Below are 72089 nucleotides of genomic sequence, written 5' to 3' on the forward strand. Positions count from 1 at the left end.
AGGATGTGTTTTAGGACCCACTCTCCTCAGGAATGGCAACTCAAGCATCTTCCACATTTAGTCTCACAAAGGAGAGTAGATTACTATAGTGAGTAATAATGAGTCACTGGGAGCACAGTTTCATGCCCTTGCCAATGAACAATGCAGAGGAAGAGAGCAGGGGCTGAGAAAAGGAAGGGACATAGAAATGGCAGAAACTCCAAAACACAAAATTCTTCCAAATAAAAATAGCCAACACAAATATCCCCAAATGTGACAGCACATTTCCAGGAATTAATGGCTTGTGTGATTAAAAGAGAAATTTTGAAATATAATTTGATTACGAAAATATTGCCAGGTCAGACCCACTGGACCAGAATGAGATAACTCTGGTGGAATGGGGAACTTGGGGGAAACTCAGGCATTTCATCTCTTCAAGTCCTGCCCTTAGTATGGTTTCCAATGAGTACAGGGAACATCAGTGATTTGAATTTCCTCCCTGTCAGGACATATCCCTGGCATTTAAATAAGACACTGCAGAATGTTCTTTGCAGACAAATGAGTTACAGCCTCAGGCATTATTTCAAAGCAACTAGGGGAGGAAGGGGTGGTGCTAGTGGAAACAGTATTTTAAGAAGACAGGAAACAAGCTTTGCTTGATTTTCACTGTTGAATCTCATTCCTTGCCAAGAATAAGACTGTGTTGAAGAGTAAAATCATTTCATGATTTCCTTCTATGAGAATGTGAAGTAAGGATTTTTTTAGGCCAAACAAGCAAAACCCAACACCTAACAGAGGTCGTTTCACTGAGGCCCTTCCCCCACCACTAGGGAGCGCTATTCCTAAAACTAAGATTCAATTCTTGCCTTTCTTAAATACTTTAGAAGATTATTTCCCAGTCTCTGATTTGGGAGCCTCCTCTAATTTCCAACCATGTATCTACTGCTGTTTCACTGTTAGAGAATCTGATTTTCCTGACAAGTGTTAAGGAACACAGGTAAGGACCTACCCATCCAAATTTTATGTATTATCTGAATTTTAAGAAGCTGTAAACGAAAAAGAGCATGCACATTTCCTTCTCTTTCAAAATATAGGAGTCATCTTCAGTAAATAGCACAATATATTTAAAGCTAGAAGGAACCTTAGAATCTGACTTTTCTTTAAAAGATTATAACATTGAAGCCTAGGAAAATATTTAAGGTAGAGTTACAACTAAAATTCAGATTTCTCTGACTACATAGGTCAGGATACGTTTCCTGATATCATTTAACCTAGTCCTTAAACAACCTACTTTTGTTTCTCCTCTCCCATTTTTTTAAGAATAAAATTATTTTCCGTTACTCTGTTATTGTTTCCATGGGCTTTTGCTTAAAGTTAGGGAAACTTCCAGGTCTTCTACTACTCTAAAGGTAGATGGCAATGATTTACACAGGTGAAGAAGGACACATTCTCATTTAACCAAGTACACTGAAATGCTTAATTTAAGCATTTAAAAGATTTCTGTAGTAAATTCCAGGTTAATCTAAGTTTTAGAACACTGATGAGTTGAATTCTTCCCCATCTCTAAAACCTCGCACACTTATTTTTGTGGGAATACTTGAGCTCATGCAAAATATGGGAGATGTGAAAACATACGAGATTATTCTGGTTTTCCGATTTCGTTAACTGCAGTCTTGATTTTGAGAGGCCTTTGACCTCATTCTCTCTTACTAGAAACTAATCTTCCCTCTCTTCAACTAAATCTAAATATCTGTAGAATAGAATTGCTTCACTAATGGCCAACAAATGTGTCTTGTTAGCTGTGTCCATAATAGGGTCACGTTCAATTGTATAAGTACATCCTTGTACCCCACAGACTTGAATTCTTGAGATTTTTGAAATGGATGGGGAAAGAATTAGAAAGCTGCAAAGAAAAGGTATCTCCTAATTAAATTTATTAGGTTTTACAACAACAGGTGGTCAGAAAAGAAAACCTAACAACCTCTTTCAAGGATAGACTGAAAAAATAAAGATTTAAATTTGTAAAGATAAATATAAGAAATGAGAGGATAGCTCACGATTATGGGTTTAACCATCACAAACTGTACCAAAACAGAAGATTTTATGATGCAAGGGGTTTTAAGACTCATAGCATTTCTAGAAATATACCGTAACCAATTAATTTTGTTTGTGAGCAAAGATTTAGCTACACAAATATTCATTAAGCATTGTTTATACTGGGAAAAGTTTGGAAATAACCAGAATACTCAATTGAGATTGGTTAAATGTTGGTCCATCAAAACAATACATACTTACAGGTTTACATTAAAAATGATTCTTTGGGGCCCCTGGGTGGCTCAGGCATTAAGCGTCTGCCTTCGGCTGGGGTCATGATCCCAGGGTCCTGGGATCGAGACCCACGTCGGGCTCCCTGCTCGGCGGGAAGCCTGCTTCTCCCTCTCCCACTCCCCCTGCTTGTGTTCCCTTTCTCGCTGTGTCTTTCTCTGTCAAATAAATAAAGTCTTTAAATAAAAAAAATAAAAATAAATAAATAAAAATGATTCTTTGGGGGGAAACTGGGTGGCTCAGTGGGTTAGGTGTCCAGATTCTTTATCTCAGGGTTGTGAGTTCAAGCCCTATGTTGGACTCCACCCTGGGCATGGAGCCTACTTAAAAAATAATAAATAAATAAATTTTAAAAAATGATTCTTTGGAAGATTATTTAGTTATATGTGTTAAAAAACAAAATTCAACCCAGTAAATTTGAAGATCTAATTGGCTTTATTAAATGACTCATGAATTGTGCAGCATCTCATCTACGAAGCAGAGGGCAGCTCTGAGCAGTTGCACAAAAGAAGGCTTTTATAGGAACGAGGGTGGGGCAAGAAAATTACAAGCAAAAGAAAAGATTGTTTCAGGAGGTATCACCTTCCCTTAGAGGGTAGTGCGAAGGGTCTTATTATACAGATTACCTCATGGTCCTTTGGGAGATAGAGGAGGTCCAAGAGACAGCTTATCTCCTTGGTGCTGGTCATAAAATTTCTGACTGACAGGTTAAGACTTACATTTCTGAGGGAGGTTGAAATTACAATTAGATTAGGTATTAAGCCCTGGTCTACTGACTTGGTGACTTAACTCAAGAGAGGCTATTTTGGGCCTGCAGTTTTCCTTTTAACCTATGGAAATGTGTCCAACAAATTATCGTTAATTGGAAAAAAAAAACAGGTCTCAAAACTGAATGTGCATTATGACTACTTGTAAATTTTAAGGAATAAAATTAAATATATGTATACACATATTTGATAGATATATATACATCTAACACACACACACAATATGCATAGAAAAGGACTGGGTATTTATACAAAGCAAAATGTTAATATTTGGTTATTATTTTGTTTTCTTTTTTTCTGATTTATCTAAATTTTCTAAATGTTTCAAATGAATATTTCTCACTTATTAAAGTTTTCTTTTGGGTGACTGGGTGGCTCAGTCAGTTAAGCATCTGCCTTTGGCTCCAGTCATGATCCCAGGATCTTGGGATCAAGTCCCACATCGGGACTGCTCAGTGGGGAGCCTGCTTCTCCCTCTGCCCCTCCCCTGGCCTGTGCGCTCTCTCTCTCTCTCTCAAGTAAATAAATAAAATCTTTTAAAAAAATAAAGTTTTTAAAATTTATTTATTTAGAGAGCACACGTAGGGGTAGGCCTGATGCAGGGCTGATCTTATGAACCTGAGATCATGACCTGACCTGAAACCGAGAGCCAGAGGTTTAACCAACTGAGCCACCCAGATGCCCCAAACATTTGTCACTTATAAGAAAAAGAACAGTAAACGTTTTATATGTATATATGATTATTAAAAGGTCATTGGGTAGGGGCAACTGGGTGGCTCAGTCGTTAAGCGTCTGCCTTCGGCTCAGGTCATGATCCCGGGGTCCTGGGATGGAGCCCTGCATCAGGCTCCCTGCTCCATGGGAAGCCTGCTTCTCCCTTTCCCACTCCCGCTGCTTGTGTCCCTGTTCTCACTGTGTCTGTCTCTGTCAAATAAATAAATAAAATCTTAAAAAAAAAAAGATTTTTAAATAAAATCTTAAAAAAAAGATGTTTAAATAAAATCTTTAAAAAAAGATGTTTATACAATCTTTAAAAAAAGATGTTTAAATACAATCTTTAAAAAAAGATTTTTAAATACAATCTTTTAAAAAAAGATTTTTATTTATTTGACAGAGAGAGACACAGTGAGAGCGGGAACACAAGCAGGGGGAGTGGGAGAGGGAGAAGCAGGATTCCCGCGGAGCAGGGAGCCCGATGCAGGGCTCTATCCCAGGACCCTGGGATCATGACCTGAGCCGAAGGCAGACACTTAATGACTGAGCCACCCAGGTGCCCCAGTAAATAAAAATCTTAAAAAAAAAAAAAGTCACTGGGTAGCATACAATGGAACTTATCAATCTTCAGGATCTTGAAGCTACATGGGTGAAAAGCATAAATAAGTTCAAAGAATGAAATTAACTGAAATAAATTTATGGCTAATGACTCCATCAAAAGTAAAAAATGTTCACAGAATGTCTCAAATGTGGTTGAAGTAGCTATCGTAGGTAGCTATCACAGACAGCTACTTCATAGGTATCATAAGTGCAGCAACCCACTTTTACAAAACCTCACGAACAATTCCGAGGGAGAAAAGAAGAACTGAGACAAGAAAGGGACACAAAATTTGCTGTCATTGTCAAAGACTGGAAAAGACACTAAATGGGCTATCACTCTGATCCAACAGGACATTTCTGATGGTCTTCTTTTCAATTACTCCACTAACTCACTTATCTGATACCGATAGTGCACAAGACAGTATAACAATTGAACAACACGTAAGACAGTGTTTGACATCTTCTAAGACATTCCATTTTTTTCTATTTATTTGTACTAAACAACTCTGAGATGGGCAGACCACCATTGTTTTCATTTTCCTCCTTCTTACAGCATCTGTCTATAGTTGTGCTTGTCTTTATCATTTTACTCAAAATGCACTCTGGTTACCATTGATCTTTCCTTGGGTGAATACTGTGGCTTTACAAAAATGTTTTCAATTCATCTTGACCTCTCTATGAACATAGAAGTAATCACTAGGGCATGATTGTCCCAATTTTCATTCTACTCCTTTTTCTAATTCCTTTGGTTAGAGGTTGGGGTTCTAGTCCTTTTTTTGCCACTAAGACTGCTGTGATCTTGGACAAGCCTCTTGTGTCCTACAACTGATATGTGTGAAGCCACTCTGTACACTGCAAAGCATTTAAAAATATGATTATTGAAGTAGATGATCTCTAAATTTCCCTCAAGGTCTAAAATTTTTAGTTCATATTTTTGGTTATATTTTTAGGGAATTCATGTGATCCAAGAATTGCATTTTGGCACATTTTAGAAGACTCCTTCCATTACACCAAAGCTGTTGCTGATTCAATAAGTACAGAATGATATTTAATAGTAGCACCAAAAACAGGTAATTCTTCAGTTGCTGAAGTTGAAAATTACCAGAAATGATGCATGATGTCAAGGAAAAGGCTGAGTCATAGTCAACACCTAAAAACTTTATTTTCTATGTTAACCACCCCCTAACTTTTGCCCTTCTAAAATCTGACAAATTTAAATATTTTTTTAAAGATTTTTTATTTTATTTTATTTATTTGAAAGAGAGAGAGAGAGAGAGCACAAGAGGGGGTAGGGTGAGAGGGAGAAGCAGACTCCCTGCCGAGCAGGGAGCCCAATGCGGGACTCGATCCCAGGACTCCGGGATCATGACCTGAGCTGAAGGCAGTTGCTTAACCAACTGAGCCACCCAGGTACCCAACAAATTTAAATCTTAAGATGGAAGCAACTGAAATCACATGGTATGCTACTCACACAGCACTTTTTTTAAAAAGATTTTTATTTATTTGACAGGGAGAGACACAGTGAGAGAAGGAACATAAGCAGGGAAGTGGGAGAGGGAGAAGCAGGCTTCTCACGGAGCAGAGAGCCCGATGTGGGGTTCCATCCCAGGACCCTGAGATCATTACCTGAGCCAAAGGCAGGCGCTTAATGACTGAGCCACCCAGGCGCCCCCTCATACAGCATTTTGGAGCATTTTGCTGGATATTGTCAGTGTTGGAATAGTAACTACAACAGGCAGGAAACAAATGAGGAGGCTCATCACATATACACATAAAATCATCATCAAGTCTCAGAGTTGGAAGGACTTCTAAAACTCATTTAGACTGGTGGGTCCCAGCGTGTTTGATTTCAAAAGCTTATAAAAGTTCAAAATAAACAGCAACAACAAAAGAGGAGGGCAAATGTAAAAATGTCAGTTTTTAACTTTGACAAATAAGGATACCAACAAAAGAACAAAACAACCATCTTCCATCAGCACCATTTTATAAAAAAGGTCACTTTAATGACATGTGTAGGACGATAAAAATCTCAGAATAAAGTACAATTTGAAATTAAATAAATGAAGGGGCACGGGGGGGTGGCTCAGTTGTTAAGCATCTGCCTTCGCCTCAGGCCATGTTCCTAGGGTCCTGGGATCAAGCCCCACAACGAGCTCGCTGCTCATCTGGGAGCCTGCTTCTGCCTTTCTCTCTGCCTCTCTCTCTCTCTGCCTCTCCCTCTGCCCCTCCCTCTGCTTGTACTCTCTGTCAAATAAATAAATAAAATCTCAAAAAAAGAGAGAAATTAATGAAGAAAAATGCATTATACTGCTCTTATTTTTCTTTCTTTTTTTTTTTTAAAGATTTTATTTATTTATTTGAGGGACAGAGAGAATGAGAGAGAAAGCACATGAGATGGGGGGAGGGTCAGAGGGAGAAGCAGACTCCCTGCTGAGCAGGGAGCCCGATGCGGGACTCGATCCAGGGACTCCAGGATCATGACCTGAGCCGAAGGCAGTCGCTTAACCAACTGAGCCACCCAGGCGCCCTACTGCTCTTATTTTTCTAATATCTTTATGGAAAACTGTTAGACTTGCCCCTGTTCATACACAGACCTTTGGGAATCCCTAATCTAGTCCATTCCATGCACACCTCTACCCCCCCACCCTATCCCATCTCCCACAATGCAGCAATTGTATCCTCAACACACCAAAAAATCCCTTTAAAATGTATACCCCACCCACTGTGGGGAACTCCTGCAGCTGTGGAATCCATTAAATTTTGGAGTCTGTGGTAGAAAACCAGCAGAGGAGCTGCTATCTCTGGGAACTTCAAGATGCTTACACTTGGCTTTTTTTTTTTTTTTTTAAAGATCAGAATCTAACTGCAGAGAATTTTAAGTAGGCCAAACGTGCCTTAGAGTCATTAAACGAAAATGTCTAATAGTGCTGATTTGGGAGTCAGGCAGCCTGGGTTTTGGTAGTGCATCAAAACTCCATTCTAAACCTTAGGGGATCTGTTTTCACATTCAACACATCTGGATTAGAGCTTCATGAATAGAAGTATTTAAGTCGGAATTAGAGTAACATGGAGGAATTTTAGTTAAGATTATCTTTTGGGCTGAACTCCATTACTAATTACTTGATCAGCTTTCAAAGTTGCAGTAAAGCCTACTTTTTTTCCATTTCCATTTTAATGAAATTATTTTGAGAGATTCCGTTTAAATTTTTACAACTGAGGTTTGATTCATACTACAGATGATAGCATCAACTACAGAGCTTTCTTTTGTGATCATTACTACCAAGCCGTTTCCTCAGGTCAAATTTTGTCAACTAAAATGTGGCCAAGATTTGGTTTTTTTTAATAAATTCTTAGTAAAAAAAAATTACTGTATAAAGATTTACAACTTTAACGTTTATTGCTTTAAACGTTATCGATTTTATTTTGTAATAGTTATTTCCACCCTGTGTTTTTTGGGTCAGTACTGCAGTTTTCAACATGACCAAGACATGATTATGGAGGGTTTTTTGCTGGGGGGTGGGGTGGCTGGAATAATAACTTCTACGGTGCAGTTTTTCCAGAGTTGTAAATTCTATTTTCTGTTGACTCATCTGCCACTAAAATTATGAATCGGGTATTAGGGTTTTTTCCCCCTGGGGACCAAATGTGTCAGTGGAGCAACAACACAAAAGCATAAGATAATTCTGCTTTCCCTCTTTTCCCTGCCTGTAAAACGAAATTCTCCAACACGCCGTGGAGCGCAGAATCCTAATTCTTAAGACTTCATCAGTTACACTCTGCTAAAACCCGGAGCCCTGACCAAACCGAGCCCGCCCAAGGCTGCTTTTCTCTTCCTCTCCACCAGAGGCGATAGCCTCTCGCAAAACAGAATTGGGCTGGAACAGGCCGGTCTGAGGGAGTGGCCCAGGCAAAGATCAAAGGTTAAAAATCGCCTCAAATGAAGAGCAAAGGTCAAAACTCCTAAGGAAGCCAGAAGTTCCCATCCTCCACGAAGAATGAAGGTGACTCCTCCCTAACATACTCTCGGAGCCCGCGGCCGCGCGCCCTTTCAGAAACCAGGCGGGTCCGACATGACTAACAGGTAGCTCGATCGGACCAGCTAACAACCGGAAATGGAAGGGAGCCCCGGGCGGGGGTGAGGAGGGGCCACCGCACGCCTGCGCAATCAGCAGGGTTGCAGTACGCATGCGTGGTTGGGCGATGACGGGGTGACGCTCGGAGCGTGGGCCGCGACTCTCACGGATCCGGTTCCGCCCTCCCTCTCGTTGCCGACCCTCCGGGGCTAGCGCCCGAGATCCCTTTCCCAGAGTGCTCTGCGCTGTGAAGAAGCGGCTCCCGGGGACTGGGGGCATTTTGTGTTGGCTGGAGCCGGAGTAACAAGATGGCGGCGTCGGCGGAGTGACAGGGGTCCCTCCGGGCGGGAGCCGGCGGCAGTGGTGGCAGCGGTATCGCCGCCCTAAACCACCGCGCCCCTTTTCCAGCCCGCGACGTCGCCGTGAAAGCGAGCCAGCGGCGGCCGCCCAAAAACAAGTGGCCCAGCTTCGTAACCGAGAGAACCCACTCACAAACTGCGGCCTGGCGAAAAGAAGCCTAATTGAGCGGCGGTGATCAGGTTCCTCTCGGCCGATTCTGGGCCCTGTAACGCCTTGAAAGAGCCAACGTTTTTCGTTTCCTGCCGCTCTCCGCAGCCTTGTTCCGCGGACGAGCCCCTGAGGCCTCCGTCCTCCCCTCAGAGGTGTCGGGGCTTGGCCCCAGCCTCCATCTTCATCTCTCAGGATGGCGAGCAGCAGCGGCTCCAAGGCCGAATTCATTGTCGGAGGAAAATATAAACTGGTACGGAAGATCGGGTCTGGCTCCTTCGGGGACATTTATTTGGCGATCAACATTACCAACGGCGAGGTAATCACCCGGGGTGGGGTTCACGACCACGCTGCGCCAGTCCTCACCCCCCCCTCCCCAATCCCCAAAGTGCTCGGGCTTTTCCCTATCACAGGCACGTACCGGGGAGGGGAGTCCAGAGAGGGAGCCAGTTTTCCTGGCTTTAGGAGCCTCCCCCGCTCTCCTTCCCTAAAAGGCAAAGAACCCGATAGAAGGGTTGGGAGAACCTATGAAGTTTCCCAGCTTGTTAAAAATGTACCTTAATCGAACTTTTTAAACTGTCGTTTAAGACGAGATCGGCAAAATCGTATTTCTCTAATCCCCATGTTTTCCCCACTATATGGATTTATTCTACTGGGGTTCTTGCTTTCGATCGTCAGTTTCCTTCAAAACCTTTCATTACGTTTTCTGGATGAATCATTTTTCTGCACCTTCGAGGACGTGCCGATTTCGTCATTACCCCCTGAAGAGGCCTTTGAGGCTGGTTGCCTCGTTTTATAATTACAAAGAGAACTTTCTCTTCTGAGCCTCTCACTTCACCTTCTAGTCTCGAGTTGGAGCTTTGCTAATGTCTCCCTTCCTCTCCCAAGTGACATTGAATCCTTAGGGATGTTGATGCCATCATCCCCTCTCTCCCCTGCAGGAAGTGGCAGTGAAGCTAGAATCTCAGAAGGCCAGGCATCCCCAGTTGCTGTACGAGAGCAAACTCTATAAGATTCTTCAAGGTGGGGTGGGCATCCCCCACATACGGTAAGACCCCGTGAGCAAACAGGCGGTACGCCGAGGGAATCCCAGTACGGCCTGAGGGAAATGGGCAGAGGAAGGCAATAGCAGCAGCTGATTCCGGGCCTTGGTATCTGAGTTACCTGGGTTTACGATAGCCGGTGGTTTCCTGAGAACCGTAAGACACCACAGTCACTGAGTAAATTTTTAGTTTGCCAACTTCGTTTAGAATTTGTTTGTTACACTGTTCCATTTAGCTTCTCTCATTCTTCTCTCGAGGCTTTCATTTGCAGTTAAGTTAGGCGAGTCATCTTTGATCCCTACGCGGCTTGTCTGCTGCTTTCTTTACGCGGACACCTCTGATGTTCTTAGGTTTATCCAGTGAAGTGGATTTGAAGGTGCCAAGTGACCGGGTTCGGCCAGTTCGGGTTGCTATTGGAGTTGGCTTGGGAAATGGCTGCTCTTTTGTTGTGTTTTTGTTCCAACATGTCTTCCTCCTCCGCTTAGAAAATGGCGGAACGACGTGACTCAACCGCATATTCCTGCCCTTTCCTAGGCTTGGGTTCACAAGTTACTCTTCCTTGCTTCCCCCTTTAGCAGCTCTGAGTGGATTAAACCTTTGAAAAGCCAAGAATAAAGGTGCGGGTGGCGGTGGGGTTCAAGGAAGGAGATGGCATAATGACAGTCTGTTTGTGATCCCTGCAGCAGATGCGACATGAAATGAAATTATACTATGCAAAATCCCTCACAGTCCCTTTATAAGTGTTATTCTTTCATGAAGGGTAATGTTGGCTACATTTCAGCTTGTGTACTAAATTTTGTAATGGCAAAGGCAGTTTGACTACTGCTGTGTTGAAATTGACTCAAATCAGTTGTATTAAAAAGAAAGATTAATCTGGTAACCACAGTGTGATGAGTAACTTTAACCTGTTGAGTTACTTGATCAGTAACTCCTCACATCAGGGAAATTGTGGCCTTTTGGGGGGATGGGATATTGGTGAAGGCAAACAGCAATAGTAATCAGGATAAAAGATGACCACATAAAGACATTGGATATTTTAAATGGTTAACTTTAAAGGTTATGTTTGACTTTGAGATTAAAAACCATCTTCCTGGAGTAGAGGCTAAAATGTAGTGTAAAGCCAAGCCATTTTTCAACACTCATACATAACATTTGTAAAAAAGAACCAGAGACAGTTAAGAATTAAGTGGAGTGATAGTTACCGTAATTTCTTTTTCTATTCCAGTTTATATTCCTTAAATCTTGAATTAAGTACTGAATTGCATACGTTAATTCAGTTGTGGAAGCAACCCAAATAATACTATCCTTAAAAAAATCTCCAGTGCTGATAGACATTTTTAATGGAGAAGTTGAATGGTAAAATATTTTCTTGGTTGTGAGTGATAAATTACTTAGAAGAAACTTACAGGTTTATTTTATAAGGTAGATTAATGTGAAGTCCAAGATGATGGGAGATTTTAAATGATTCCTATCCACTCCCCCCCCCCCCGAAAAAAACCTGCTGAGAAAATGAATGTTACTCTGGAAGAATGAAAAAAAAATTTTTTTAAAGAATGAAAGTCTTTATTAAAATGTCTAGCTTTTTATTCCCTCAAAATAAAAAGGCCATTGCATTAGCCAAAAAATTTAAAACGGCTTTCCTTTTGCCTTTAAACATATCTCTCCACCCCTGCCCCCCCCCGATTTGCTTTCCATACTGTAGTTTTTCCTAGAATTACACATAAATGCAATCATACAGTATGAGGTCATTTGTGTCTGACTTCCCTCACTTACCGTAATGCTTTTGAGATTCATCCATGTTGGGAGGTTTTAGAAATTTCACAAATCATGTTGAATTTAATGTACTAGAAATAACTTTCAAAAAGCATTAAGCATCTGGCATTTTCATTACTAAACCCTTTTATCTGGTAGCTTTTATTTAAAGGCAGTGCTGATACAGACCAACAAGAGCCATAGGTAATATACTGAATAAGCACATGAATAAATGAAATTAACTCGTGAGCGGAGTAACAGGCATCTATTATAAGATGTTGAGTGCAGATAGTTGTAGTTATAAACTGTGGGTGGAGCTAAAGAGAGATTAACCTGGCTTTCAAATTAACGCTTCCTGGGAGAAGAGATGGGATTTCAGGATCCGGATGTAAGGAAGAAAGCTTGGTTGAACTGGTTGGGGAGGGCATCAAGAATACAGTGTGGCTTCTGGGAGTGGTCTCTAATCAGAAGGTAGTAATTGGATGAGGGTGGAGAAAGAGTAAATTTGTTTTACGAGTGGTGGAGTCTGGTACATAGAAACAATGGTGGTTCATTGGTTGTAAAGTGTGAGAGAACTGTTTTTCTACTCAAGTGAAAAGGGTAAGAAAGACTTTGCATAAGCATTCTTTATTTGGGTGGCAGCGTCTTCCCATCCCCTCAGTTTGTTTCCCACTATTTCCACATCACCTATATATAGCATACGGGTAAATATTTGGTAAATATTGAACTATTTTGACTTTATTGAGATTAAATGAAGCAGTTTATGTGTTATCCATTGTTTTAGATGGATGTAAGTATATTTAGATTTGGGATGCTTGGCTGGCTCAGGTTGGTAGAGCACGCAGCTCTTGATCTTGGGGTCATGAGTTCAAGCCCCATGTTGGGTGAAGAGATTACTTTTTAAAATCAGTTTGGATTTTGCTGTAATTACACTTAACTCCATCTTCTCCCCTGTACCCCAAACCCCTTGAATTACTTTCGGATATCCTAAAACAAGGGCCGAAAATGATCTAGCCCACATAGCCGACCTGACTAATTTTTACTTGGTAAGGGATCTATTGTTATGCAGAAGCATGGCATTCAGGGTACAGAGCGGAATGACGGTGGTGTTTAGTCTCCATGTTTTTAAGAAACTAGGGTCATTCTTTAGTTAAGAAACTGAAATCGTTAATTGACTTCTGGAAGCTCATTAAAAATTACTATTTCTGTTACCATCTTCTCTGTTTTTGTGGTACTCAATTTGAGTCGAAATAACGTGATCTCTAAAGAAGCATTTATGATACCAAGCTCTAGGTCTATCATGTGGTGTTGACAGTGATCTTGGGTCAGTCAGTCCTTTAACCTCTTTGGGCCTATCAGTTAGTTTGCTCATCTGTGAAATGCAAAGAGGATTTTACCATGTTAATAATTTTCTAATTCTTTTGGAATAGGAAAGAAGAATACTGGACCGAAAGGTTTAGGGTTTCCTAACTGTTCTAGAAAAAGTTTTTTGTACTGAGCTTTCAGGTAGGGTTTTATTTGAACAGAGTTCTCTACTTAAATAAGTCACCTGCCTCATTGATATCAGAACTTCTAGCTCTGAAAATTTGAGACTTCTTTTTGGATGATAGTAGCCAGAAAGCATTTCAGATGATAGTAGCCAGAAAGCATTTCATCACAGTTTGATGTTAGGTCTAGATCTTATCTTTGACTCTTATTTTAGTACAGAGACCCCTCTCAAGACTTTAAAAATGCCATCTGCATCAGATAAACTATCAGTTACCATTTAAAAGGAAGTAAATTAATGCAATATATTTTTATAGGGAAATGAATAAAGAAGATGGGAGGGGCATGGGAGAATTGTTGCCTTGTTTTCAACCACTTTTTTGCCCTCTCTGAATGGCAAGTATTATAGAAGATATAAAGTACTAGTTAATCCTTACTCTTCAGTGTTAAAAGCAGCTTAAATTTTAATCTTAGCTTTTTGGCACTGAGCATATATCTTGCAAATAAGTTCTAATGCTGCTATCAGAGAACAAAGATGACATCTGCACTGGCTACGTCTTTATTACAGATCACTGGGTGCATGAGAAAGGTGATAATTAAATCATAGAAACTGAATCCCTACATATACACACTAACATATATACCTACATATTATATGCATACACAGCATACTAAAGATGCTTTATATCGGTTTATAATGGATTTCTAGTTGCGGAATAATGTAATGATGCTTAAGTAGCATTTGTGAGCTAAATGAAACCTGAATACAGCCTAATATCTCACAAATTAGATGGCTGAGTCTCTGAAGGGTTACTGGAGTCTCCTAACTCCTAATTTTTCTGAGCCATTTTCACCTCTGTCAAGGTCAGCATTGCCTGCTCACAAACCCCACACCTTTTCATTTGATGCTACAGAGCCATACTATGCCTCCTTCACTTTATGGCATTTCGCCTCATTCAGGGAAAGTGAAAAACTCTTCTATAAATGTAAGTAACTTATTGTTGTTTTTTTTTAAAGATTTTATTTATTTATTTGACAGGGAGAGACAGCGAGAGAGGGAACACAAGCAGGGGCGGTAGGAGGAGAAGCAGGCTTCCCATTGAGCCAGGGAGCCTGATGCGGGGTTCGATCCCAGGACCCTGGGATCATGACCCGAGCCGAAGGCAGACACATAACGATTGAGCCACCCAGGCACCCCTAAAAAGATCCATTTACTTTAGAGAGAGAGCAGGGAGGGGCAGAGGGAGAGGGAGAGAATGAGAATCCCAATTAGACTCCCTGTTGAGTGGGAAGCCTAATGGGAGGCTCAATCTCAAAACCCCAAAGCCATGACCCGAGCTGAAACTAAGAGTCAGACACCTAACTGACTGAGCCACCCAGGTGCCACCCCTTAATAGTTTTCAAATATAAGTGAATACCTAGTTAAAATGAGGGTTTTTTTTTTTTTTAAGATTTTATTTATTTGACAGAGAGCAAGAGCAGAAATAAGCAGGGGGAACGGGAGAGGGAGAAGCAGGCTTCCCACCGAGCAGGGAGCCCGATGCGGGGCTCGATCCCAGGACCCTGGGACCATGGCCCAAGCCAAAGGCAGACGCTCAACCGACTGAGCCACCCAGGTGCCCCAGAACGATGGGTTTTGTTACTGTTTTTGTTTCTAAAACAATCTCAGGTGGCTTTTGAAATTTAAATGACCAGTAGTCACGTAACATGGATGTGTTTTAATGTTTTTTTTTAATGACATGTGATTTTTATACAGTAAAATGCACAGCTTTCAGTGTGCCATTAAATGAATTTTGACAAATGTATACACTGGTATAGCCCACGCTCCCTATTGAGATAAAGAATATTTGATTTTTTTGAATACAGCTAATCCATGGTAAGCTACATTTTGTGGCAAGATAGGTTTTATTTATTTATTTTTAAATTGGTCTTTTGGATCATATTTACATATTTATTTTTCTGGATATGATGTTGATTTGCCCGTATGCAAGACTATAGGTGAATAATGTTTTTATCACCATGAAGTACACTATACAACTTGCCTAATAAAATGATCAGGTGGGGTGGTGAACAATGAGTAGCATTTGAGATCTTTGCCTCATTCTCCTTTGAAGAACAGGAATACTCCCTTTTTCTTGCCTGAAAGTCCTCAGTGGGGTATGTTTTAATGGGGACTTTGGAAGTGTACAAAAAGATTTAGCTGGAGAGTACATTCTGATCCTCAGTATAAAAGGAAATGGAAAGAGCATTATATGAGAGTCAAGAGTTAGGGATCCTTCTGCGATGTCATGTAGATTTCAACCTAGAATGAATTCTGTAATATGTAATGTCAGCTTTCATTTATAGAAGGGATTTCATAAGATTAATTAGGTCTTAAGAGTTTTTTTTAATAAGATTTTATTTATTTATTTGACAGAGATTGCACAAGCTGGGGAGGAGGGGGAGTGGGAGAGGGCGAAGCACGTTCCCCACCGAGCAGGGAGCCCTGGGATCATGACCTGAGCCGAAGGGAGACCCTTAACCAACTGAGCCACCCAAGTGCCCCTTAAGAGTTTTATTTTTTTAATGTATAATATAAGTTGGTGAGACCAGAGGCACCTGGGTGGCTCAGTTGGTTAAGCATCTGCCTTCAGCTCAGGTCATGATCTTGGGGTCCTGGGATTGAGCCCTGCATCAGGCTCTCTGCTCAGCTGGGAGTCTGCCTCTCCCTCTGTGCTCCCTCCCACTCTCAAATGAACAAAATCTTTTTTTTTCTTAAGATTTTATTTATTAGAGAGAGAGTGCGAGCACAAGCAGGGGGAGCAACAGGTGGAGGAGGAGAAGCAGGCTCCCGAGCCAATGTGGGGCTCAATCCCAGGACCCTGGGATCATGACCTGAGCCGAAGGCAGACGCTTAACCAACTGAGCCACCTAGGTGCCCCTCAAATAAATAAAATCTTTAAAAAAAAATTGATGAGATCAGTAGGATAAACTATGGCTCTTTCATTCTCTGTTACGGTAATAATTTGTTCTAACTTTAATGTATAATTGCCTTTTATTTATAATGTTAGTACATACTAAAATAAGTGAGTAGTTGGTTGAATACAGTGTGGCTAAACATTCATTTTTCCATGTATGTGCAAGAAAGAAAAGTAGAATTGACCATTATTCAGACAATGCACGTGGTCTTATTTAATCATTACAACAATCCTGTAAGTTGGGGTTTAATATAAAGTGAGAGTCAGAGTAGTTAATTTGCCTAACCTCAGCACATCCAGTGTGTTGTTTAAATAGATCTTACTGCATCTTCAGAGTGTGCCAGTGGTTCCCAAACTTTGCCCATTGGAATAACATGGAGAAGTTTTAAAAAAAATTGACACTTGGCTCTTAATCTTACATATTTTGATTTAATGGGTTTGGGTATGCCTTAGGCATCAAGAGTTAAAAAAAAAAAAACAACTCCCCAGGTGATTCTCATACACGGTAGAGTTTAGGAACCGTTTTAACTGTGCCCTATTTCAAGGTTATAATGGTTCTTTCCTGTCCACACCCATCAACTCCCATCTTTTCTAGAATTACAATTTAGTAAGGCTGCTTTCTTAACTTACCTCCTCCTGTGAATTAGGAGGTTAATTCAGGAAATCCTATACCAAGAAACATGGCACTGGAAAGTACACTGTAATCCCATATAATCAAATGCTTTGATTTCTGGAAAGTATCTAACACCAATATTTGAAACCATTTTTGTACTCCCATGTTCCAGATGCATTCCTATAAGAAAGCATTCTAGAAATTCCTTGAGGGAACGAACCATGTCTTGCTGATAGAGGTATCTTTTGTTTCTTAGCCTAGTGTTGGCTAAGAAGGCACTAATGACTCACAATAAGGAAATTCTTTTATTTTATATTCATTCATTCATTCATTTTTTTAGAGAGCAAGCAGGGGAGGGGCAGAGGGGGAGAGAATTTTAGGCAGACTCTGTATTCAGTGTGGAGCCCAGAGTGGGGCTCCATCCCACAACATGAGCCGAGACTAAGAGTTGGACACTTAACTGACTATGCCACCTAGGCGCCCCTATCAGCGTACATTTACTTTTTAATGGAACCCTATACAGAGTTTGGCTTCTACTACACATTTATAGAACTTTAGGAGTACCTGATGTATGCATAGTTCCTAATGGGAATATTTATCATCTCTGTAGTACTTAGTATTTCTTGAGTATTCAGCTAAACTCACTAGCTGGCAGCAAATTCACAAATGGAAATGTGGCTGTACTCGTTTCTTTAGCTCTGAAAGCTGGTATAAAAATACTACCATATCATTAAATGCTAATGTCCATTAATTTTACAGTGAAGGCTTGCTATTGTGGACATTTATCAGCTTAAGTATCTGTTAGCATCCCTTAGTATCTCTTAGTAGTGTTGGCCTTTGGAATTTCTCTTGGTTCTTGTTCAGCAACATCAGGAAGTGGCAACTTTTGTACTGGAGATTTTTTTCTTAAGGGAGACAAGATGGTGACAGTGGGTTTGTCATCCATATGTTTCATTTGTGCCATCATTAAGTGTATAGTGGAGAGGTGTTCAGATTAACCTGAACTTCAGGTTATACTGTATTTCAGCTCATCTGGAAGCTGCTCTAAGTACTTATTTGTTAAATTGGCCTACACTACCAGACTGTTCTGTCCTTAAGGTGACTTTTACGGAAAGGGGAGTGTGAGATTTGTTTATAAATTGCTTTGTTAGAAGGTAATAGCATGAAATATTTATAAGTTTTAAGTTTCACATTTTCCAAGTCTTAGTTACATTAGAAATGTTTAATACGTTGTTCTTGGTAACAACTAAAATAATGAAATTCTAAGGAAACTGGGATTTATGCCTTTACATAAATACCATTTTTTTCCATTCCTTTACTATGCTGTTCATTAAGTATTTAGGTTAGATTGTTTTCTTTTTGGCTGTTCTTCCTTGATTAAAATTCTTTTTTTTTTTTAAGAGTAATTTATTTATTTGAAGGGGGGGTGCATCGGGGAGGGGCAGAGGCAAAGAGTATCAAGCAGACTGCTGAGTGCAGAGCCTGACATGGGGCTCAGTCCTATGACCCCGAGATCATGACCTAAGTTGAAACCAAGAGTTGGCCACCCCATGCCACTCAGGTGCTCCTTGATTAAAATTACTCTTACCACCGGGCTCCACTTACTGAAATCCTGGTGTTCCCATTTTTGAACCTCCATAAGATTAATACCTTGTATCCCTCTGAGAGAACAGAGTAATGTTAGCTTCTCTTCAAATGAAAGCTCAGATGTTCAAAAGTGTCTTAGAAACTTAATATACTTTACAGTATCTCCTACAATACTTTCTAGAGGATAAGCATCTTTTATTCAGTCAAGAAACCTGTATGAGTGCCTGTTATGTGCCAGGCATAGTTAAGATACTGGGCATATTTCAGTGAACAGAAAAAATTTTACGAGACTTTCATTCTTTTTGAGCATATGCAATGCATCTGGCATATAGTTGTGAATTCATCTCTTTTACTGAAAATTAGGAAGGATGTGTAAATCTCAGACAGTGTGAGGACATGGTTCCTTAACATCAGAGGGATAGTATCCTGAGTATAAGCCCTAAATAGTACCCTGAACCATCTAGAGACTGCTTTGATTGGTCAGGTCAGTGGGACCCCATTCTGGTTCCCTGTGAATCATACTTCTATTTCTCAAACATTAACCATGCATAATAATTATCTACAGAGCTTGTTAAGGGTGCCTATAGCACTTACCTGCAGTTTCAGGCACATAGGTACAATAAATATTAAAACAGAGATTGGAGAAACATTTTTTTTATTTCTTATTTTTTTAAGATTTTGTTTTTGGGACGCCTGGGTGGCTCAGTTAAGCAGCTGCTTTCAGCTCAGATGATGATCCCAGGGTCCTAGGAACAAGTCTTGCGTGGGGCTCATTGTTCAGCAGGGAGCCTGCTTCTCCCTCTGCCTGCCACTACCCCCTGCTTCTGCATGCGCTCGCTCGCTCTCTGGCAAATAAATCTTAAAAAAAGATTTTTTAAATCTCTGTACCCACTGTGGGGCTCGAACTCACAACCCTGGGATCAGAAGTCTCATACACTGCTGACTGAGCCAGCCAGCTATCCCTGGAAAAAGATTTTTTTTTTAACAGCTTTCAGGAGAAAATTGACATACATAAATCGTCACCTATTTAAAACGTACAGTTCATTGGTTTTCAGTGTGTGTGCAGAGTTGTGCAACCATCACCATAATCTGATCTTAGAATATTTGTTAACTGGTAAACAAGGAAGTAAAGTGATCTTGTTTCACTGTGTCCCAACCATGCTGGCTTCTTTTAAGTTTGTTGTGAATACCAAACTTCAGGCCCACTAACTCCCATCCACCCCTTTACCTGGCCATCTTCCATTTTATACTTCCAAGACCAAGAATTAACCATGCTTCTTCATCAGAAAAGCTTTCCTTAATGACTCTAAAAGATAGATTGGGTTGCCGTAATTTGGACCCTCTCAGCACTGGTCTCTCCTTCCTCACTTGTTTCTTTTTAAGTAAGCGCCATGCCCAGTGTGGAACCCAATGTGGGGCTTGAATTCAGGACCCTGAGATTGAGACCTGAGCTGATACCAAGAGTTGGCCACTTAACCAGCTGAGCCACCTAGGTGCCGATCACGTGTTTTTTATTTGCATGCACACACTGCTGTAAGCTTGAGAGCAGGAATTAATTTAGTTTTGTTAGATACCATAATATTGAATGGATCAATAAATAGTACCTTTAGTACTGGATAGTGATATGGTCATATATAAGGCACATTTTTTGGTTTTGTGTTTTTATAATTTTTTGGATTAAGGAACAGTTATGCATCTTTGAAGGCAAAGGGCAAGGAGCAAGGAGACTAAGGAACTTGAAAATGTTACAGCATTAATTCAAGGCTGTATTGTGATCAAAGATTAGTAGTAGCAGTTTTGGAGGATTCGGATGAAGAAGGAAAGCAAATTATCTTAGTTGATGGTAGTATTGCTGAATAAAACATGTATTTGTTACCCAACTCTCAGATCTTACTCTGTAGTCTCTTCACCTTAAAAATTAGTTTTGAGGATGGGGATTAAAGAGTGCACTTACCATGATGAGCAATGTATAGAATTGTTGAATCATATATTGTACACCTGAACCTAATATAACACTGTACGTTAACTAACTGGAATTAAAATTAATTAACACTTAATTAAAAAAAACAAAAAAATTGGTTTCGATGGGCGCCTGGGTGGCTCAGTTGTTAAGTATCTGCCTTCGGCTCAGGTCATGATCCCGGGGTCCTGGGATCGAGCCTCGCATCAGGCTCCCTGCTCGGTGGGAAGCGCGCTTCTCCCTCTCCAACTCCCCCTGCTTGTGTTTCTGTTCTCGCTGTGTCTCTGTCAAATAAATAAATAAAATCTTAAAAAAAAAATTGGTTTCTAAGCAGGGATTCTTAACCTGGTAGGGGTATAACCTCGCAAGGAGGGATAGGAAAAAAATTACATCTTATCTTTTTCTTAAGATTTTATTTATTTGGGGCACCTGGGTGGCTCAGTCATTAAGGGTGTGCCTTCGGCTCAGGTCATGATCTGGGATGGAGCCCCGCATCGGGCTCCCTGCTAGGTGGGAAGCCTGCTTCTCCCTCTCCCCCTGCTTGTGCTCCTGCTCTTGCTCTCTCTCTGTCAAATAAATAAATAAAATCTTAAAAAAAATTTTTTTATTTATTTGACAGAGAGAGCACAAGCAGGGGGAGGGGCAGGCAGAGGGAGAAGCAGGCTCCCTGCTGAGCCAGGAGCCCAATGCGAGGCTTAATTGGGATCACCTGGGTTGAAGACAGGTGCTGAACTGACTGAGCCACCCAGGCGCCCCTACATCTTTATTTTCATGAACTTCTAACGGAATCTAGTAAGATGGTCCCAGACTTAGGATGGTTCAGTTTGTGGTTGTTAGACTTTGTGATGCTGTGAAAGTGGTATGCATTCAATAGAAACCATACTTTGAATTTTGATCTTTTCCCAGGCTGGCAGTATGTGGTATGACACTCTCCTGAAGTTGCTGGGCAGCAGCAGTGAGGCAGCTCCCAGTCAGTCAGGTGATCACAAGGGTAAACAACTGGTGTATTTACAACCATTCTACACCAATACAGCCATTCTGTTTTTCCCTTTCAGTACTGTATTTAATAAGTTACATGAAATATTGAACACTTTATTATAAAATAGGCTTTGTTAGATGGTTTTGCCCAAATGTAGTCTAATTTAAGTGTTCTAAGTACAATTTAAGGTAGGCTAGGCTAAGTAATGATGTTCAGTACATTATGTGTATTAAATGCATTTTTCACTTAGAATATTTCAGCTTAGGATGGGTTTAACAGGATATAATCCCATGGTAAATTGAGGACGATGTGTATTTCTATTATAAATGGAGGCAAGAAATCTTCACTAGTTTAGCGATACCTATGGTTTTATCACCAGTAGAAATCACAGATATTTCTCCATAACACATTATTGTTGCAGGTATTAGAATATTGTTTACACTCCTAACTGCTTCATAATTAATAGTCCTAATTAGATCTGCCCCTTTATCTCATTAATAAAGAATATGTACTTTACTATATCAAAATTAAGTAATCTTAGTGTGGCTGAATTTCCCTGTAATTGTTTTCCTTTATAATGCTATGTATTTTATTCTCTGCATTTAAAATATTCTGAGAAGGAATCTATAGGCTTTATCAGACTACCAAAGGTGGGAGATCTGTGGCACCAAAAAGATTAAGAAATGTTGATGTAGGAGTTACTCCACCTCCACTTCCCAAATTGTTTAGACAAGGTCTGTGTCACTGTGGCTAAATACATTTGATGCAAGGTTGGTCACTCATTTGGTAGATTCCCAATATTTATTTTCTTTTCCCTTCCTAGCCTTGTTTTAACTCTAAATTACTTACATGCTTGTAAATGCCCTCCCCAGGCATGTGAGATTGTAAAGGTGGGAAAATCAGTTAAAAAAGGTTGAACAGTTTGGGATGCCCGGGTGGCTCGGTCGGCTGGGTGTCTGCCTTGGGCTCAGGTCATGATGCCAGGATCCTGGGATCGAGTCCTGCATCAGGCTCCTTGCTCAGCGGGGAGCCTGCTTCTCCCTCTGCCTGCCACTCCCCCTGCTTGTGCTCTCTGTCTCTCTCGCTCACTCTCTCTGACGAATAAATAAAATCTTAAAAAAAAAGATTGAACAGTTTGAAGAAAGATTTAAAAGTGAATTAAAAGTTTGAATTAATATATCTAAAATTTCTTGGTATTCCATTTATCAGCATTATTACTTTGATTGCCATCCCTACAGCTAAAACTGTGGTCTTTTCTCAGTTACTTCATGTCTAAAACAGTTGTCAGTATGGAGAAATCATTCTAATCTGTGTTTGTGTTTATAGTTCTAGGTATTCCACAGTATCTATCTGATCCTCCACTTCTTTACAGTAGCCAGTAAGCATTGAGTGTCTTTTCTTTAGTGAAAATGCCCTGAATTTCAAACCATTTCAGAGGTATTTATGCAAGTTAGAAATCCCAGGGATTATGGATAAAAATTATGTTACCTTTTAAAATCTGAATTGTATTTTTTGCTTTTTATTTTTTAATTTTTTTAAAGTAGGCTTCATGTTGAACGTGGAGCCCATTGGAATGCTTAAACTCATGACTTTTGAGATCAAGTTGGATGCCTAACTGATTGAGCCATTCAGGTGCCCCTGAATTGTATCTTAAATGTGAAGTTGCAAGAGAAGGAAGTAGATTGATGCTCTTAAATTTTTGATGGCAGGAGAGATTAAGTTTAGGTCATTAAATTCTAGGTACCTTGTATTCAGAGTAAAATAGAGGCCACAAATCTAAGGAGCAGTTATGGGCAAGGAAACTTAAGGAGAACAAGAGTTACACAGCAGTCTTGTTTATCAATAATTAATAGAAAACTAAGAGGTAACCCATATTAAGTCATGTTTCTAGTTCTCTTTCAAAAGGGCTGAAGATTCACCCTGCATCAGAATGCAGTTGAAACTGTCTTGCGTTATTGGTTGTTTTCATAATGAATGCCATTAAAAAGATGGAGCTTAGTAAGTACTGACAGTTTTAGGTTAGAGGTTACATAACGTGTCGAAGACTCAAGTTCTTAGATGTCTGCAGCTTCCAGAAGTAATCGAATGAATGCAGTACCAGAAGGATTTCAGACTCAAATATTTAAATTGAGAGTAGAGGGGTTTTGTGGTTGAGAGTACCATTCTGTTAAAGTCTGGTAATTTAGGAGTTTGGGGGGCAGCGGGGATCAGCTAGATTGTACTAGACCAGATCTTATTTTCTACCCTCATAAAAAGGAACATAAAGATTGGATGATGATGGCTTGGCAAGAAAGTTTGAGAGACAGTGTCTTGAGAATGGAGATGCTATTATAGCACTGATGCAGTGCTCCTGCTTTTTAGTTATTCAGTGAAGACTTTGATATTAATGACCTAAAGACGGGAGGATAAGCAGCACAGGAAGAAACATGTACCGGTTAAGAATATCACTTGTAAACTTTTATAATTACTTGGCTAATTTGAATCAAAGATGAATAGATGCTTCCTGATGATTTTATTCTTGAAGTACAGAGTGGTTTTGTTTTCCTTATGTGCCAAATCAAGTACTTCCCAGCCTGAGAGTCTCTAATCTGGCTTTTCATTCTTTAATTCAGCAAATGTTACTGAGCATTTCCCGTGGGTAAGGCATTGTGCTGGATGCCTGGAATATAGAGTTGTGAATAAGACAAATACAGTGGCTGCCCATGTTGTATTAGTCAGGATTCTCCAGAGAACAGAACCAATGGATAATATATAAACAGACATTTCTTATGAGGCATCGGCTTACCCCTGTGGAGGCAAAGAAGTACCACAGTTTGAGGTGTGCAAGCCGGAGGCCTAGGAAACCAGTGGTGTAGTTTTGGTCCCAAGTCTGGAGGCCTGAAAACCATAAGCTTGGATAATGGAGGGTAGAAGATGGATGTCCCAGCTCTAGCAGATGAATTTTCACTTCCTCTGATTTTTAGTTTTATTCCCTTTTCTATTCAAGCCCTCCACTTTGGGGAAGGTGATCTTAGTCTGTCATTCAAGTGCTAATCTTGATTCAAGTGCTAATCTCTGGAGACACCTTCACAGACACCCCAAAATAATGTTTTACCAGCTATCCCAGCATCCCTTAGCCCAGTCTGATGCATAAGATTAACCATCACACCTATAGTCTGAGGGGAGGACCTAAATTAAACAAGTCTTCCATTATTATTGTCCTAGTCATAGAGATGAAACCTATTTGAGTGCTTTAATCTGAACTACATACTTAACTATTTGTGAGAGAGCACAAGCCGGCGGGGGCGGTGGGGGGGCAGCAGGGGAGAGGAAGAAGCAGGCTTCCCCCTGAGCTCGATCCCAGGAACCTGGGATCATGACCTGAGCCGAAGGCAAATGCTTACCCAGCTAAACCACCCAGGTGCCCTGAACTGCATATTTATGATAATTATTCTAATTTATGGTTCTTGGAAGTCCTTAGGTCTCATAGCAATACTTAAAATAGTTGTCATTTTATTTCTAAGGTTTTTTATTTTCATAAAGAGATTCTCAGAGAAAAGAAATCCCTAGCATCAAGTCTCCCAACTATAACACTTTTTTTTTAAGATTTATTTATTTATTTGAGAGAGAGCATGAGAGAGCACTAGTGGGAGGGGCAAAGGGGAGAGGGAGAGAGAATCTGAAGTAGACTCTGTGCTGAGCATGGAGCCTAAAGCAAGGCTCCATCTCACAACCCTTGAGATCACAACCTGAGCCAAAACCAAGGTTCGGCCACTCAACTGACTGTGCCACCCAGCACCCTTCCAACCATAACACTTCTAATTGGTCACCATGTCATTGTCTCTTCCTTCTCCCACTCCCCAATTTCTACATTGCATATTGATGCCAAGGCTAATCTTAAAATGTTGATTGAATTGTATTATGTCCCCCACCACACTGTACTGGTAGTTCGCCCAGTTATTTATAGAATTTAAAGGTCTTTAGCCTGGCTTTCAAGAGTCTGTAATATAGCCCTGAATTAGAAGCCACCTTGACTTTCCTCTTAGAGGAGCCTGGAGTTTATTCTTACCCCTGCTAGCATGCCCTTTACTACCTTCCCAATCAAAGTATTATCCCTTTGTCAGGATCTGACTGGTAATAGACCATTTTCACAAGGCTTCTTTTGGATAAATTTAATTACGGTTGATCTTCTGGTTTTCTGAATTCTTTTAGCACTTTTTGTCAGCCCCAATGATTCTTGTATTGTTCTTACATTCTGCTTTTCATGTGTCTTAATTTTTTAACTAGGTTTAGTTTGGATATATATGGGTTTAGAGGAAGGGAAATGAGAGCAAAGAGGTGGACCTTGCCTTAGCATCTTCTTTAGAACTTAAGGTAGCTTTCTTATGCTTTAAGTGATGACAGTTATATAAATTTCAAACTCGTTCTTGAGCTTACGACTTCCTTGATTGGTCAGGCAACTCTTAAGTCCGAAAGCATTGATTTAAAACAAGTAAATGGAAAATGAGACCCTTGCACTTTTTTTTTAAATTTCATCCATTAAAGTACTTGCTTTTTGTGCTTGTTTTGAAACTTAGTAAGAATAAGTTTCCAAATCAAACCAGAGTTCTTTCCTTAATCTCATAGATAAATCTGAGTACCTACATTGTGTATGTACATAACTTTATTATATTGTATTTATTAGCAACATATACTGCACTCACAAAAAAGGTCTAAAGATAATATCTGAGTTTTTGTGTTGGTTGGTTTCAGATTGTCTGCAGACTAAAATGAACTCAGAGAATCAGGTTAGTGCTTGCTCATTACCCAGGTTCTGTGAAGACGATTTCAAACAAACAGTAAGGTCTTACCCTACTAGGTGTGGAGACAAATACCACAAAGTGTCAGCACCTAGATATTGTATTGTCAAGGAGTTTGATTGTGGATACAAGCAGTAGTCAGTGGCTATGGGAATTCTATGAAATGGACCCGTGTGGAACAGGCTACTTAAGGAAGATTTCTTTGGTGTGTGGGTATTAGGACATTGGGGTTGAAAGCAGAGTTAGAAGCTCATTTAGAATAGAAATGGAAAACATGGAGGTGAGGGTAGAAACCGAATAAGTGGGATTTGGATAAGTAGTAGACTGTTCCTGGCTCCTAATCCGTGTGTACTAATGTCTGGATGAGTTAGAGAGGTGGCAAGCACAGATGGGGAGAGTCAGGTGTTAACTTTATATATTCCTTGAGACCAAAAGGAAGTGTGAAAGATAGAAACACCTGTCACTTAGGTTTAAGGAGTTTCAGTACCAATCTCTATACAGCAGGAAGACCTAATATAGAAATGCATGGTTTTTCTGTGGAGAAAAGTGCCTTTGAACATTTCTATTTTAGCTGCCTTTTGTGGACTGTTTATCTTTTTGACGTTGAGAATAGCAGATACGTCTTACACAACTTATGCAAGTAAGGTGGAAAATGCCCAATAACTTGATTCTTTTTTCTTTAGCATGTTTCTGACTTCTCAGAAAGTTCTTTTTGAAGTCCTTTGTAATTGCAGGAAGATAGGAAATACAAATTTGTGCCTTTTACATTTCATGTTTGTATCTGGGTTAGATGGATGGTTGTAAAATTTGCTCCAACTGTTGTAGTTTTCTTAGTGAGGCATCCAGTGGAAATCTGTCCGTGGAGAGATGTCATGTGGTCTGAGGAGAGTTGATTTTTGCTTTCCCTTTTCACCTTTGACTTTTTGTGCCTTCTCATTGCTTTAGCTCTTTCTGGATTTGGTGGGGTTTTTTTTGTTGTTTTGTTTTGTTTTTGGTGCAAAAAGATGGTTTATTAAAGCATGGGGACAGGACCTGTGGCAGAAAGAGCTGCTGCATGGATTTGGTGTTCTTGTATAGAGTATTTCTTTTTCTTTAAAACCTGGGTAAGTTAGGGGCTCCTGGGTGGCTCAGGTCATGGTCTTGCTTGGGGTCTTGGGATCAAGCCCCGTGTCAGGCTCCCTGCTCGGCAGGAGGCCTGCTTCTCCCTCTCCCACTCTTCCTGCTTGTGTTCCCTCTCTTGCTCTCTGTCAAATGAATAAATTTAAAAAATAAAATAAAAAAACCTAGGTAAATTAGTTGTATATTAAAAATCTGCTAATATTAGTATTGGGTATTTATAATGGCAAGGATTGATTTTGAAGTTCTGACAGCTCCCTAGCACAGATTTACCTCTCCAGTTAAGAAGAGGAAAAATGCAAGAAAAAGAAAATAAACAGGAAAAAGGAAAGAACATATACCTATTTACTTTGTTCATATTTTACCTTTTAATATTATTATTTGTTAGATTTATCCATCTCTTCCTGTGCCTACCTCCAGCCCCAAAAACCAACCACTGTGAGTCTTTCTTTCAAGTAAATGTTTGAAGGAATGTCAAGGGTGTTGAATTCCTATATGGAAAACAAAGGCTGGAAGAGGGAAAGTAACAGCTGCTTTGTATAACAGTTTAGGTACAGTAAATTCTAGACCAACTCTGCCATTGGCCATTTCTGTTGCTTAGGGTAGTGGGCAAGATCTCTGAAAGGTTAAGCAGAAACTTTCCCATCAGGGTACCTTTTTCTGCAAAAGGGTGTGAAAATTGATTCCTTTTTGTGTGTTTGGTGGCAGTTATTTGTTTATCGTGTGTGTAAAATAGTTCTCAAGGACAGTTGGAACAGAAGCATAGGAAGGAGGGTGACTTTTTTTTTTTTTTTAAGATTTATTTATTTACTTTAGAGGGACAGAGTGAGCCTCACCGGGCAGGGCAAAGGAGGAGGGAGGGAGAATCTGAAGCGACTCCACATGCTAAGTATGGAACCCGAAGCAGGGCTCCATCTCACAACCCTGAGATAAGGACCTGAGCTGAAACCAAGAGTCAGATACTCAACCAACTCTGACCTATGTGCCCTGAGTGTGAACTTTTTATACTAGTTCCTTTTTTTTTTTTTTTTAAGATTTTATTTATTTATTTGACAGAGAAAGCAGAAGCCAGGGGGAGAGGCAGGCAGAGGGAGAGGAAGAAGCAGGCTTCCTGAGCCCAATGTGTGGGGCTCGATCCCAGGACCCTGGGATCCCTACCTGAACTGAAGGCAGACACCTAACGTACTGAGGCACGGTGCCTCTATACTAGTTCCTTTTTAGTCTTTTACTCTCATAACGTGATTTTAGGGAGCATATTCCTTGTATCTGAATATGGGACCACCTATGTAGTCGTTAACTTTGCATTTCTTAGAAAAATATTTAAATATTAACCCCACATACTTTTTTTTTTTTTAAGATTTTATTTATTTGAGAGAGGGACAAGTAGACTCCCCGCTGAGTGGGGAGCCCAACACAGGGCTCGATCCCAGGACCCCGAGATCATGACCTGAGCCACCCAGGTGCCCCCCACACACTCTAATTTTAATCTTGATTTCCTTTTAAATAATTGGCTTATCAACAAAACAACATACTAAAGCAAAATTTAAAAAAAAAGAAATAGCACTAAACAGTTTCCCACTGGACTAATGATTTAATACTTTTGCCATAGATTTTTTTAAGCCTTTTTCTCTTTTCTGAATATTTTTAAAACACAAACTTGTCAAAATGGTAAATCTTGGTATCAGTTTTTGTTGAAGTTAACAAAGAAATTACTCCTGTCTTTTAAAATAACTTAAGAAAATTTTTTTTATTGGCCAATTTTCTTTTCAAGCAGAATCTTATTTTTATAGGCATATAGAAACTTGAAATCATTTATTATAGTGATTCCCAATCCTTAGAATCTCTAAAATTAAAAGTTAGCTATTCCTTGAGTTTGGGGGGACAAATAGTATATTTACCCACAGTAATAAAGCATTGGATAATTAAAACAGGGGTCCAGTTAAAAGCATATGTCATCTTTACGGTAATAATGGTTATTTTTGGTAATCAAACTAAGCAAAACTGTGACTTTTATTTATTTATTTATTTTTTAAAAAAGATTTTATTTGAGAGAGAGAGAACGAGAGGGGGAAGGGCCAGAGGAAGTAGCGGACTCCCCGCTGAGCAGGGAGCCCGATGCGGGGCTCAGTCCCAGGACTCCAGGATCATGACCTGAGCCGAAGGCAGTCGCCTAACCAACTGAGCCACCCACATGCCCCATGTGACTCCTTTTTTAAAAAAAGAACTAGTAATTATTGATTAATACAACTTGGTAGTAAATGGGACAGGAGTTCTAACAAAAGGGATCTTTGCTTTGTAAGATTGGGATAGTCTCCTTCATTTCTTCAGTTAGGAAGTAGTATCAGGTGAGATTAAGGAATTTGGCAGAAGTCATGGGAATCAATGGCAGATGGATATAGAATTCAAATGCTCTGGTAAGAGGAGTGTTAAGGTTACTGTGCACGTTCTCTCTTAATATGACAGTGGGGCCACTTGACAGAAGAAACTCTCCTTACCCTTAATTTTGTGTTGGGCAGTATAGTCAGTCAGTGGACTCATCATCTGAATAGAGGAAGACTTTAAACCTTAAATAAAACCTAACTGGGGCTGGGGCACCTGACTGGCTGTCAGTGGAGCATGCCACTCTTGATCTCGGGGTTGTGAGTTCCAGCCCCACATTGGGTGTAGAGATTACTTAAAATGTAGATTAAAAAAAATATGGTACCTTTATTTATTTACTTACTTTTAAGGATTTTATAAGTAGTCTATATACCCAGTGTGGGGCTCAAACTCCTAACCCCCGGATCAAGAGTGGCATGCTCCACTGACTAGTCAGCCAGGTGCCCCTATCCTATGGTAACCTTGATAAAAATAGATAAGAAAAACTATCTTATTATTAGAGCTTAAGAATTTTAGAAATTTAGTGATATTAAGTGATAATCACCTTTTCCTAAAGCTCTCCCTTTTCCCCTTTTATTTTGTTAGGTGGTATGGTCAGGAAAAAGACTACAATGTGCTAGTCATGGATCTTCTTGGACCCAGCCTTGAAGACCTCTTCAATTTCTGTTCAAGAAGGTTCACAATGAAAACTGTACTTATGTTAGCTGACCAGGTATGTGAAATTTTGATGAAAATAAAAAAACTGAGAATACTCATAATTGTAATATAAATTTTTATAAACCAGAGTATGTATAATCCTGTGCTATGTACCTTAGGTTCAGCAAAAGTAAAAAAGATGTAATAGTAGGTTGTACTCATTCATGAGTACTACTTTAATAAGACTTAATAGAGGTTTTCCTGTGGCATAGGACAGAAATGGATTATATTGGTGCTCAGTAGTTTTCAAGTTATTCATCAGATGGAGTCTGTTCTAGTGAAGATTATAGAGGTTTCTTTATAAGATTTTTGAAGAAAGGGCTCAATATATAAAAATGCTGTGGAAGAGAGTAACATTTTTAACATTTAGATTGGATGTCAAAATAAAAAGATGATACACTGGCTTTTGAGGTAGAATTTTTAAAAGTATAAATTCAAAGGATTAGAAAATAGTGTTCATTCTCTGTAATCACCCGATATTCTAGTAAGATTAACAAAAGAAACTCTTGAGTGGCTCAAGCAAATATTAGCAAATTACATTGTTTTATTTGTGGTATGTTAAGAACTCAAATGTTGAAGGTTAAGATCCTCCTAATATGTTTTAACTAGCGTGTGAATGAATCCTAATAAAAGAGTTTATATTCTGTAGGTTCTGTAACACATAGGTATTAACAAGTGAACATTTATTTATTCAGGGCCTTCTGCTTTACTTAGAACTGGAGGATGCAAAGAAGAATAAGAACTCTAGTCCCTTTCCTCTAGGAGTGTACAGTTCAGTAGAGAAAAATGGAAAAAAATACGACGTTCAAGGTTTTGTGATAGAAGTCTATATTGGGTACACTGGTAACAGAAAAAATGTAGTTCAGGGAAGGGGGTTGCATTAAAGCAATGGTTTAAGGAGGTAGCTGCTAAGTTTTGGCTCTGTAGATGATAACACTTGAAGGTAAGTAGTTGGTTCCATTTATTATCTTTTGCCACACTTTTTCCCAGTGAATCAATAACGATCCTGGTTTAATGATGGGTATCACTTAGACTAGGACAAGTAAGTACATTAAGTGAGAGAAATGTTTTTTTCTTCTTTAATAAAGTACAAGTTGCTGCTGTAACTAAAGGTGCTATTTGGACATTGTATACATCTACTTCCTTGAAAGTATAAATGGTTTGATTATAGATTTGGCTTTAAGAGACGTTTGTCAGAGTTCAGAATCTGTATGGTAATAAAAGCTCTAGGGAAAGTGGGGACAAATAAGTAGAATCCTGACACATACTACTGAGAAGAGCAAAAACATATGTATGGGTAGAAAGATAAAGTTAGTCTTTGGATATTGAAAACATTTTCAAATACTTTTAAGTATCTAACAGAAAAGATAGACATTTTTGATAATTTGACAATTAAAACTATTCTAGAAGTGATGCCATAGTAACAAGACAGTTTTTTAAAATTTAAATTTATTTACATAACAAGTGACAGATAAAAAGATTGTTATATGCACAGAATTCTTAAAATCAATAAGAAAAGGACAAGCCAAAAGAATAATGGACAAAGTACAGATTGACAGTTCCAGAACAGTAAATGAGCAGACTTTTAACTAAGTGTTAGTGAAGAAGTGAGGTCAATCAATACCTGTCGTATTGGCAAAATTTAGAAGGAACTAAAATAAGTTTGCCAATGGGAAAAAGAATCCTCTCAAGTACTGCTGGAAAATGAATTGTTAGAGCCTATTTTTATTTAACTTCCTTTTTTTTTTTTTTAAGATTTTATTTATTTATTTGACAGAGAGAGCAAGAGAGCACAAGCTGGGGGAACAGTAGAGGGTGAGGGAGAAGCAGGCTCCCCGCCAAGCAGGGAGCCCGATGTGGGGCTCGATACCAGGACCCTGGGATCATGACCTGAGTGAAGGCAGTCGCTTAACCATCTGAGCCACCCAGGCGCCCCGTTGTTAGAGCCTATTTTTAAAGACAGTCTGGTGCCACCTATCAAAATGATAGCTACTTCAACCCAGCCTCTCTCCCTACAATTGTATGGGGTTTATAGCCCATAGAAATAAAAGCACTAGTAGGTAAGGATGTATTTAATTTAAATATGTTAATAGCATTATTGTTCACAGTGAGAAGATGTTGGGAATAGTGGGAATAATGGTTGGGAAAACTTAATCTATACCATAGAATGTTTATTTATGGCTGTTAAAAAGAATGCTAAGACCTATACCATTTGACTTGGCGGAATTTCCAAGAAATTAAGAAAAGATTGTTAGAATGACATCCTTACTATTCAGTTTTTGAATGTGATTACTTGTGTGGAGAAAAAAACAAGGGAGACTTCAAAAAGCATCTAAGAAGTGAAACACAGCATGTGTATGTCCCCATGTTTTATGTTTATGTTGTATGCTACTAACTTTCAGGAATGTTTAGTTAAAAAGAAGCAAACAAGAATAAAATGAATAGGATGCTTTTATTCCAGTTAAAACAGTAACAGCTTATATCTTTCAGTTGGTCAACATCTCCATTCCCAATTATATGTGTCTTGAGTTCATGAGTGTGTGTAAGTAAGAGCATGGAAATGGGTAATGCCAGGCTATTGTAACACAGGTTACCTTGGGGCAGAGAATTGGGTGTGGAAAGTTGATGATTAGCTCTAACTGAAACAATTCTAAATTTACTACTTTTGTAATTTAAAAATTGCAAACACCAGTTCTTCCTACCAGGTTAGATGTTCTGTTTATAATCAATACTAGAACATGCCAAAGAATGGGGCAGGTTTATGCTTCAGTATCCATGTCCTTTACATTTAATTTTGTCTAGCACTGTCTTTGTGAACTCTAAATGAAGTTGTTAAAATATATCTGTGATTGAGAAATAATGTGTTGCTTTCTTGTATCACAATTCATATTACATAATTATCTCTCATCTCCTTTTTTTTTCCAGATGATCAGTAGAATTGAATATGTGCATACAAAGAATTTTATACACAGAGACATTAAGCCAGATAACTTCCTAATGGGTATTGGGCGTCACTGTAATAAGGTTAGTCAAATGTTCTTTGCATGAAAGAACAAAGAGTAAAAAACTCCAATTGCTTTGGTAGACTTTCAGTCTTTAAAAAGTAATAGGAAATTGTATTTGCTGTTGATGATTGCTTTAAAAGATTGTGCTAGAAGGGTAATCAGCTAACTCTATTAACTTAGTAACTTGAAATAAATTTTCTCCCAACTTACCCAACCAAGGTTAATTATCTATATGGAAATATAAAATTCCCAAGGGCTTTATAATGAAATGTAATTATCTGTTATTTTATTATTAAACAATTGTATCTATTTTTCATTCATTCAAGTAGTAAAAAACCCCATATACTTTTTTTCCTGAATGCTAAAATCAGATTTTAACCTTTGTCTCTGAAGTGTGGGTTTTTGTAATATATGTGTTCGTGCCAGCGTGGGAACCACTGACCCCTCTGTCACCATGGTGTTAACATTTGCTGACTGAGCATGAGCATAATGAGAATTCTTCAGTCCTTGGATTTGTGTATTCAAAAGGATAACTTTTAGGCCTGCTTCAAAAGTAGATGACAGTTTCTTACTTGGGTGCCAAGTTGGGTGGATTCTCCATCCTTCCTTCCCCTTTCAAAGGAAAATATATAGTCAAGTGAAATGAACATTCATACAACAAAATTAGTATTCATTGGGGTCTCAGAATGGTTAACATACGGGGCGATTGGGTTTTAGCTAGTGACGCATGACTGCAGTTAGAAACTAATTGTGTTGAAACTTTATCTGCAATGATTAGTTTTATTGAGTGAATTGCTTTATTTATCAATTCAATGTTGAGCTCGGGCAGACAGGCAGCATTGGCAATGCACTAAGCATGTTATGATCTGATGATCTGATAGAAATTCTCAACTTCAGGACAACTTGGGGCTTTTTGGTTTTTGTGGTTTTTTGTTTTGTTTTTGGAAGGAAGAGTCCCATTTGTTTTATTAAATCATTAGGAAATCTTTGGTGTTTTTAGGTCTGGCTATAAATGTTTACCTTTGTTTGCCTGTATGAATGCCAACTTGTAGCCATTACCATTAGAACTGGTGTTATTTGTTAATGCGTGAGACATTAATGTTGGTCTGACCAAGTTCTAGGAAATAAATTTTTTTTGTTGAAAGCTAAATTTTAAATGATGAAAGGTGTGTATATCGACATATAACTGATCTTGCCATTCCCAAATTGCATCTTTTTTTTTTTTTTAATATTATATAGCTTCTCTCTCTGAAGCATCCAGGTGCTTAATTGTTATTGCAAAACCTGGTAATTGAATTGAAAAAAAAATTACTGGTCTTAATTTTTTGGGCAGTTTTGTCAATTTGACCCTGATCTTTTGGTCATTTCCCAGCCCTCCTTCCCCATTTTCTTCCTGCTAAAGACCCATTATCCTCTTGTGATCTGTGTTCTGCGTGTCGACATTGCAGTACATGATTTTTGTCTTAAAATTAAATGGTGACCTAGATAATACCTCTTTGCTCCCCCCTCCCTTTAAAAATAGCTTGTTAATTACATAGTTGTATTAGGATGTCCAGTTTGCCCCATGGTGAAAACCTTTTTAGGATCTTGTGTCCTCTCTAGAGGTAATAAAATACTGTGGAGCTGCTTGCTGTTAATACAGTTCAGAGACCCTAGGGTAGAAGTGCAGTGTTTCACTTAACTAAGATTCAAATTCTAAATGTTGTTCTTGAACATTTTAGATTAGTGTTTTGTTTATGTAGTTGGTTTTTAGTGTTTTCCTTCTGTATTGTAGTTTGAAAAAAATGCCAGTTTTATGAGACTGGATTCTTTGGTTAGCTTGTTGTAGTAGTTTTCTATTCATGGGGGAAAAAGAGTGGGGGGGGCTTTTGAGGTTTTTTTTTTTTTGAGTCAAATTTCTTTATTTGGAAAATTGTTCTGAATTTGATATTTAGGAGTGACCACTCCAATCTTAGTGAATTTGTTCATCTCTTCCAGTAATCAGCCCTGCATGCTTATGAAAACCAATTTTGAGGTGACTAAATGCCTTCTACCTCTTCCTTACTGAAGATTTTTTTTCCCCTCTATAATCTTTTTTGGGGGAAGGGCAGATTGTGATACCAAATATTGCAGAGCCAAATTCCCCAGTTTTGATTAAAAAATTAAAGAGCCAAATGTCACCATTGCTATCCCTGATTCAGGCAGTGACACAATATAGTGGCATTAAAAACTTGAGTATTTTCCAGAATTCAAATGTTCTTGAGCATGTGATTCTTATTTGGAAAACTGAGAAGCTACAGTGCTTGGTGGAAGAAGGATGGCATTTGGCTACCCTGTTCTTTCTCTAATGCCTCGGTGTTGCCTGTCTGCGCCGGCCATTGTTGCAATGTAAGCAATACTGTTTGATGCACTGCCACCCTCTATTGTCTGTTTAGTGTTTAGAATCTCCAGTGGGGAAGAGGAAAAGAAGCATGACTGTTAGTACTTCTCAGGACCCATCTTTCTCAGGATTAAACCAGGTCTGAAACTGTCTCCTATTCCAACCTCAATCCCAAATTCATGTGCTTTTCTTTTTTATTGTTTTATTTTGATTATTTTTGTTTTGTTTTAATTCTGGAGAATGTAGATCTTGCTCAAGCATCTCTTACGTTGGCATTATTCAGACATACTTGGCAAACATATAACATTACTAAGATTTTTTTTTGTGGCTTTTGCTTAAAATTTGTAAAGTTTAGAGAAAACCTAAATGAAAACAGGATTATGTTTAGATCTCTAACATCCACATGAGGAAATGATATGTTGGTCTAGTATTGAAATTCTTTGTCTAATGGTAAACTTGAGATAGACCATTTAGTTTTTAAAAATGTATTTGGAGTTGCAGAACTTCATGCATGAAATATATCTAAATTCAGTTGCATCAGTGCTGTATGATGAATATATTCTGCATCAACTCTCTTCCCCTTCCCTAGTGAACTTCAGGTAAGTGTAGATCAGATTTGAGATCTAGTGTTTCTAGAATTGATTTTCCTCAATCTGTGAATTCTCCCAACTTCAACCAAATGGCGTGAGATGCTGAAAGAGCATTATATGCTCTGGAACTAGGAGACATTGCAGTCTAACAATATAACAATAACATCATTGAAGCACTTATCAAATAGTTACCAATTAATAACACATAGGAATGCATAACCTGATGATTTAGTGTTTGGCAGGCTAAGTAAACACCCCAGTAATTTTCTTAAAAAATTTTTTTAATGTAGGTAGAACCCTGGAAGTTAGCGAGCTTCGTTAATTAAGCTCTTGAGCAAATAAATGAATCTTCATCATTGAATTTAGTATATACTGAGAAAGGAAGTATTGGCATGAGTAATCAAAAGAGAAAAGTTGTATTTGGTTTATGAGCATACTTTGTAGTTTCAAAGTATGTTCCATACTTTGTACCGTATTCATCATCTGGGTGATCATTTAATTCTTTTCCATACTGCCCAGCATTATTCCAGGTACCATCTTCTGCTGTTAAATAGGTTTCCAAAATTCAAACTTATTTTCATTCACAAAGAAATAACAATTGTGACTGATTCTTAGTTGGGGGGTGGGAAGAGGGGTTGCTGGGTAATTAATTAGGCACATTATAAAGCACCTAGTGCCCCATTTTTGCTTATCCATTCATTCACACGTTTAATTTATATTTTGTAGCATAATCATTTAATAATTTCCATAAAATTGAATTGTTTATTTTCTCTACGTGCAGGTTAGTTGGGTTGTGAAGAAAAGTGAACTTGTGAATTTTTTGGAAGGGCGGGGAAAAGTGGCCCCTGGTTAAGAGAAAAATTGCTAGATATACTGAAAACTAAAATTAGCGTTAGTGTTTCTGAGGAAGGTGCACCTCTGCTGAATGGAGTTACCCCAGTATATCCAACATTAACTCATTCCTACATGCCTTTGAAGAATAGGCTGCATTCTCTAAAACAGGCACAAATTTTACTTGGAACACAAAACACAAATCCACAGAAAAGCAGCTTGGCCCACTAAAGAAATTAGACTTCTTTTTGCATATGCAGACCTATAAAAAATACATCATCTTACGACTTACTGAATATTGACTTTTCCTTGTTTGGTTCTTTATATATTTGTGGCTGTTTGGTTGTATCTTTGGCATCCTGTGGTGTCATGTAAACACTTCTATGATGTTTTTTTCATTTTTAAATTCAAAGCAGAGAGGGCTACTAATGAAGCTTGATAGGTACCACCAGAAAATGATGAACTACCAAGAGATTTAGATTTTTTTTTAAATTTTGAATAATCTTTCTCTTCAGTTGTTTGCTCTTAAAATAAAATAGCTTTGTTTAGCAGTGAAATTTTTCCTGACTCATTCTCAGGTTTTGTAAGAGAAAATTTAGAGTTGATTTGCTTTGTAGTTTTTTTGTTTTGGATATTAAAGTTTGAGATATTTGAGAAGATAGTGTTTGTTTTCTTAATAAACTACATTTCATCCTTTAGAGTTGTGGAAGGAACGAACTTTAGTAAACAGAGTTTTTATAAAATCTTAAAAAGTTGTGAGAAAATGTCTGGTTATTGAGTTGCAAATGGAGCTACTGAATGTAGACTTAGACAGGACTGAAACTGTGAGGTATAATATGTCAGAGTTGTTCTATCTTCTCCTCTATTTTGAAGTATTAAAAGAAGCAATCCCAGAAAATATCCTTTAGAGGAGAGTCTATGTCCTAATCACCTTTTATTTAAAACCCACATAATTCTTAGGGGTATTTTTAAAAATACTATGAAGCTGGGTGTCCTTTTTGTGTTTGTTTTTGCCTTGTTTTCTTTTCAGTGTGACTCTGCAGAATCTTAAGTCATACTTTTTGGTTTGCTTCACAGAAATGTATTTTGCTCATTTTAATATTTATATACTGAACCCATTTTCATATTAAGAGAAACTTCAGAGTGTGAGCTTTATTTCTCTTTGTATTTTATGACTTTCTCATAGACATATAATAATGCGATTGCTGAGGAAGTGAATTTACTAGAGAGCTCTCATCCAGTTAAATTTTACTAAAAATGGAATCTTCATTCTTTTATAGTAGACCAGGTGAAAATAAGTATCTCATTGTTATATTGGTGACATAAGCTCAAACCTCCATGTCTTTCCCATCCCAATGTCCAGTTAAGGCTAGGGTACAGTGCCTGCCTGATATAAGTGGGTTTTTTTTTCTTTTTTCTTTTCTTTTTTTTCCTTTCTTCTTTCTTTCTTTCTTTCTCTTTTTTTCTTTCTTTCTTTCTTTCTTTCTTTCTTTCTTTCTTTCTTTCTTTCTTTCTTTCTTTCTTCCTTTCCTTTCCTTTCCTTTTTCCTTTTTCCTTTTTCCTTTTTCCTTTTTCCTTTTTCCTTTCCTTTTTCCTTTCCTTTCCTTTTCCTTTTCCTTTTCCTTTTCCTTTTCTGATTTATTTATTTAAGTACTCTCTATGCCCAGCATGGGTCTTGGAACTCACAACCCGGAGATTGAGTCTCATGCTCTTACAACTGAGCCAGCCAGGTACCCCTCGATAGAAGTGTTTTTCATCCTCCTAAGAGAGGCATTTGATCACATCTTTTCACCTAAATCACTCACTTTATTTATTCTTATACAAACTCTAATAGGCTAGGTGACCAGTTTTCTAGGATATTACAGATTATAAACTGGGTAGAAGGGACCCAAAGTCTACTTAATGGAAAAAAGAACTATAAAATGTAGGCATAACTAGGGGGAAAAAAGTCTAGGGCTATGGTACTGTAAGGCCACATAGACCTGCCTTGTTGGATAATCTTTGTAAACATAACTTTAATAAGTGAATTTATGATCAGGACTAAAAATTGAAGTAAAGATTATTTATTTTGCTTTAGAAGGTAGGTAAATATTAATATATTTTGGGTTTTTTTCTTTTTTGATCAAAAACAGGTTTTTTCCTTCTTTGAAAGTGTTAATCATGGAGAATAAACCTCAGTTACTTTTAAAAATTAGCTACATTATAAATGACTATCTTATTCCCTGTGTACCATATAAATAAGACAGCACTAAAATACTAGTATGGTTTTTAGTTAGCTCCTTTAAACTGCTGATTGTAAGTTATCTTGATATAAGTAAATACTAAGTACTTTTTAAAGCTTTTGATCAGCTTACTGTATTTCCCAGAAGTTTAACCTGATAACATGGATAAATGTCAGTGGGAAGTAATGCATGCTTTAAAAAAAAAAAAATCCTTATTATTTGTTAATAAAAATTTTGGGTTTGTTGTCAATATCAAACTTTCAGAGTTATCTTATTTTAAATAATGAACATTCTGTTGGCATACTGAATGAAGAATGGCCTTTATAAAATGGAAGAATTCCAGATAGTTTATGTTTAGTTTTTGAAACCTCATGCTTGTTTACCAACAGTAACAGGATGTCAGATTTCATCATGGCACACAGCACACTTGTCAGCTCTGCTAACAAACATGTATATATTTTTCCACTACCTTTCTAAAGACAGGCTCCTGAGTGTATAGTAAACTGGGCCTGTGAAGTTGTTTCAGCTCACAAGGATCAACCACTTAAAACTGTATTTTTTTTAACTTGATTTATTGATGAGGACTAGTAGAAGCTTATTGGAGTGTTGTTTGTTCATGTTTTTTGCCTGTGATACTTTATTTTGATATAATTGAACAAGATAGTATAAATGCCATTTAAGAATAAGAAGCAGTTCAGTTGAACAAGGTTGGAAGCCTAAAATCTCTTTATTTTCTTTTAAAGTTATTCCTTATTGATTTTGGTTTGGCCAAAAAGTACAGAGACAACAGGACAAGGCAACACATACCATACAGAGAAGATAAAAATCTCACTGGCACTGCTCGATACGCTAGCATCAATGCACATCTTGGGATTGAACAGAGGTGAGTTTGAAAAATGAATGTGTTTATCAAATCCATAGCAAAAGTCACTAAAGGATTTTTGAAATATTTTAACTAGTTTGTAACGATACATAAAGACGCCTTTGGGCTGAGGATTTGAAGGATGCATGTTAATCCTTTTACCTGTTGGCTTTAGTTAGTGCTGAGAAGCCAATTAAATGAGAGACCTTTTGTTTTCTTTGTTGAAGGTTGTCTCTTGGGGAGAAAATATTGCATGATGGAAAGTTAGCATACATGCAGTTTTATCTTGTTTATTTATTTATTTTTTTGCAGCTGAAGACAGTACTTATTTTCTTAATGCTGATCTTGGACTTCTTTTATTTTAGTAGTATAAGTTAAATTTTGGAGAAGAATGTATTAGTTACTTATTTTTACAAGGAAAATGTTACTATCTGAGTCCTGATGGACCAAGAAGGGGTTGGTGGGCCATCTCATGTTCTACCTTTTCACTCCTACATAAATTAATAGGATCTGGATTGAGGTAAACATTGTCATGATCTCTTTGCTTTTTCTAGATCTTCTATTTTCTTTTTTTTCCTGGTTTTTCATCTTTATCTTTTATCAGTCAGTTTTGCTCCTTAAAACAAGCATAGAAATGATAAATGATATGCTTCCAGGTTAGGGAACTTCAAGAGAAGAATTTTAAGCTTAGGAAATGTTCAGTGTATGTGTGTATATATATTCATATAGATGCTTAACTAGCTTTAAAATAATATATTTCAGCATCCCTCAAGTTCTTTTTTTATAAGCTTCTGCAAAACTTAAAAGTATCCTGCTTTGTTCTTCCGTCTTTATTAACTTCATTTAGAAAGTTGTTCAGCTAAATCCTTTTTGCTCTTTAAAAATTAAATTGCAGGACTGTGTTGGATTTTATAATTTTGTATTCTGTGAGAAAATTTTGTTAGCTATAACTCTTTATGAACTTTTTAATTTTTTAGTTTATTTTTATTTTTTATTTTTTATTACTTTAAGTACGTTCTTTCACAAGCCACCAAATTGCTTTTTCTCCTCGCTTGGGAAAACCTCTTGTGTACCTGCCTTTCTTTCACACATTTTCCATAATAATTCCAGCTCATAACTTTACATTTTCTTTTCTAGTCGCCGAGATGACATGGAATCATTAGGATATGTTTTGATGTATTTTAATAGAACCAGCCTGCCATGGCAGGGACTAAAGGTAAATGAGACTCCCATTCCCAGTTTTTTGTTTTAAGAATAAAAGTACATATTGGAGATGAACTTTTAAGATCCCTTTCTTTTCTTTCTTTTTTTTTTTTTTAAGATTTTATTTATTTGTTAGAGAGCACAAGCAGGGGGAGCAGCAGGCAGAGGGAGAGAGAGAAGCAGGCTCCTCACCAAGCAGGGAGCCTGATGCGGGGCTCGATCCCAGGACCCTGGGATTATGACCTGGGCCGAAGGCAGATGCTTAACAACTGAGCCACCCAGGTGCCCCTAAGATCCCTTTCAAACAGGCTTTCTGAGAGTAAATTAACTTTATTTTTTACCTTTTATTGGGAAAATAAAATCTGATCATTTAAGAATTAAGTTAATGGAATCCTGTAGTCAGGCCTAAAGAACAACTTCCTTTGGGACAGTAAGCAGATACCCATTGGTAACCAGTAGCTTTAATCTCAGTGGAAATTGACATGGGCTAATTAAAGGTGGAGGCTTTCTCATTTTGATGTGTTGCCAGTATGTTGAAAATGTATACTTTTACATGTAGTAAAACTGGTTCTTCTAGTAATACTAGCTATCTTAATTATCCTAACACTTGTTTCTATTAATTAGGAGTTTCACCTTGACTTTTCTGAGTCTGTTAATGATAACTCACTGTGTCCTAGAATTTAAAGGCAATTTTTTTTTTAATTAAAGATTTTATTTATTTGACAGAGAGAGACACAGCGAGAGAGGGAACACAAGCAGGGGGAGTGGGAGAGGGAGAAGCAGGCTTCCCGCTGAGCAGGGAGCCCGATGCGGGGCTCGATCCCAGGACCCTGGAATCATGACTTGAGCCGAAGGCAGATGCTTAATGACTGAGCCACCCAGGCGCCCCTAAAGGCTACTTTTGATACTTTATTGGTCCTTTAAAGGAAGATGGTCCCTGTATTTATTGAGCATCTGTGAACTAGACAGTTGCTCAGTGCTTGTATGGATAGTTCTATCCAATATGAATTATTTTTACATTGGAAAAATATTTTGATTTCACTTAATAATGTTACTACACTTTATATAGTGTTACTAAATGGTGGGCAGTTTTTGTTACTGATCTACTTATACCTTTGCCCTTGTGTTGAATATGGGTTGTGGAAACTCATTTCAGATTTAACTTCCACCCATTAAATCATGTTCTTATTAAACTCACCCTTTCTTAACAGCTAAAAATGTTTTTAAAGTAGAAACTCATATAAAAAGCTGACAGTTGAGGGTTGGAAATTTTGGTATATTGTACTTTGATTTATTTTTTATTCCAGGTTATGATTTCTCTTGAATCTCAAGTTTACATTCATATCTGGTGGGTTAAACTAACAAGGTTCTTATTAGTATTGAATATGTCTATGTGGTTTGATTCTTACTTTCCACAGGCTGCAACAAAAAAGCAAAAATATGAAAAGATTAGTGAAAAGAAGATGTCCACTCCTGTTGAAGTTTTATGTAAGGTAAGTGTGCATGATGGCTTTTTTTTTTTTTTTAATAATCCAAGAAGTCTGGAATTTAAACATCCTGTTAGGTAGCTATTTGCTATTTTAAATGTATGTTTTGATAATTCTAAGTATCTTTAAGAGTGGCTTGAATATATGGGTCATTTTAAATAAGCATTTTATGTTTCTGGTTTGTTTGGGCCCTATAATTTGTTAAAAATTAGAGGAAGAAGAACAGGGCAGGTGACATTTTCTAGTGGAACCTCACCAATTTATGACAGAATTAGGAAATATTCTCCTTATCTCTAAACCGGTGCCAGTAAAGAAAGGATATTGTTGGTTGTCAGGGACATCAAGGAGTAGAGAAACGAAGGCAGATCACAGCAACAATCCAAAATAGCCAATGTCCAACAATATAGATGACAGTTTGAGTCAGGCTTGTTTCCCTGAGATCTCAAACTTTGTTAGAGAAGCCTGTAAGTTGAGAATGGAGAAGTAGCTGTGTCATGTTGGATAACCATGGTCTATTCCATTGAAAGAAAACCACACGGTCATCTCAGACAATTGCGTACCTGAAATGATTAGGAAACATTATATAATTATATAGTTGGGTGTTAGAAGGGGGAAATGAACATGGTGTTGAAATAGTACTTTGTGGAGGGGGGGAGAGGTGATGTTTTATGTCTCCCTGTCCACAAATTTGCTTTTCCATTTTCTCTAGATCTACAGTAAAGGAGGGGTTGGGATGGGTAAGAGACTGTCATCTTTTCTGAGACTCTTGGGATTTGTTTTAAATTATGAAATACATTTTAGGTGAATGAATAAAATGTTCGTGTGTTATAGTGCACCCACATAACTTTGCAATCTTATACTTCTGGAAGCAAAACATACCGTCTATACACTACTATATCCATGCAACATTATGATTCATTTGGATTATTGGAAAAGTCAGCCATTTTTACAGGAAAAGAAAGGGAGGGTTAGTACATTGTCTGCTTCTGGGTTATGTCTTAATTTTGATCTAGAAATAATGAACTAGGTCTTTCTGGATTAGCCACTTAAAATTGATCTGAGGGTGCAGTGAACAAAGAATATTAGTATTACTGTAAAATAGTGAGATTGTTTTCAGTCTCATGGTCCACTGGTAACTATTTATTTCATATCTGTAATTCTTAGGATATTGGTAATTTTCTTTTGTTAATAAGGTTTTGCCTGTTTTCATAAGGTAGCAGTGCATGAAGTAAATTATTTGACTTTTAGTTGGCAGTTGTTTAGCTCTATTTGTAATACACATAAAAGCAAGTTCATTTGGTATATGCTGCTTACCATTAACACAGACCATGAAAGTATATTAAAAATTTTAAAGTCATGTTAAGAGTTTAAATAAAACGTACAATATATTTATCACTTAAAAGGTTTCAGCTTTCCATCTCGAACACTGAAGTAGCATAAAAATTATATCTATATCAATGCAGGGAGTAAAAATAAATGTTGCAAGTATGTCCATTATATCCCACCTTAACTTCCTGCATGTGAGAAATTTCTCAAAATTCGAAGGTTGTGGGAAGAGACTGTCTTTTTAACTTACCTTCACATTCACATACACTCGAGGCAGGGTGTATAGGGATTTTTGTTTAAATTTTTTGCATTTCTACATTCCTACTGGCAAAATCCTTTTTGGTGGTTAATATCTGTAGGCTTAAAGATGTGTTATGCATTTTTGAGAATCTTTCCTAAGAAGCTGAGCGTGTAAAAAGTTCATGCCCACAGGTGTACTTATTAATACTGTTTATGAAAGAAAAATTTTCATCGCCTAAATGACCAGATATAGGGAACAAGTTAATTATGATGTATTCACTGGTCTGGATATTATGCAGCCATTCAGAAGCTTATGTTGGAAATAACACAGAAGGATAATTGCAATATAATGTTAGTGGAAAAAACAATATATTATGTATGCAGTATAATAACAATTACGGATAAAAGAAAAGGCAAACCCAATCTTTTCGTAGGGCAAAGCATTGGATTGATCTGTATCACAACAGTGGTTGCACCGTATGTTTGTACTCTAGGTGATTTTACTTTTCTGTTTATAAATATAGGTATATACTGTTTCCCCAAAAAAGTAATTACAGAGTTGGGGAGAAAATGCCAGTTCACTGACCTGTTGTGGCAAAGAACCTTACTGGCGTCCATTTGGTCATTTGTTCATTGTTGCCATTGAAGTATTAGATATTGATAAAACAATAACAAGTTGGATATCTAAATTACTTAAGAATATAATACTATAGGGAAAGGATCCATGTTTCTTCTGCCAATATTAAAAGATGTACATGATGAGGTAGTCAGGATTTATGAGGATACCAAGTCGTATTATAGTTAGTTTAGTTCTCAGATCTTACGGCAAAGTAGTGAAACACTCTCCTCAAAAAGAATTTTTATTTGTATTTAAATACATTTATTTTTGTGCCTTAAATAAATTTTTTTGTTTTTTTACTTTGTGTTTTAACTCTTGACTTTAGGGGTTTCCTGCAGAATTTGCCATGTACTTAAACTATTGTCGTGGGCTGCGCTTTGAAGAAGCCCCGGATTACATGTATCTGAGGCAGCTATTCCGCATTCTTTTCAGGTCAGTTTTTAAGGTGTTTTTAAGACTGTAGACTCTAGTAAGGGAAATTAGTTAAATCCACCCAACACATCTGTCCTGACAAGTAGCAAATTAAAGCGGGTCTAAACCCTATGAATAAAATCTTAAGAAACTGAGTTTGGAAAAAATAATAAAAGAAAGAAACTGAGTTTGGCATGTTTCCATTTGTGGTGCAAATGTGCTTGAAATTATTTTAGTTTGGGATAGAGAAACAGTTGAGTCAGACTCAAAGTAGAATCTAACTTTTCCACGGTAATTGCCATTCATATTAGATAGAAGTGATTCTTGGTGGCCCTTGGAACTCTTCAGCTTTGCTACAGAACCCTATTTAATAACAAGATTAACAGCAATTAAAATAGTTACAGGGTCTATGATTGTGTGGAGACAGGCCTCAGACTCTGGGGTTCCCTAGGTGCAACCCAGAATTGGTCCTGAGCAGAGGGGGAAGTAAAGTACATGTGGCCCGAAATCTCAGTTGGAAGAGGATTAAGAATTGGGGGTAATTCTCTAACCCCAGAAAAGTCTTCTTTCCAGGCCACCAGCATACATATCTCCCCCACAAGCTTACATTCTTAATACTTAACTCTGATTTGTTCTTAGAAGGTACCCCCTATTTGACTGGTTCCCTAGATAATTGACAGCTTGACTCCATGTTTTTTTCATGCTGCTGTTCATTCCCACTCTCCTGCCTCTTTCAAGAAAGTAATAAAGTTGGCTTCTTTTTTGAAAAAGGAGATGATTTATTCTTAATGAATACATCAGACCGAAGTGGTGACATCATTTTCCTTCAATTGTGACTTGTAAAAAGTGGAATTAATGAACTGAACAATTAAAAAGTCATGTATATGGAATGAAATCTTTTAGAAGTTACCATAATTAAGAGAAAATACTACCATTTCCTTAAAAAGTGCCCTCACTGTCTTGAAAGCTCAATGTAGTATTTAACTAGACTCTGTTATTAAAGGATTAACATATATCATTTTGTGTTTTACAGGACCCTGAACCACCAATATGACTACACATTTGATTGGACAATGTTAAAGCAGAAAGCAGCACAGCAGGCAGCCTCTTCAAGTGGGCAGGGTCAGCAGGCCCAAACCCCCACAGGCAAGCAAACTGACAAAACCAAGAGTAACATGAAAGGTTAGTAGCCAAGAACCAAGTGACGTTACAGGGAACAAATTGAACACAAAATTGGGTAATTCATTCATTTCTAACAGTGTTAGATCGAGGAGGTGGTTTTAAAATAAGTAAAAATTTGGCTCTGTGTTTTTAAAAAAAGACGTCCTTGGAAAATTTGACTACTAACTTTAAACCCAAATGTCCTTGTTCATATATATATGTATATGTATTTGTATATACATATATGTGTGTATATATTATATCATTTCTCTTGGGATTTTGGGTCATTTTTAACAACTGCATCTTTTTTACTCATTCATTAACCTTTCCAAAATAAATATTTGGTGTTGGGAATATGGTATAATCAATCAATCCAAAATCCTAGACCTAACACTTGTTGATTTTTTAATAATGAATCTGGTTAGCTATGGTATTTGGACTTTCTTTCAGACTAACAGTGTTGAGAATTTTTTTCTGCATGTTAAAGCTTTAGCATTTAAAATGGAAAAATGTGAACATGATCTAATTTCCAGAGGTGAGTCTGGCATTGCCCCCAAAGTGTCTATCTTCTCAGTTGCAGAGCATCTCATTTGCACTCTTAAAATGCTCAAGTAACTGAAAAGCTCGACACATCCTTCCTAGTCAAAAACCAGATCTCTCTTTTAGTTGTGATTTAACTACGTGAGGTTCTTATTTGTTTTGGGCTTTATTTTATAAAATCTTGCAAATACTCAGGTTCTGGGGGATCGTTGTGGAATTGAATTCTTCAGTTAGGCTTTGCAAATTGGGGAAAAAACTGGGGCAAATGCCACTGAACTGCTAGTCTATTTCCTTTCTGTCTCTGGCACTCTTGGTGCTCCTAAGGAGTAGAACTGTTAGGGCACAGCTCCAGTCTTGCCACTGTTGCCGTACAGTTCGACTCCTGTGTTTCATGCTTTTGTTTGTTTTTCTTTACCCCCTTTCTGGGGCTTACCTCCTGATACCTGCCTACTTTCTGGAAGTGGTGGGCAGGTAAGGTTTGGTCTTTGGTTTCTAATTATTTAATTTCTGAATGACTGCTCTAGTCTGAACTTAGTCGTCTTTGGTCTATATTTTTAGAATTGTATTTTAAAAATTTTGTAATTTAAAAGTAGACTAATCTGAGAATACTTTTCAAGAAGTGTAATTCACTGATGTCATCCTCATCCCAGCAGCTCATCTATTAGGAATGAAGCTGAGATTCTTCTCTTCCATGTTTCTGTATTTGGGAAGGATTCACAGTTGAAGGCTTAATGTAATGGGGGTTCTTAGATGATGAAATTTCAGCTCAGGATAGCAAACACTAATGCTTGCCTCTGCGTCTCAGTTGGGACTTAAACTTGTTCCTTTTGAGTGTTTTAATCATTGTATGACTAATCACAGTGCCATGCTCTTAATGAGGTAGGTTGGTAGCTAGTGTCTCTGAGAAATGGTCCTACGAATGTAATGTTCTAAACTTAGGACTTACAATACCTGACATCTATAGGGTATTTGCTTCTTTTCATAAAATGAAACCAATTTTTGCCTAAAGCTAGCTGGGATAATAGGATCGTCACGAGTTGCGGTTTCTAGAACTAAAATTAGATTGAAATCTCCTCTGACCTAGAACATTTCACTTCAGGCATTCAGCAGCTTTCAGAAAGAATTCCCTTATTTTGAGTTAGTTCCATTGTTAGTTTACTGTGTGTCTCTTTCTCAATAAACAAGCAGAATTTTTGTCCTGCCTTATCTAGGTCTTAAAGATGAGAAGTTGGATCCACTGAGTTAGTATGTTTCCTTGGAAAGAAATTGTAATTAAACTTAAGTTTAATCCTTAATTTTGTATTGTAACTATTTTACATAAAAGCAACTTAAAAATCTTAAAAGATGTTTGGGGTGCCTGGCTGGCTCAGTCAGTAGAGCATGTGACTCATAATCTCAGGGTCATGAGTTTGAGCCCCACATTGGGGGTAGAATTTACTTTTAAAAAAAAGAAAGAAAAGAAAATCTTATAAAATTTTCATAGCAGTGTTAGACCCGTGGTTTATACAAATTATTACATAAACACCAACTTGTAAAATTTTGAATAATTGGACTTTGCCATAAAATGTACTTACCATTGACTACTTTCAGAGAAACATTTTGAGGTGTAGTATATTTTGATTGCAAGTGAAATACTGCTTGCTACTAAAATGTGCCATGCCATAGAATACAAACAGCGGAGTTGTAATTGATCTTTGACTTCTCAAAAAGATTTATTTTGGTTATAGAGTTTAGTTCCCCAAACAAATAGCACATGAAAGCCCCTATGTATAAAGCTATGACAGTATAGCAGAAATGAGTATAGGGAGCCTATTTCTCTAACCCCAATCCCATTATCCATGTCACATGGTAAGAAATCTTTTATTAAGTCTGGAGTTGGAAGACAGTCGCTCTGCGTTACTTATTTCCTGATTTTCAGTCTCTAAAGGGTCCACTACAGTAGTTCTTTATTTAAGGAAGAGCTCATGCAGCTCAACTATTTGCTGATTCCAAGAAATCCTTTCAATGATGCTGATAACATTATACTACATTTTTCTAATTAAAATTTTAGAAGATGCTTTTTAAATACATACCAGTTTTCATTCAGAGTTACACTCTCAGAGGTTTCCCACAGAGAATTGAGTTTCTTAAATAAATCTTCAACAGGTAGAGCTATATATTGCAGGAATATCTATTCCTGGAAAAATCCCCCAAATGGTGGTACCGACTAATATTTTATATTATTATTTCTATTTTTTGAAAAGTTTATATCAAATGTTTCTTCCATGGAAAAGTGTTAAGTTGTTTCAGCAGTTCACTGAGAATGTCCAGAAAGACTCTTTAAAGTCTGCCTTACTCAGCTAAGATGAGCTTGTTGTGTGTAACAGACTTCTTTCCTAATTACTTTTCTAAAGAAAAGATCTTTCAAAATATTCCATTCCAAAGCCCATCAAAAGACTAAGAAACAAGGCATTTCTCATATAAAGCCCACTATGATCTGTACTAATTTGCAGTGCTCGTGTGCCACGAGATTATAATTACTGTTTTTATGCATATTAAAGAGAAAAATAAAAGATTCACATCTGAGGCACTTTCAGATTCATTTCACTTCCTTTTCTTCAGCTATATGTGATTATCAGGAAAGTACCTTTCAAGACATTTAAGAAGGAAGTACTAAAGGAAAAGGAAATATTTTTAGGACTTCAGAATCGAGTTAAGATCACCATTTCTTTAGTTGAGGTCAGAGATGGGGAGGATTTCATAAGGTAGTGAAGCCAAAGTTGGATCCTCACATTTCTTTTCTCATCATCTTACCCATCTGTTCACTACTTCAGCCATTGATACAAAGCATAATTTTATCATAATATATGTGGATGTCAAATTGTTGACAAAAGATAGAAATATTTTTCCATCACATTCTCCTACCATGTCCATGGTCCTCCTTGAATTACCTTCCAGTATTTACTGGGATTCACCTACCATTTATGTCTAGCTTAACTTTTTCTGACTTCACCAATTGCTGCTAGGAAGGTGGCTGGTCACTCAGCAACGTAACCCAAATCACAGGGGAAGACCTTGAAATATCTGGAGACTGATCTTCTGTGAATATACTCAATCTAAAGAAGTGCCAGGGAGCTGCATCTGCTTGCTGAAATTTTTGTCAGCTTTTTTCACGGTGGACAGTACAACTGGAGAGAAAAGAGCTCAGTGCCCCAACAGGAAGTGAAGAGGAGTGTGCAAGAATTGATTTGTGGTGATCTGAAGCCCACATCTCCAAGGCTTGCTGGACCTATGAAAAACTTCAACTTGTCAGATTGGATGGATACCACAACAGTCAGAAGACCTAGAAGAGTACAGTGTTGTTGTGACTCAGTGATGTATAATGCAGACCATCTACCAGTTGGGGAAGGAATCAGTTGTAACAGGTATTTTAAAGTTCAACAACCTCAGAATTCTGTAATAGGGAAGACAAAAGAAATCAGATCATTAGTCTGGTTTTCTTAAATGCAGTTTAGCGGTAATATGTATCTTGTATACTTGTCATTTATTTGTAGTGATAAAAATAAAATCTATTTTCTTTCTTTCCCAACTTTTAATACATTTTTAGTTTAGTTAGGAAAGGTTATTGTAGTTTTTCTTTAACTTTTAAAGTGCCAGTCTGATTCAGAATTGTCCAAGCTTGATTCTGATTTTTGTGTAACCAAAAAACCCACACAGGCATGTTGTGGAAAAGTTTGCCTGATAAATGACATTGCATGAAGATGGATCTTGTCTTCACATTGCTTTTAAAAAGTTAGTTTTCTACTGTGAAAGGATCCAAAAATTTCAAAAGCCCATCACAAACTTCTAAGCCATACTATTATATAAATAGCTCCTTGAACTAGTTTGTGGTTCTATTTAAAAAAAAAAAAAAATCAGGGACATCTGAAGTGAATTCACAAATAAGAGCCAATATATAATCTTCAGATTTTGGAGTAAGAGGGTAGACTCTCATTAGTTAAATATAAACATTTTTTTTTCTTTTGCAGATTTGAAAAGAAATTTAAATGTAGCTATTAACTCAGTGGTCCCAGTGATCATCCAGCTCTGTTTTAACTTTGTTTTTTCCTCTTTTTTTTAGGAACAAAGAGATCCATTCCTTATTTTAACTGTTGTTGCAGTGAAGATGGGTTTTGGGACTTTTAAAAGCCAGAAGCCAGGAGAGACCACCTAAACTACAAGATAAAAACCAAGGACTCATGCACACTGGGAAAAAGAATACTTAGCTCTTGAAGATTGAATGTTGAATACCTGCTGAATGCTCCCATTGAGATTTTTCTTAATCTTCAGTAACATCTTAGGACAATTCACTGGAGAAACATTGATCCCTGGGTGGAGTATCCTACCATTGGCTGATCTGAAGAGTCAAATCTGGATTTGACTGCTCTATTCTACCAGGAATATTTTTAGGCTAGCCTTTATCTGATCCCTAAGCAATTGTAATCATTAATTGACCCAGGAATTTCTAAAATGTCAGATTAAAAGATGAACGGATAAAACTTATCTAGATATAGTTTTTATCCCTATTAAAGACAGAAGAGTTTCTAATATTTTGACTGACAATACAACTTAAGCTTTCTTTTTAGTTAGTGACAGGGGTTTCCATTTTAAAGCTGTTTGGATATTCAGCGTAGTAATTAAATGGCTCAATATAATGTAATTGCATAGCAAGCTATGATAAATCATTTTAGTAGCATAAACATTTTTTCTTTATCATATTTAAGAATATTGTGGGACTTCAAATACTCATCAGGGTAAGGGCCATTTCTGTTCAGCTAATTCATAGTTTTAATCTGCTTTATAATAGTCTGTATTTTAACATTGAAATTAGGTTACAGAATATGGTCTGTCTTTAAAATTTAATTCAGGTTTGGTTTGACAGCCTTTTCTTCTTATGCTTACCTTGGTATTTCTGTTCAGTAATACACACCAAATAGATAATACTTCTTGTGGCGAAGCACATTTTTAGAAAGTTTCGTTGTTTTTCATTTTTGGCATTTGCTTTATGAATTTAGTACTTGGACAGGCAACAAAGGTCTATTTTGTACCAACTCCGTTAGTCAAGGTGGAGAAAGAAAAGTGTACGACACTTAATTGTTTGTCCTTAGGTCTTTAGCCCAATATGTTTTTAAGTGGATGAAGATGACTTTCTGCCCTCAGATGGAAAAACTCCTAGTTAACGAGTGAGACAGTATTAACCAAGAAATGACATATCAGTGTGTGGTATTATCCTGGGAAAGGACGACATACATGCATACAAAGCACATTATAGGAGCATATTATTTATCCCACAAAGCCCATTGGAGATGGTCCAACAAATGTTTGAGAAGTACAAAAAGAGAAGTTTATGATTAACAAAAACATGGTTTCAATGCTAAAGAAGTGAGAGATCAGAGTGAGCTAGAAAGAGCAATAATGAGGCAGCTGTAAGAGTTTGCAAGGGGATGCACCAAGGGGCACAGACACCTCAAAGGATGGCTGTTGGTGAGAGGTGGTGGTACTGATGGGATTTTCATGTTGAGAAGTAGGCGTATTTCCTTTCTGCCTTTAGCCATAGATAAAGCTTTTAGGTAATAGAGATCAGCATTTCCTTTAGTGGTCTTTAGCCACAGATGAGACATGCAGCTATTTTACCTGAAGCTGTTTTCTATTCAGACCTGCCTGGATGTGGAAGTCTTAAGAGTCTAATTGTGTGGGAGGAGGGTAGTATTTATAGGGTGGGAAGGCTTAAGAAATAAATAAAGCCAAAAAAAAAAAAGGCCTCGCTTGTTTATATTTTCAAATTTGGGGCAAAACCTCACCTTTTTAATGTAATTGATGGAAGTAAAGAATTTTGAAAGACATGGTTTCTGTATAAAAATCATACTTACAAGTTTGTGTTCTATGGAATAATTCAGTTATGTGTTGAGTACATTTATTATTAAAGCTTATTGTTCCTTATTTGTATCAGAAAGAAATAATGTGCAGAAAGGTTCCTGGACATAGTATGATTAAAACATACATACTTTCTAGTTTTTAAGGCAAAGCAATCTATTTTTCATTCATTTGATAAATATTTGAACACATAACATGCTCTAGGTATTAGAGATATGGAAGTAAACAAAACAGGCTCATTGGAATCACCAGTAATCTCCAGCTTGAGAATTGTATGCTGACTGGGAATACTGATTGACTGTATACCACTCCTACCTAAAGGCATTCAGAACAGAAAAGGGTGTTTTCTTGTTTTTAAAAAATTGACCTAGTCATTTTCAAATAGATGAAAATAACACGAGTCACCGTTCTAAAGTAATTATTAGCTCAGTTGCACCCAATTTCCCAATTTTGGGTGTAGTTTTTTTTTTTTTAAATACATTTTTTAACTTGGGATTTTAACATTCTTTTTTCTGTTTTGATTTTTTTTTTTTTTTAAACAGGTTTCTAAGCATGAATCGAGGAACAGAAGAAGCAGAGCAGATGATCGGAGCAGCATTTGTTTCTCCCCAAATCTAGGAATTTTAGTTCATATGTACACTAGCCAGTGGTTGTGAACAACCATTTACTTGGTGTAAAGAACTTAATTTCAGTATAAACTGGCTCTGGGCAGCATTGGTGATGCCGTGTCCCGAGTTGTAGCCGCTGTAATTGTGAATATTAACTGAGATAGTGAAACATGGTGTCCAGTTTTCTATTGCATTTTTTCAAGTGGAAAAGTTAACTAAATGGTTGACACACAAATTGGTGGAGAAATTGTGCATATGCCAATTTTTTTGTTAAAATCTTTTATTTTGAACTATACTGCTTTGAGATCTCATTTCAGAAGAACGGCATGAACAGTCTTCAGCCACAGTTGTGATGGTTGTAAATGCTCACAATTGTGCATTCTTAGGGTTTATCCATCCCTGGGGTTTGCAAGTTGTTCACTTAAAACATTCTTAAAATGGTTGGCTTCTTGTTTGCAAGCCAGCTGATATGGTAGCAACCAAAGATTCCAGTGTTTGAGCATACGAAAGACTCTGCCTGCTTACCTGTACTAGAAATAACAGCATCTAAAGTGAAGACTTAAGAAAAACTTAGTGACTACTAGATTATCCTTAGGACTCTGCATTAACTCTATAATGTTCTTGGTATTAAAAAAACATATTTGTCACAGAAATTTAGTTAACATCTTACAACTGAACATGTATGTATGTTGCTTAGATAAATGTAATCACTGTAAACATCTATATGATCTGGGATTTTGTTTTTATTTTGAAATGGGAGCTTTTTTGTTTACAAGTTCATTAAAAACTAAAAACTGTTTCTGTAAGGAAATGAGATTTTTTTTAACAACAAAAATGCCTTGCTGACTCACTATGAAATCAAAATCTCCCCAATTTTTTAATAGACTACTTCAAGCCATTTGTTACATACTATTCCTTTGCAAATCATTTTAGATTTAGCGTTAAAACTTTTCCTCAGATTTTTTTATTTAATTTTTGTGTGTGTGTGGTCTGAAGGGGAAAGGCATTCTTTCATTTTTCCTTTTTTAGTGACTTGCAGGCACAGTCCCTAGTGCTGCAGCTGCCAGGGCTTGGTGGTGTAACTCCTGCAGCCTCAGACTACACAGCTGGACTGAGTTTGATTAAGAATGAAAGCGTTAAAGGGTTTAACTACCATTTTGTAGTTTTTCTTTAAATTCCTTGTTAATTGGAGTTGAGCAGGTTGATTCTTAACCTTGGAGAGCATCCCACCAGGTGAGGTTCATGTGATTGCTGACCCTCCCTAAGCCCCTGTTCTTTTCCCTCAGTTATCTGCGCTTCCTCTCAATCTTAAATGCACTCTTTTCTTGCCTCTCTCTGACCCAAGAGAAAGAAAAGCTTACTGACAGTAATTCTTTAGTGTAATTTATTCATTTATAGCATGTCAGGATAAATTAAAAGAACCTTTGTCTGAAAATGCTGCCAGAAGCCTGTTGTGTAAATGTAGGTATTTTGTAAAAATAACCTTGAAACTGTACATTGACACATGTTTGGTCAGATTGTGTCAGGTTTAAGTTTTATTTTTTTCTTTTTTAAAACTACTTTAGCAATAATTAATCCCTGATTACCACATTCTGCTATTAAAGGATCTGTTAGCACCATCACACTGCAGAAATCTTAATGAGTGCGAACTTTTGGGGTAGGCAGCTTATTTGTTTCTTTTCTATCCACCCATGTCAGTTAAGGTATTTGTTTCTTGACTAATAATAAACCCTTTGATACTTTTAGCCAGAAATCAGTCTCATAAAGCTATTTTTGAGTATAGTTTGTGTAAAATAAAAATGTTTAGCTTTGGTAATAACTTTTCCAAGCTGAACTCCCTCTAGCAAGATATTTTTCAGTGCTTTTATTTACTATGCACTTAGACTATGCACTTTTTCTGAAATATTTTTGTAACACTTAACTTTTTTGTATTTTTGCCATTTGAAAAGGTTGTGGTGTAGTTGGTCTGTAATTAAGTTGCAGATTTAAAACTGCTGTTAGCTTTGTAAATCAAAAAATAGCTGTTTTTGTCCTGGTATATCTTCATTCCATCTGCAGCTGGAGCTGGAATCCCATTGATCTTCTAGCTACCATTCATTTTCTTCACAGTTCACAAAAGAAGAATGTGAAATTCAGTGAATGCTGTTACTAATCCTGTCGGGAGATGAATCTCATTTCACCAAAATTAAATTATGTTTTTCCACTAAAATGATGATACAAGTTGAAGACACATCACTCTGAAATTGGAAGACCTCACCACTTAAGGCTCTGCAGTGGCTTACCCAGCTGAACTCTAGGTTACTACTCTACTTTGTTCACCCATTGGGGGGTGCAGTTTTTTTTTAAATGTTGGGAGATGGCCATTCTAACTACTGTTGAATGTCTCTGTTTTGGGAAGGTATAACAAGAAAATAAAAAATATATATGAAGGGAGAGACTGGTTATCTCCTCCCATATGGTTGTGCTCATGCTCCTATGGCCTACAAATGACATTTTGGAGGTTGTGTTTACTATTATTTTCATCAACAAATAGCAAGAGATTTTCCTATTTCTACTAGTCCTTGCAACACTATTAAAATGTTTCAAGCAGAGAATACTGTAATGATTATAAACTTAATTACATTGTAATAAAAATACCAAGCAACATTTTAGAACCCAAGGCAATAAGCTAGTGTTTCCTAACATTTGCTGAAATACAGAGAATGGGTTCTTCTAGCTTAAGTAGAATGAACCGTGGGACTTCTAGGAAGGGTGCACTAGACTCCCAGCTCCTGAAAACTCAGTCTGATAGAGACTCTTCCTGAGCAAACGAATATGTAGCAGTATTTTAGGTTTTCTGTTTTTAAATGGATAACCATTTGATCAAAATGTGAGTAGGTCTGTATGAGGTGTAGCAAAGTGTCAACAATTTATCTCAGATATGCTGTCCCCCTTTAAAGTGAAACCGTGAGACTATACCTTGACAGAGTTGTTTTGTGTATTTTTTGAAATGGCCGAAGATGGCAATGAATGAAGAGTAAGTTGATCTAATCAGGCTGTGCATTACCAAACAGCACATTGTTGAAGTGAAATGACTTGTTTTCTCAAGTGACTTGTTAGACCAGTTTTGAGGACATAGGCAAAAGTAATGAAAGTGTTGAGCAATAGGTAGAGCTATTAAACTTAGCTGACCGAGGCCTGTTTCAAGTTGTGGTCAAACGGCATTGTGTCTTGCTGAGGCTTTGGATCTGCAGTGCCTAGAACTTCACAATGAGAAGGAAAAGCAAGCTGGGAGACCTGGGAATGCACACTTCATTCAGTTGTTGGGTCTCTGCTCTTTTTCAGCCTGGCAGGGTGAACTAGTTCATTCTACCTTTTGCCTTTACCAAACCAGATCCCTTGAAGAGGTTTTGTTTTGTTTTGTTTTTAAGATTTTATGTATTTGAGAGAGAGAGGAAGCACAAGGAAGGGGAGAGCTGCAGGCAGAGGGGGAAGCAGGCTCCCCGCCGAGGAGGGAGCCCAGGACCGTGACCTGAGCTGAAGGCAGACACTTAACCGAACCACCACTGAGCCACCCAGGTGTCCCTGGAAGAGGTTTTTTGAGGAACTGCTACTACTGGCACAGTGTACACCTATCTGGATCAAAAATTATGAAGACATGTTTGTAATGGTGATGGTTCTAAGCACTGGGAGTGGTTCATTGATGTCAGTACCACCCAAGACCTGAGCCAGAGCACCTGACTCTTTAAATGACTTCTGAATGGGAAGAAGTGTAAGGTGGAGCTGGATGAAGTGTTAAGTGACCAGTAAGTTAGATCATGTCCTTCATAGTGAGGAGGCCAACTAGGGTATGTATGAGTTGTTAAAAGAAGTGTAGATAAATGTGGGGGTAGATGTGCAGATCATTGGGGAGCAGCAAATGAAAAATCTGAAATACAGAACTAAGTACAGAAGGTAGAGAACTGCTGCAGGACCATAAAGGAGTGGGTACAAGTCAAGTGCTCTTTGGAAGGATCAGAGAGTACTATGAGGAACAAAGGGAGGTTGGCAACACATTGAAGCTGTAGGGAGACCAGGGCCATTCCATGAAAGCAAAAGGGTGTGGAAAACCTGTGAATGGGGAACTTAACTTACTCAAGAGAGTCCAGGTAAAAAGACTTTTACAATTCATTTTAATATAGACAAAAATGAGAGGATTAGATTATCCATTGGTAGTGAAAAAAGGGTAGTGTGGAGTCTGCAGATTATGCCCTATTCTGTCAAAATCATGAAAAATCCTGAAGCATCTTATTTACCAAAAGAGACATTTCAGAGGAATTTATGTTTCAGGTCCAATTCTCAGCTCTCCCAATATAGTGTCTTATTTGGAAGAAGTGGGGAGAGATTCCATATTAGGATAAAATTTAGCAGCTGTATGAAACTACAGAGTACTGATGCCCCAAAGCCACTTTTGCCTATAGCAAAATTTAGGTGTGTTCATATACATTTCTTTGATGTCATTAAAGATTTATTTTAGACTGGGAGAGAGTCTTAAGCAGACTGAGCACAGAGCCTGATGGTAGTAGGCTCAATCCATGACCCTGAGATCAGGATCTGAGCTGAAACCAAGAGTCACATGTTTACCCACTGTGCCACTAAAGGTATTAATACAGGGGCACCTGGCTGGCTCAGTTGGTAGAGCATGTGACTCTTGATCTACAGACTGTGAGTTTAAGCCCCATGTTGTGCGTAAAGCTTTAAGAAAGTTAATATAGGTTTTTAGCTTTATTCTTGAGGGTTTTTTTTTTTTTTTAATTTATTTGACACACAGCGAGAGAGGGAACACAAGCAGGGGGAGTGGGGGAGGGAGAAGGAAACTTCCTGGTGAGCAGGGAGCCCGATGCAGGGCTCCATCCCAGGACCCTGGGATCATGACCTGAGCCGAAGGCAGACGCTTAACGACTGAGCCACCCAGGCGCCTCTGTTCTTGAGTTAAGAAAATTTTTCCTTTTCATTGATAAAACCATGATTCCACACAGTTATCCACTAAATATCATGGTTCAAATATTAACAAGGCCAGAGCTAGGTCATCTCAGTAAACTGAATCAATACCTGGGTTTTATGTAGGCCTTTAGTCTACATGGTGCTTCTTAACCTTTTATTTTTATTACTTTTGTATCATTTAAGGGGCACTTGGCTGGCTTGGTCTGTAGAGCATGCCACTCTGGATCTCAGTTGTGTGAGTTCAAGCCCCACGTTGGGCATAGGGTTTACTTAAATTATAAGAATAGTACAGAGAGGGACGCCTGGGTGGCTCAGTCGGAAAAAAAAAATAGATACCCCATTGTGCTCAACATTGTTTACATTGTGCCCCTTAATTGTTCATGCATCTTCTCTTTAAACCTGCACTTTAACATTTTTTATGTATTTATTGTAGAAAGAGCTGGGGGGGAGGGGCGCGATGCAGAGAATCCTAAGCGAGCTCGGTGCCCAGTGCAGAGCCCAATGTGGGGCTCCATTTCATAACCCTGAGATCACGACCTGACCCGAAATAAGAGATGCTTAGCTGGGCCACCCAGGCACCCCTGTACCTAAATATTTTAATGTAGATTTTTTTTTTTTTAAGAACAGACATGCTCCTGGGCGCCTGGGTGGCTCAGTTGGTTAAGCGACTGCCTTCGGCTCAGGTCATGATCCTGGAGTCCCAGGATTGAGTCCCACATCGGGCTTCCTGCTCAGCAGGGAGTCTGCTTCTCCCTCTGACCCTCTTCCCTCTCGTGTTCTCTAGCTCTCATTCTCTCTCTTTCTTAAATAAATAAATAAAATCTTTAAAAAAAATAGACATGCTCCTACTAACCATGGTACAATCATCGAAATCAGAACATTTTAAGATTGACCCAATGTTCTAGTCCAGCCTGTTTCATCACTTATCCCAAGTGTCTTTCATAACACTTCTTCAAATTGTCCAGGATCGAATACAGGGGCCATTTATTGTACTTAGTTTTGTCTGTGTAGTGTTTTTTAATTTGGAACAGTTCCTCACCCTTCTGTCTTTCATGACTTTTCATATTTTGTGTGTGTGTGTGTGTTTTGTTTTCCAGCTGTGTTCACTGAGGGCCTGGAACCCGTGCTACTACAGTATCAGTGAGCACACTTGAGCACCCAGATCTTGATTTCTCAATGCTGAAAGGAGCCATGGCTCCTTGGAGAAATGTCCAGCTTTAGGGCTGGGGTAGAGAAAATAAGATGAACCTGGAACATTCTGATTTGCCAGGAAGAAAGGAAATCTCAAAAAATGATGCGTGCATGTCAGAACACTGGAGCCACTCAAAAGATTCTTATTGGTCAACTGTGTATCAAGTCGATTATGAAAGTATTGATTACAACTACATTCATATAAAAATGGGGAGCAGGGAAAGCTTTTAAAAGAATATCAACTAAGAAAAGTAATGCATTTGAAAAATTTTACTAAAGGGAGAAAGTGCAAGTTTGATGAGGCAGGAATATTTACATTGTCCTAAAAGTATTAACTTGCCATGTAATAATATGCATTACTTGCCAGGGGACATTCTAAAAAATCCCCAACCTGGACACTTAGTTGGAAAGGTGGTGTGATCATCCCCATTTTAAAGATTGAAATACTAAGTTTCTGGTTTTTTTTAAGATTTTATTTATTTGAGAGAGAATGAGAGCACGAGAGGGAAGAGGGTCAGAGGGAGAAGCAGACTCCCTGCTGAGCAGGGAGCCCGATGTGGGACTCCATCCCAGGACTCCAGGATCATGACCTGAGCCGAAGGCAGTTGCTTAACTGATTGAGCCACCCAGTCGCCCAATACTAAGTTTCATAGAATGTCTTGTAAAATTAAGGATTTTGAATCCATAAAGAACTTTACAGCTGTCAAAATTCTGTACATCATCTGACTTCATCTTTTTAACAATCATGAAACAATTACTGTCTTTCCCGTTAGAAAAGAATTGAGAAGGGATGCCTGGGTGGCTCAATCAGTTAAGCATCTGCCTCGGCTCAGGTCATGATCCCAGGATACTGGGATCAAGTCCCACATTGGGCTCCTTGCTCAACGGGGAGCCTGCTTCTCCCTCAGCCTTCTGCTACCCCTGCTTGTGTCCTCTCTCTGACAAATAAAATCTTAAAAGAATTGAGAAAAGGATTACTCAAGGTGTGGCATCTGTTAAGTTTTACAGAGCCAGGCCTGAAACCTGATTTCCTTTAGTTTTTATACGGTTAGACCTGGTGTCCTTCCCTTTTTAAATTTTATCACCATTTGAAAACCAGAGGTTGCTAATATTAACCATCATTTATTGAATGCTATATGCCAGGCACCTTTCCAAGTGTGTTACGTCTATTAATTTGCCTAATTGTCCCAGCTTCCCAATGAGGTAAGTCCTATCTCCGTTTTACTTTTGTGGATCCTGAAGCACAGGGCTGCAAGGGGTACTTCCGTTCTCTTGAATTCTCAACTAAGAACTTAACTTCCCCCTTTAAAATAATTAATGTCTCTATCTTTATCACATAGGATGGCAGCCTAGGAGTTAAAAAAGTCCAAAACAATGTCATAAAGGTTTTAAGTCCTCTCTCAACTTGGGGTGTTAGTAGAGTTTGCATTTAGGACTAAATACTAGATCTTGTTTTCTTCAGTGTCTTGGAAATCAGTTGATGGAAGTGAAGCCCAAAAAGATGTACAGATGTGCTGAAATTGCCACAACCAAGACTAGAACTGAGGTCAAAAAGATTGTATTTTTTTCCTCTAGTGGCACTTGCCATTAAGCCAGAGAAGTTCTTTTATATATTGCGTTTATCAACCAGCTTTTACCTACTATTTATCACCAAGAACCTCATCTGCATGCTAATGATAACAGGAAGAAATTATCAGCCAGTTTTGCTCCTCACCAGTCTTACTAAAAATTGAACATTTTTTGGAAGTCATCTTAAAACAATTAAAATTTAAAATTTAGTATCAGTGTTGGATAGTGTAAGATAACCCTACCCATGTCTGGTCAAGAGTGGAATGCATTAATAAAATTGCATTCTGTTAGAGAAACTAATTTGGTCATTTTTCCTTGGGGTTGTGAATATTTCCTGTATATTTTTGGAGCATTTGCATGTAACCAGGTTTGTGTAGGTTATTCTAATATACTAGTACATTCACTGAAAAAAAGGGTCTTTTACCCTCAGTTCTGTAGTACTTTTATATCCTGATAATGACATTTATAGAGTATAATGTCTTAGGTAGAAAAAAATGTAGCCCTTTCTCAACATTACCATATTAAGTGTGCAGTGTTACTGATCCAGAGAAGTAAATAGTTTGAATAACCATTGGAAAAAATTTCTGTGGGATGTCAGGCAGCCATACATTGGTTCTTTGCCAATGGACAGTGGCACAAATCTTGGTGGTGATAAAGTGCTGCATTAGATATTTAGGATTGGAAGAAGGGGGGTGTATTTTTAGAAACTGCTCTCAACAGTTGCTAAGTAAATATTTTTTATTAATTGCAAAACTGGTTTGCACTGTGGTAACATGCAGCTCCATTAAGAGTGTAATGTTTTAGTCTAGGTTTAGAAGCACAGTAAAAAACTAATAAGTTAGCCTCTAGATGGTGTGTGCACGCACGCCTGCGCTCATGTGCAAGTGTGAGTATAAAGACCTAAAAACATGACAATATATTTTTTTAAGATTTTATTTATTTGACACAGGGAGAGAGCACAAGTAGGCAGAGCGGCAGGCAGAGGGAGAGGGAGAAGCAGGCTCTCCACTGAGCAGGGAGCCCGATGCGGGGCTCGATCCCAGGACCCTGGGATCGTGACCTGAGCCGAAGGCAGACGCTTAACAACTGAGCCACCAAGGCGCCCCAACATGAAAATATTCTTGACTGTTTTGACCAGCCTGCCTGCAAAATGGTGAAGAGAAGTGTGAATTGCTGCTGCTTTATCTTGAATTTTATATAACAACCATGTATGGGTTTTTTTAAGCCTGTGTACAAAAGTGCAAGTTGTGCACAAACAGTAATCAGGATTAATTTTACTCGCAAATAGATTAGCAGTTAAAGAGCATTTGCTGAGTCTCTTAAGTGCCGGGCACTGTGCTTCTCCCTGGGAGACAGTTCATATGAGACTATGCAGTGTGGGATGTTACCAAAATGAGTGCAATACCAGTGAAGCAGATGGAAGTCAGAGGAGATAATCTGTGAATTGCATTTTGGAGGAGAAGATTTTGTCAGGCGCAGGAGACTCCTCACTTTGAGACTAATCCTAGAGGAATGGTAGCAAAACATACCCACATGAATAATTTAATCTGGCTGGATACTCCTTTATCATAGAGCCGGATGAGTGGTTCAGGTAGTGTGCATGCTAGAGGTTCACATCTCTTATAATGAGATTAACTGAGTAATATGTAAGCTGTACATAGGTTTTTTATAAAAAGTTGAAATAATTCAGATGTAAAGACAGTTTAACTGGAGTACAAGTCCTTGCATTGCAGTCAAGGAAGAAATCTGAGCACGGTAATGAGAGAAAATGACCTCATGTGGTAGGGGCAGAGGAGGATGACAAGGTGTGGGGAAATCCAAGCAGCGAGCATAAACTGAACTTTTTTTTTTTTCTTAAACTGAACTTTAAGGAAAGGTGGTGGGTGGTGCGGGGTGGGGGTGGAGAGAAGGTGGTTCTCTGAGCTGACAGCAGAGTATCCTGATCTCCTTGCACCAATCCCACGCCTGTCTACACTGTGATGCGCTTGGTGCTATCAGTTGCTTCAATAACTTTCTAAATTGGTGGTGATGGTTAGGAGTCCTTGGGTCCTGTTACATACTGAAGCAAGTCTTTTGTTGGTTTTAAGACTGATAATCTGCCCCAGTGAGATAAATGTATTCAATGTCTTTTTAAGTGCCATTTGTCTATCTTCAATTTCTATCTTTAGAGGAAAATATGCTATGTTTATAACTGAGCATCAGGAAGGACAGTACCATATATTAAGTGTATCGTCACCCAGGAGAGTATTAAGCCACATGCGGGATTTTGCTGCTTGCAAAATCTGGAGATACCCAATGCTCTGCTTTTTTGTCTCCAAATACTATATATGGAATGGTAACAGATGGATAAACCGAATCACAATACATGGAAAGTAAACAAGTTCATTGAAGCTTGAAGCTGTCATCTTCCTTTGGAATAATACCCTGTTCAATGTCACAGAGCTGATTAGCATCAGGTCTAGGAAAGAGTCCAGCTGGAACCCTTTTGCCACTAAACCGCTACTGCAGGCACACGCAGTGATTGTCCTAAGTATAGTTCCAGGGACCAATAGGAGTATGTGGGAACTTGATAGAAACACAAATTCTCATGCCCTGCTCCAGACCTACTGAATCGAACTCGGGATGGCGCCCATCAATCTGTGCGTTAAGAAGACCCCTCAAGTGGTTCTCATGCTGACACAAGTTTGAGCAACACTGGCAAAGGAGAATGAGACCAAATGGGAAGCAGAGGGAACCTGGGGAAGTACCTGGGTGTAAGACCTATGATTTGTTTCAGTTTCCTCACTTATAAAAAGGAATAACCCCTAGATTGTCACCCTGCTGGTGGCTGTGAGTATGGAATGAAATCAGAAACACCATATATGTAAAAAGATTTGCCCCAGACCAAGGGAAAGCTGAAGCATTCTCTTCATGGTTCACAAAAACTGATTGTGTGCGTCTCTTTCCAACTCCACATTTGGTGGCGTGTTGGTAACTAGAAATGAGCTGTGGTGGGAAATTGGAAAACCTTGCATCCCAGAACTTTTCCTGTTTATCTACAACAGGTTCCAGATTACAAAGCTCATCGAGTTTCTTTGTCCTAGTTTGTAACCCTCAGATTACTTCTTAAGTGATTGACATAAAATCCCTTTAATTTACAAACTTAAAAAATGTTAATTTAGGGGGGAAACCTGAGTTACACATCTTAACAGAATTTCATTTTTTATCAAAACCCGTTATCCGTGAACCCCGTGAAGCCCCACATTTTGCATGACTTTAAGGCATAGGGTCAGAAGTACCCCAACCCAGAGATGTAGATTTGGAAGTTTTCACCATAGTGACCATAGCGATAGTTGAAATTCCAGGACTAGGTTTTTCCAGACCCCATTTTGATCTGCATGTGAAGAGTGTTGAACACAGAACCTGGTGGCATCCAAAGGTAAAGGATAATGAACTACCGAGGAAGAATAGGAGTCACAAAGAAGGGCATCCTGAAAGTCAGCAGTGCCATATGGAGAGGTCAAGAAGGAAGCTGCATGGTTTATTAGTCAAGAGACTTCATGGGGGCGCCTGGGTTGCTCAGTCGTTGAGCGTCTGCCTTCGGCTCGGGTCATGATCCCAGGGTCCTTGGGATCAAGCCCTGCATCAGGCTCCCTGCTCGGCGGGAGGCCTGCTTCTCCCTCTCCCACAACCCCTGCTTGTGTTCCTTCTCTTGCTGTGTCTCTCTCTGTCAAATAAATAAAATCTTAAAAAAAAAAAAAGGCTTCATGCTAATTGCTGCAATGGCCAAACTTGAGAATAACGGGTTTGTGCAAGATGTATCTCTCACATTAAGGAGAAATACATCTCGGTCTTCAGGCTGATGCAGCAGGGAAAGATGCTGGAGCTGCTTCAACAATGAACGGTCTCAGAGGGAGTGACATGTATCACTTTTTTTTTTTCATCAACCATTGGCCAGAACCAGTCAGGCCCACTCTATCTGCAAACGAGGCTTAGAAATGGCCGGGGGGGGGGGGGGGGGGGGGGGGCGGGGAAGATAGGTGTTTAGGTAGTTCTAATGTTCTTGGTCACAGATTGTTTGCAAGTACTGTTGTAGAGAAAGATGTGTCAGAAAAAAACGGCCCCTGGCTGTTTGTACCTTCAGGTATCCAGGCTAGATTTTCCAGGAAGGCAGAGCCCGGAGCCAGTAAACTCCCATGGCTCTCTGGCACAGATTCCTTGCCTTTCTTTCAGGGCTTGTCGCAAAGGAAAACAAGCATGCAATCCCTGTTGCTAGGAAATCTATAAACACAGCAAGAAATAATCTGTCTGCTGAGGGTTTAGCGTTGCAACTCTCCCATAAATGACCAACAGTTGTTTGACCTTTGGGGGGGCTATATCTCTGGGTTGGCAGAGAAATAAGAGAGTGCATCTTCCCTGCTGGAAGAGAAGTTTCTTTTAGGGTAGAAGTCATGATTATTTTTTTCCTTTGTATTCAGAGAGTCTAGCATAAGAAGGTGACCAGGAAAACTGCTGTAGAATATTAATGCAGACCAAGATAGTATTAGCTTTCTCTTAGCAGTGGTATGCTGTTGATTCATTGGATTTGGGGTCAATTAATCCTGAATTATCTCTTTTTTAAGATCTGTTGCCAGGCCACATCTATCTTGAATCTATGCAAATAGTAACAATAAAAATTTTTTTTTCTATATGCTGATTTTATATATTTTTTCTAAGTGAGCTCTATGCCCAACATGGGACTTGAACCCACAACCTTGAGATCAAGAGTCCCACGCTCCACCGACTGAGCCAACCAGGTGCCCTGTCTACATGTTGATTTTAGATTCAAAGCTTTTAAATGGCTCTCCCATCAATCAGTACTACCCCAAAGGGATCAGCTAAAGCTCCCCAGTTTCAGCTTCTTGAAAATAGAATTGTAATTCTCTCCCTAACTGTAAAAGGGATTTTATCAATACTTGCTCCAGGGCGCGCGCACGCGCGCGCACGTGCGTGCGTGTGTGTGGCATTGTGTTGAAACATGTTTTCAAAAGGTCAGTGTTGCAGGCCGACCTGAATCTGACAACGTTAATTCTTTTTCTTCCTCCAAACTGTGCTGATCCTTCAAGAAGACTCAAACTGAAGTACTTTCTTAGGCTTGCCTATTGCTTCAGAACCTGCCATCTCTTCTGCTTCCCCCAAATCCATGGAGGTTGACTTGAACACTTATTTGAATCTGGTTAATAGCTGGCTTTGGAGCCCACACTTGCGGTGGCTTGTTACTTCGGTTACATTGAGTGCCCTGTGATTAGCCACATACAATGTGTGATAAAGTCTCACCTCTGGTTGTTGTGCCACCCGAGCTCCAAGGCCCAGCATTACAATGGCTAGCTAAGCATCATGACTCACCTTGTCCCTACATGAGTCTACTCTTTTGCTTCCCCAAACCTTCTCTTCCTCCTATAATTAATTCTCTCTTGAGGAATGGAAACTTCCAAGCTGAACACCTAAGAGCGATCCTTGAGTCTCGAAGTCCAACACTTCACTGTCCTTACTGGTTCTGCCTTCATTGGGCCTTTATCATCTCTTATCTGAACCACACCAGTAGTCTCTGATCTAGTCTCCAATCCGTTCTCAACTTCCTTCTTCCTGAATGTGCCACGCCCCCTTCCCCCTCCTTTCAGGATTATGACCAGACTCCATGATCTGTCTCCTGCGTTCCCAGCCTATCCCAGCTAATCTCTTGACTTCCATCCTCCATGATCTGACTCCTGCGTTCCCAGCCTATCCCAGCTAATCTCTTGACTTCCATCCAGCCCCAATCTCCATCCCAACCCTCTGCCCTCCAGATACACTCTCAGTTCCCAGGACTCACTGTGTCATCATGTCTTCATATACTTCTCTGTGCTAGAAATGCCTTCCACTTTCTCCTCCAATCTGCCCACTACTTCAAATATTTCTAGAAAATTTGACCAATCCCACCAGAAGGGTTGACCACTCCCTCCCTCTGTGCCCTCACCGCAGCACTTTCCTGTGTTTGCAGTTGTATTTCTGCAATTACTCAGACATACATTCCTCCCTCACGAGACGGAGAGCTCCTCAAGAGCTGGGACTCTCTTTTCTGTCTGCAGTCTTCATGCTTGAGGAATGGCACGTGAGTTGTAGACGCTTAGTGACTAGTTCTTTCCTGATGGACTCATGGACAACACTAGCTCAGAGCTAAGATAAGACTGTCTTGGGGATAGGGGACGAGGGACTTTGAACCAGACAGAAACGCAGAAATCTATAGGACACAGGGTCTCAAAACTGGCATATGTTTCACCCAGAGATGTGTTTGTTACTCTCCGAGAGCAGAGTGGGGAGAAGAGGAGAAAACACGAGGTTTAAATATTAAAAAATAGCTAAGAGTCTAAACATGTTACTATACTTTTTTAATGAAGGAACATTCATGATCACAAACCTTTAGTATAAGATTGTGCCTTTTAAGTGTACATTTAAAAATATGATCCAGGGCGCCTGGGTGGCTCAGTTGGTTAGGCGACTGTGTTTAGCTCAGGTCATGATCCTGGAGTCCCGGGATCGAGTCCCACATCGGGCTCCCTGCTCAGCGGGGAGTCTGCTTCTCCCTCTGACCCTCCCCCCCTCATGTGCTCGCGCTCTCTCATTCTTTCTCTCAGATAAATAAATAAAATCTTTAAAAATAATAATAAAAATATCCAGGGGAGCCTGGGTGGCTCAGTTGGTTAAATGTGTGACTCTCGGTATCAGCTCAGGTCATGGTCTCGGCGTCCTGAGACCGAGCCCTGCATCAGGCTCTGTGCTCAGCCGGGAGTCTTCTTGTCCCTCTGCTCCTCCACCCACCCTCTGTCTCTAAAATAAATAAAATTTAAAAATACATGATCCAGTATTACTTTGCAGGGGGAAACTGAGGACCAGAAAGGAGAGACTGGGGCGCCTGACTGGCTCAGTCAGTGGAGCGTGTGACTGTTGATCTCAGGGTCATGAATTCAAGCCCCCCCCTTTTTTTTTCTATACCACAGTTCTTGTGCGAATTGGGTTTAGGTCAGAAAAGGGGGAGAGCAAATGGTTCTTCTCACTTCTCCCAAGTTAGGTAAGAGTTTCTTTTCTCTTCTCTCCTCTCCTCTCCTCCCCTCCTCTCTTTGTGATCTCTACGCTCGACATGGGGCTTGAACTCAGAACCCTGAGATGAAGAGTCACATGCTCCACTGACTGAGGCAGCCAGGTGGCCCATACATAAGTTTCTTGAGAAAAGTGGAGTGTGGATGGTCATCTTTTGTGTGTGTGTGTGTGGATGGTCATCTTGATCGCCACTGATGACTTTTGTCTTTATACTCTTTTGCTCACGTGTCTCCTAAAAGACATTTGAAAAGTGGTGTATCCCTTTGTATGCTTTTAAGCTGATATCATTTTTTAAGATTATAACCTTAAGTAGTTGCAGAGGATGTACTTGGAGGGTTTTTGCAAGGTGTTGCATATCGGCTCCTCTTTTTTGAGCTCCAGTAGAATGCAATTTTGAAATTTTTATCTTCAATTATATCCCAAAACAGTGTCAATAAAAGGCATCTACAATGTGGCCTCCTTCCGAGCACACTAGGTTGGGCTGGGGCATTTGTTGAGGAACTGGAGCCACACCTTTCAGGGGTAGCCCTGCTCGCCACCATCCTTTGAAAAAAGTATATGGACAAATTCTGGTCAGAAATTTTATGTTATGCCTTTCTCTCCTTCCAACTCCTATCTCCATCCCATTGTCACCACAGGATTTTATCATAGATGCTATTCATTTTCATGCCTTAGTGTCTTTTTTTTTAATTTTTAAAAGATTTTATTTATTGGGACGCCTAGGTGGCTCAGTCATTAAGTGTCCACCTTCGGCTCAGGTCATGATCCCAGGGTCCTGGGATCGAGCCCCTGCATCGGGCTCCCTGCTCCACGGGAAGTCTGCTTCTCCCTCTCCCACTCCCCCTGCTTGCGTTCCCTCTCTCGCTGTGTCTCTCTCTGTCAAATAAATAAATAATCTTTTTTTAAAAGTTTTTTTTAAAGATTTAATTTTTTTAAAGATTTTATTTATTTATTTTTTTTAAAGATTTTATTTATTTGTTTGAGAGAGAATGAGAGAGAGCATGAGAGGGAAGAGGGTCAGAGGGAGAAGCAGACTCCCCACTGAGCAGGGAGCCCGATGCGGGACTCGATCCCGGGACTCCAGGATCATGACCTGAGCCGAAGGCAGTCGCCTAACCAACTGAGCCACCCAGGCGCCCAAGATTTTATTTTTTTTAAGGATTTTATTTTTTTTAAGATTTTTTTGAAGATTTTATTTATTTATAAATAATGACTGAGCCACCCAGGCTCCCTGCCCTACTGCCTTTTAATGATTGCCATATTATACTTTTTTGAAATAAAAATATGCACTTAAATTCCAATGTTAATTTTTTTTAAGTAAGCTCTACGTCCAACATGGGGCTCGAACTCATGACCCTGAGATCCAGAACTGCATGCTCTACCGACTGAGCCAGCCAGGTACCCCTCCAATCTTAATTTTATTTTCTTGTGACTATAAACCTTAAAGTGTTAATTCTTCTGGCTAGAGATGCCATTGCAGTTATACCTAATTGATCAAAGCCACACAAATGCTTTACAAATATTGATAGCAATTTGAATATGGAGAGTTAAATTTTATTTAGATGGATTTTTTTTAAATGCACATTCACATATACATTCATCAATGTTATTTATGCCTAGACAGAGATAGGAATCACCATCAGTACTACCCGTAGTACATTTTAATTCATGTATGAGCTTTGAAGCCTTGCTCACATATTCAGAGTTAGAAGGGGTTTGGTTATTCCAATGCCACTCAATTCTTTGAATTCTTTCCAAGATATATGTCAAAAATTACTTAGAGATCTTTTATAGAATACTCGTGAACAATTCCATTAGATCTTCCTTCAATGCTGTGCCATGGCAACCTCTTTTCTCTAAGGCTGTTTCCCTGAAGGAGCTTCCAGAACAAGGTAGAGCAGTTGACAATAGGCACACTGGCTGGAGGCCCCTGAGAGCAGAAGCTGCTTGGGCAGAGCTGCCCGCAGGCCTCACGGTCCTAAGCCTGCAAGAAGCCACCAACAGCTGTCTTCCAGCTCAGACCTACCCCTTTCCCTTCCAGGTCTGAATCTCTGGATCTGGTGCCTGAAACTCCCCAGAGCTGAAAACCAGGATTGTTTTCTGCCTCCCAGTCTAACAACTCTGCTCCCTGAGCTGACTATCTCCGCAGGACAAAGACTCACCCTGTGTAATTAGCCAGTCAATCCAGTGATCTAAAATGATGGTGCTGCTTTTAAAAACAGCATCAGCAGAGAGATGGCCTCTGCAAGCTGGCCTGCCACATTCACCTCCTGGGTTCAAAATGATGTGCTTTTTAAAAGGCACGTTTGCTGAAAGCTTTCGGTGTCAGCTTTTTGAACCGTTTACAATCAGCTCTTATACAATGTAGGCAACTAGCAGGCTCTACCCAATTCACTAAACCACTCTAGAAAATTGTGTGGCGCTGGCCCCAACTTGCCTCCGTTAGCATTTTAGTTCAGGGCATTCACTTTGCTTTTGTATCTGGGCCTACTTGGATTCCTGCCTCTTTCTGACCGCATTAATTGTCTCAGGTTTCACCAGGACCCTCTCCTTGTCTTGCTCCCATTTCTAATAAAGATGAAGTCACAACATCAGAGCTGTGTACATCTGTGACTTCTTGCATTATTAACCTTTGCTCTGAAATAGAAACAGAATCCTCTTTGCTCCTGGAAGGCAGCTTGATGCCTTGGAAATAGAGCACGGGAGCCGGTGGAGGCAGATGCCAAGGTGACTCGACTTCACTCCGTCCCTGACAGTGAGCCAGCTTCGCTCTCTTCTCTACCAGTGACACTCTGTCCTGCCACCTACCCAGCTGGATGCAAATGTTTGCTCTTACTCTCCTACCCAGGATCACGGGAAATTCAAAAGCTTTGTTATGTTTAGATAGTGCTAAGCATACGGTTAGCTGTTGACAAATGTTAGCGGCCATTGTTAATATTCAAGAGGATGGACGATACTCCCCCAGAATAGGAGAATCTTTCTCATGAGGTCAGAGAACATGGTGGATCAGGTAGGGTTTGTTTTTTTTTTTGAAGATTTTATTTATTTATTTGACAGACAGTGAGAGCTAGAGAGCATGAGCACACACAGAGGGAGAGGGGAAGCAGACTCCCCGCCGAGCAGGGAGCCCAGTGCGGGGTGTGATCAGCCTAGGATCATGACCTGAGCCAAGGCAGACACTTAACCGACTGAGCCACTCAGGCGCCCCTGGATCAGGTATATTTTGATGGAGGAAATCTCTAACTGGTAAGCAGACCTGGAAGTTTGAGGTGTTATCTCCTGAAGCCCATTGTCCCAGCGGGAAAAGCGAGGGCCACACTGCTGGGGCCTAGGCTGGCAGGGAAAGTGGGTGGACCCACCTAGCTGGTTTCCATAGGTCTTCTCAAGGCGAGTGGGGCGGTGCCCAGGCTGTGGGTGAGTCGTGGCAGCTGCATGCCTGGGCAGCAGTGAGCCCTACCTGCCTAGTGGAGGGAGCGCTGAGGCGCCTGGGAGAGCCAGTCCTGCCCTGCAGTGGCTGCCGGGAAGAGCCTGCTCTCCCAGCCCTGACCCGGAAAATAGGAAGTGCTCCCCTCGGAGCAAGGGAAGGAGCATGTGCTAGACAACCAG

The 72089-nt window shown here is 38.8% G+C and overlaps 1 protein-coding gene across 10 annotated transcripts; it reads left to right on the top strand.

The window, feature by feature from the left end:
• The first annotated feature begins 8598 nt into the window (after positions 1 to 8598).
• On the top strand, positions 8599 to 56099 carry CSNK1A1 (casein kinase 1 alpha 1). 10 transcript variants are annotated; one of them, XR_012377569.1, is made up of 12 exons: positions 8602 to 9284; positions 9907 to 10013; positions 30200 to 30326; positions 33236 to 33334; positions 35730 to 35813; positions 40061 to 40200; positions 41317 to 41395; positions 42801 to 42875; positions 45380 to 45486; positions 46499 to 46611; positions 50172 to 50570; positions 51266 to 53574. XR_012377569.1 is itself a non-coding variant. In XM_073890877.1 (11 exons), the coding sequence occupies exons 1-11, from the start codon at positions 9162 to 9164 to the stop codon at positions 50222 to 50224; spliced, it is 1107 nt and encodes a 368-aa protein (XP_073746978.1). In that variant the 5' UTR covers positions 8602 to 9161; the 3' UTR covers positions 50225 to 50571. The 10 variants fall into 10 exon arrangements, 7 of the variants coding, with proteins under 7 accessions (XP_073746978.1, XP_073746980.1, XP_025723058.1 ...); XR_012377571.1 differs by lacking the exon at positions 9907 to 10013 and having other exon boundaries at positions 8599 to 9284; positions 51266 to 53580; XM_073890877.1 differs by lacking the exon at positions 51266 to 53574 and having other exon boundaries at positions 50172 to 50571.
• The last annotated feature ends 15990 nt before the right edge of the window (positions 56100 to 72089 follow it).

The sequence above is a fragment of the Callorhinus ursinus genome, unplaced genomic scaffold (assembly GCF_003265705.2).
Source record: "Callorhinus ursinus isolate GAN/ISIS: 27379988/994484 unplaced genomic scaffold, GSC_fseal_2.0 scaffold3, whole genome shotgun sequence".
In the NCBI taxonomy this organism is placed as follows: domain Eukaryota; kingdom Metazoa; phylum Chordata; class Mammalia; order Carnivora; family Otariidae; genus Callorhinus; species Callorhinus ursinus.

Excerpts from the sequence above, each read along its gene's own strand:
- CSNK1A1 (XM_073890877.1), top strand. The coding sequence starts at position 9,162 with ATGGCGAGCAGCAGCGGCTCCAAGGCCGAATTCATTGTCGGAGGAAAA. Across the intron at positions 10,014-30,199 it reads GTGGGCATCCCCCACATACG|GTGGTATGGTCAGGAAAAAG; the intron begins GTAAGACCCCGT and ends TTATTTTGTTAG. Across the intron at positions 33,335-35,729 it reads TTGGGCGTCACTGTAATAAG|TGTTTAGAATCTCCAGTGGG; the intron begins GTTAGTCAAATG and ends TTGTCTGTTTAG.